The sequence below is a fragment of the Ooceraea biroi genome, chromosome 7 (assembly GCF_003672135.1).
Source record: "Ooceraea biroi isolate clonal line C1 chromosome 7, Obir_v5.4, whole genome shotgun sequence".
NCBI classification, from domain to species: domain Eukaryota; kingdom Metazoa; phylum Arthropoda; class Insecta; order Hymenoptera; family Formicidae; genus Ooceraea; species Ooceraea biroi.
Genome location: NC_039512.1, coordinates 13,901,603 through 13,973,691, shown reverse-complemented (window position 1 = coordinate 13,973,691; position 72,089 = coordinate 13,901,603). Strand labels below are relative to the sequence as shown.

Sequence of the window (72,089 nt, the reverse complement as noted above, 5' to 3'; positions counted from 1 at the left end):
ACATGGTGCGTTTTTTTGTATTAAATCGTATGAGAGCGACCATGTAAGCTAACATGCTAGTTATGAAACCAGAAATATTTTGTACACTGCTTGCTGTCATGCGTGTGAGCATGCTAGTTTTCAAAGATAGAACCAGTGTTATTTTTGTTGTGTAATTTGATCAAATAAATTAAATATCATCAATTAGCAACGACTTTTACTATCATATACATTGCTAATTGATATGATATGATATTTATTTCACCAAATCACAGCAAAACTAGCACTGGTTTTATCTTTGAAAACTAACATGTTAACATGCATATAACAGCATGCAGCGTACAAAAGTTCTAGCTTCATAGCTAGCATGTTAGCTCGCATAATCGCTGGTATGGGATTTAACACAAAAAAACGCACCGTGTGCCATAGGCTTCACATTAATACATTTAAGTTTTTTTACTTCCATAGATGAAGCCTCCTCTCTCTTACTGCAGAGTTGCACTCACTATATTTACACAGTGCTTTGCACTGTTCTGCTAACAGACACAATAATACTGCAACATAAAACAAAAATAATAATTATTATTTTTACATCTTATATAAAATGTTAATAACGAATGATTGGACTGTTACAAATTTTGAGATTAAGTTCAAGATTTAATAAGTATATGAAGCCGTTAATACAGCATAAGCCCATGAAAAATTTGTTTAATAAGATCACAAAAAATGTAAATATATGTATATTTAAATATATCGTAAGTATATATATATTAAAATAATGTTTATAATTATAACATGATTTTTGCAGGTTATGCCACGTAATTTTTAGAGTAATGACAAATCTCGCCCAATGTACAATATTAATATGGATATAATGTACAAATAGATATATACAAAAATACTTTTATAAATATTTATGTGAATAACATTTATTGAATAAGGAGAGATTACCTGAAATTAAAGCGATATTCGCTACTGCGATTGTTTTTTCTTCCATGTGACCATGTGAAGAGAGACCGGAATGGCGGAATCGGAAATCGCCTTTCATATATTATTTGTATTGATATCTGTAATGGCTATTATTGTACCGCGTAATTTGAAAAGTCAAATATTGATCATATAAGAAATTTTAATATCCAAAATTTATCCAATTATTTTATTATTAATTTATACTTACCGCGATACAGTCTGGCTGAATTTGTTTAGACACTCACACACTTATAAGCGCTGTTTTCACTATACAGGGTGGGCCATTTTAATGTCCCACCCCAAATATTGCTTTTCTTACGCCTTTTACAAAAAAATGTTTCCTACAAAAGTTGTTTGACCTCGGGGGGGGGACACAAAACAGTGATATTAATTTGCTCGCAGATGGCGCCACTTTCGAGATTTCTTCATGGCGGCGATTTTTTTAAATGGAAGTCGATTTTTTTCTCGAAATAAAAGTTGTAGCTGACAATGAAAGGAATACAACGGTTTTTTGTTTTTTGAAATTCGACCATTTTTCGCTAAGTTACAGTGTTTCAAAGTTTATAATATAAGTAAAAAGCTTCCACGCCCATAAGTACAGTATGCGTACTTTGTGACTCCAAACCTCCACCTGGTGTGTGTGTGCGCACGCGCGTATGCGTGTGTGTGCACGTGTGTTGTTTCTCTCCATTATCTGAACTAATGCTCTTCTGTTCAAACTTCCGTTTGATGGTTCACCAGCTCGAGAGACGCATTCTCCAGTGCTTAGCATTATCCAGGATAAACGACGTGGACGTGGCGGGGCTTTGGCCTGTATTCTTTCTGAGATTACATTTATCGATAAATGTGCTTTTGGAATACGTCCATATTTATCAACATGTTTAAATCACATTTAGAGAGACACATTTATCGATAAATGTGATTGGGCTCAGAACCAACTTGCTGAAGATCCATCTTTCTTCTCGAGGATTCTTTTCACAGATGAATCGACATTTAATAACAGAGGAGGAGTAAACCGTCACAATTGTCATTATTGATCCGAAAATAATCCTCATTGGCAGAGAAATGAAGAATTTCAGTACCAATGGTTTCTTTGAGACAAAACCAACATCAATTGACAACATGAAAATTCGTATCAGAAACGTATTCTCAGAAATTACTCCTGGTGTATTGCAAAAAGTCCAAGAAAGCTTTCAATTACGTTTAATAAAGTGTGCCGCTGTCAATGGAAACTTGTTTGAGCATTTATGCTAATATTACAAACATCCAGTAACATAGTGAAGGGACTCATTTTAAAAATGCATCCCAATTGTGAGAGGCACGGAGATTCACGTTAAACAAGCACTCCAATTGTGAGAGGCACGGGGACTCACGATAAACAAGCACCCCAAATTGTGAGAGGCACGGGGACTCACGTTAAACAAGCACCCCAATTGTGAGAGGCACGGGGACTCGCTATAAACAAGCACCCCAAATTGTAAGAGGTACGGGAACTCACGTTAAACAAGCACTCCAATTGTGAGAGGCAAGGGAACTCACGTAAATCAAGCATCTCAAAAGACAAAAGCCCCGCCACGTCCACGTCGTTCATCCTGGATAATGCTAAGCACTGGAGAATGCGTCTCTCGAGCTGGTGAACCATCAAACGGAAGTTTGAACAGAAGAGCATTAGTCCAGATAATGGAGAGAAACAACACACGGTCACGCACACGCACACGCACACGCGCGCGCGCACACACACACAGGTGGAGATTTGGAGTCACAAAGTACACACACTGTACTTATGGGCGTGGAAGCTTTTTACTTACATTATAAACTTTGAAACACTGTAACTCAGTGAAAAATGGTCGAATTTCAAAAAGCAAAAAACCGTTGTATTCCTTTCATTGTCAGCTATAACTTTTATTTCGAGAAAAAAATCGACTTTCATTTAAAAAAATCGCCGCCATGAAGAAATCTCGAAAGTGGCGCCATCTGCGAATAAATTGATATCACTGTTTTGTGTCCCCCCCGAAGTCAAACAACTTTTGTAGGAAACATGTTTTTGTAAAAGGCGTAAGAAAAGCAATATTTGGGGTGAGACATTAAAATGGCCCATCCTGTATAGTAAAAATGTTCCAAAATTGTTAATTTAATTACCATTAAACTCAAAAATATCATAAAAATCTTAAAATCATCCTATACATATCCATGTCTTAAGGCGTATCCCACGAAATTCCTAAAGACATCCTGGGTACATTTTTCGATACGAACAGGATGCATTGAGGAATTTCGTGGGACGTACTCAGGATATCCTGGGATACGCCTTGACATGGATATATTTAGGATGATTTTAGGACTTATACTATTTTGAGTCTAGTGGATATTAAATGGAAGATTTTTATACTTTATTGTAGTTCTTAAAACTTTCTGAAATTACTTCCAAGTAATTCATCATAATTAATGAAGTCAAATATACATATAAAATAATTAAATATCCTCGAAATAACCCAGGATATCCTGGACATATTCAGGATGATCCTGAGGACGTCTTGTGCTATCTGGGAATATACCTTCCCTTCTACCAAATCCATTCACCATTTATGTATGTAACTCTTCGTTCTCTATACTAATTTTATCATTATTACTTTAAAAAAATTATTAACTCACATATTTTTAACTCAAATAAACTATTGGGTCATTAAGTATGAAACTTTACAAATGTAAAAGCTCCATCTTTAACATTTGTTATCTCAAATTTGGCGCCAGATGTCAGTATCAGGTTAGGTTAGTGTGATAGATGTATGTTCGCTCTTCAAATGTCATATTTGTTTGTTCAAATATCTTCATTAGTTTTATTGGTGGATTCTTTTTTATAGAACTATGGAAAAGTCCAAAATTCGTGTGATTTATGAATATGAGTTCCGCCGTGGAACCACAGTGTCGGAGACAGCTCGTAATATCAACGCTGTATTTGGTGAAGGTTCAACTACTAAAGCAACGGTGGGCAATTGGTTCAAAAACTTCAGAGATGGAGATTTCAGCCTCGCTAATGAGCCACGTGGAAGACCAAAGACGAAGGTGGATAATGATCACTTGAGAGCCGTAGTAGAGTCCGATCCATCTCAAAGTACACGTGAATTGGCATCGATATTCAATGTTTCCATACCCACCATATTGGTTCATTTAGCTGCAATTGGTAAGATAAAGAAGTTGGACAAATGGGTCCCGCACGAATTGACCGATGCGCAGCAGGCGCAACGTCTAGAGGCTTCCCTTTCTTTGCTTTCCCGTCACAAAAATGGATCTTTTTTTAATCGAATTGTGACCTGCGATGAAAAGTGGATAATCTACGACAATCGTAAACGCTCACATCAGTGGTTGAACGCTGATGAACCACCAAGACATCACGCGAAACCCAACATTACACAGAAGAAGCTTATGGTGACTGTTTGGTGGTCCAGGTCAGGTGTTATCTACTACAACTTTATGAAACCTGGTACATCGATAACGGCTGAAGTATATTGCAAGCAACTGGACGAAATGATGCAACAACTTGCTATTAAACAACCGAAATTGGTCAATCGGTCAATGCCAATCCTGTTGCATGATAATGCTCGACCGTACACTGCACGACTGACCGTGGCAAAGCTACAGGAGTTGGAATTGGAAACTCTCCGTCATCCACCATATTCACCAGATCTATCACCTACCGACTATCACTTCTTCCGGAATTTGGACAACTTCTTGGTGGGAAAATTCTTCAATTCTCAACAGGCAGTCGAAACAACCTTCCGCGACTTCATCGATTCCCGTACTCCTGGCTTCTATAGTAGAGGCATAGACCAACTACCACTAAAATGGCAGAAGTGTGTAGATAACATGGGCGCATACTTCGATTGAAAATAAATCATGTCCATGTGCCAAAAAATGCAAAAGTTTATGTTCTATTTGTAAAGTTTCATACTTAATGACCCAATATAATGAATAAATTTTTACTCTAAACCACTTTCACAAACATTTTTATAAATAAATTATTAAATTGTTACCAAAAATATCAAATTTTATGTATATTCCTTCAGTTCTTCCTTTACTACCTTTATTTATTATATACAGGGTGTCCCATTTAAAACTGCATTAAGATTTCTCGAAAAATATGGTAGATACAGAAAAATGTTTCAGATAAAAGTTGTATGGCTTCGAGGGGGCAAGATGATGATATTATCAATTTAATTGTAGATGGCGCCAAAATTCTGGCGTCCTCAGAGCACCAGTCGACGCATTCCATGACGTACTCTAAATACCTGATTTCTACACGAATTTCGCGTAGAATGCGGCGCATATTTCGCGAACGCGAGCGGTTCGCTAAATATTGCGTACGTACACCGCCCGGCGGGGTGTCTGAAAAGAGGACGGTGATTACAGTGCACAGAAACGGAACAGTAGGAAAAGCACAATATAGAAAAGATATTTGCAACAAGTCGAGCGCTTACCTTCTTCGTCCTCCCGACGCTGCGGCCGTTCACCCTCCATAGCTTCGCGCAACTTGGTATTGAAAAAAATAGGTGAAATTAATCGTCATGCGTACACACATCCATACATACACATTCACAACCATTCACTCACTCGCTCACTCACTCACTCGCACGCACGCACACACACACACACACACCCCTCCCTACTTAGCTTGTTCTTACTTACGTTTACTGCTGCTGCTGTTGCTGTTGCTGCCGCTGCTACTGCAGCTACCGCTGCTACTGCTGGTGCTGATGATGCTGTAACCTGAAACAGAAAAAGTAAAAATGTATATACATGCACGTACGTACATAGGGTATATATTATAACAATTGGCTTGATATATTCGTTCGCTGGATATTTTTATTTTCACAATTTACTGAGAGTTGAAGAGTATGCCTCGAAGATGTCCGTGAATTGACGATGGCAGGAACTGGACGACTTATTAACGCGGAAGGAAAGTAACTACAATTTGGGAGGGATCATGCTACCTACATCGTACTCTGCGAACGGAATTTAAAAAAATACTTAATACTCGTACTTACGTCGCACAGGAAACCTCGAACCTCTCCGTGTACCGCTCGTACGTTGTTCGCCATGTGTAATGGCGCCATTTGTAGTTAGCGCTACATGTGATCGCGCGGTCGATAATCGATTACCAGATGGAGTCGGTATCACGATATCTCATTATATCGCGATTACGTCATTAAAGTTTGGAAATGCAAACGTTGATGCTACCTAACAACATAACTTTGTGTTTAACGGAATACTTATTACAGAATAATATCAAATTATGCGATAATTATCGATAATTAATTCCTTGGATTTCTTGCACCTAAAAGTACAGCAATTACTTTGTAAAATGACGTAAACTCCTATAAGTATTATTACAAATGTGTTGTCTCTCAACTTCTACCTTCAGATATTCAAAACAACACTCTAATATGATTTGCAATGTAACAAAGGACTCAAACATTCAAAATGTGCGCTTAAAATCTTCATGTTTGTGACGGAACAATGGTATCGGACAAGATATCTGTACTTTATTGTCGTAATGCAATCTATAGTTACATGTACATCCTTCAAAGCTGTGGAATTACTAAAAATGCAGGAAAATCACAACAAATGGAAGAAAATGAAACAAAATGCAGGAGAATCCCTAATAATGCAGTAACATCGAAGAAAATGCAATTAATTAAGAGACACATAGTTATATACGTTTATTTCTGCGAGCATACAGTTAAGAAAATAAATAAAACTAACAACAACTTGCAAGAAAATAACAACAACTTGCATAAAAACCGAAAATAAAAAATTGTACACGGCATGTTTGTCGCCATCTCTGTGTAGGCTACCTGGAATACAGACAAAGCAAGTAGATATTAACGTTACATGGAAATAGGTAAAGTGAGCACTTGCAATGGAGGATAAGGGATTGCAAACAACAAAGAAATGCAATAAAACTGAATCAAAGTAATCAGAGAAGTAATTAATGTGACTTACCGTCCACTTGTGCTGGTTACTCCTCAGGCTCCAGGAGGAGGAGGAGCTCGTCGTCCTCGTCTCAGGAACCCCCCCCCCCCAGACTTCCTCTGCCTCCTCTCGTGGAGGCTCTATGGGAGTCTGTGCTGCCGGGTGCTCGGGCTGCGCTGGAGGATGTTCCGGCTCCTCCAGGATGGCGTTCACGTTTTCAACGAACTCCTCCAACACGTTTTCCCTATTAAACGCCTCTCGAAGGAAAAAGCGCTCGTGGACGGTCCTGACGTGGGCGTTCATCATTTCGTTCTGCATTTCGAGAAGTTCGCGCTCCAGGTCCGCAATCCGCCGCCTTATGCGGTCAACGGCGGAATACCGCGCCGGGCCGTAAGATATATCCTCCTCGTCGCTGCTGAGTTCTAAACTCCACATGGAGTCAGTGTCAGAGAGCTCCTCCTCGGACACGGGCTCGTTGTTGCGTTCCGCGTTGGCCTCTCTTTCTTCTCGCGACATGATCTTATTCCTTCGATATCGCCAATTGCACAAGTGAGTACGATAATAAATAACAAGTTTTAACAACAAAAATAGCGACAATAGTTGTGCATAAGAGGAACTTACCCTTTTGAATCACGAGTGCCTGCGACTCAAACGTTACGCGCGGTTTACGGCGTACTCGGTTGAACCATGGAGCAAAGGATAACACGGCACGCACACCTGCCGTAGGTAAATTTTCGAGACCAAAAATACCCCACGCGGCCCTGAGGTAATTGAAGATCCCTAGAATTATCGACCGTTTTGAATCTACCGACACCGAATTTCGGTGGTACCGACGATAACAATAATTTAAAAATATATATTTTACTCGAAAATACGTCTGTGTTACGTGTATTTACATGTCTCTCTAATTTTAAATACGATATCCCAATAACGACACAATACGACGTGCAATGTAAGAATGGTGTCAAATAATGGAAATGTGCACTTGAAATATTAATGTTTCAGACAGAGAAATGCTTCCGGACAAGATATTTCTCATTTATTAACATAATACAGTCGAGAATTACATGCAGATGAGACGAAATGTACTATCGTTGCCTGAAATTAGGTACTTTTAATTGTCACTAGTGCGAGTGCTCCGATAATTTTGTAGAAAGACATGAAACTTTGAAAATCTTATTTCAATCTCTCTGAATTTAAAATATGTATCTGTTACGTGTATTAACATGTTGCCTCTCTAATTTTACATACGAAATCGCAATAACGACACAATGCGACATGCACTGTAAGTGATGTAAAATATTTGAAATATGACGTTAAATCTTTCTGTTTTCGCGCTTATCACAACATACCTCGCAAGCGCTTGCTTTCGGCACGGTGTTTTCGAGTTCAGAGAGTATTTTTCGCGTGTGTGTGAATAGTGTGGCTTTCGCAGACCCGGTTTTTCGGCGATCTCAACTTACAGATTCGGTAAGTATTAGGTTGTTCATTAAGTTCAGCGGTTTTTTTGCCCTAAATTAAAACATAAATCTATTGTACTTACACATTTATTCAATCTAGAATGTATTGTCCATCTTGATCGACCACCTTCTGCCAACGCTCTGGAAGGGACATAATGCCGCGTTGTAGAAGTCGCGCGACTTCTGCGCGAAAAAGTCCTCCAAGTACGTTTGAATATCGTCCACTGAATTAAAGCGCTGCCCGTCGAGATTGTTTTGGAGTGACCGGAACAGATGGTAATCCGACGGCACAAGGTCTGGGGAGTACGGTGGGTGCTGCATGACTTTCCAGCCAAAGCACTTCAACTTCTTCTTGGCCACCAAAGCAGTGTGTGGTTTGGCGTTGTCGTGGTGGAAGACAACGCCCTTCCTGTTCGCCAATTCCGGCCGCTTCTCCGCCACTGCCTGCTTCAATTTTTCTAACTGAACGCAATGCTTCTCGGCGTCGATGGTCTGACCGCGCGGAAGCAGCTCGAAGTACAGCACGCCTCGCCAATCCCACCACACACTCAGCATCACTTTCTTCGGATGCAAATCCGCTTTGGCAACCGATTGTGACGACTCACCCGGACCGCACCATGACCGCTTGCGTCGAATGTTGTTATATACCACCCATTTTTCATCTCCCGTGACCACCCGTTTGAGAAAGGTCTCCAGCGAGTTCCATTTCAGCAGGGATTCACAGATCATGACGCGGTCCAAAATGTTCTTTTCGGTGAGCTCGTGAGGGACCCAAACATCTGCTTTTTTCGACATCCCAAGCCGTTTTAATCGCTGCGCAACCGTTGTATGGGCGATGTCGAAGCGCTCCTCGATCTCTGGCGTCGTCAGGTGTCGGTCTGCTTTGATTGCGGCCACGATTTGGTCGTCGTCAGTGGTGGATGAACGACCGGAACGAGCAGCATCGGAGACGTTCACATCTCCGGAACGAAAGCGCGCAAACCAACGCTGACATGTGTCAGCGTTTATGGCCGAGTCCCCGTACACGCCACATATCTCACGTTGTGCGTCCGTCGCTTTTACTCCTTTGCGGAAGAAAAATAGCAAAATGTGCCGAAATGCACCTTTTGATCCTCCATTTTCAATGAATAGCGCGTACACACAACACGTCAAAACACAACAAAGACTCTGGCGAAATGTCAAGCGTTGTCTAACCTGTCACGGAATATGCGGCAATCCGCGGTTCAGGCGATGCATGCTATCTTTTTCAATGGACAAACGCTATCTATCAAGAAAACCGCAGAACTTAATGACCAACCTAATAATTACGAGAAGTCTGTAATTATACTTGTACGAAATGCAGTCCTTCAATATTACGCTAGAGGTTATTGTTGCATAAATTATTTTAAATTGCAATTGAAGTCGAAAGTAAATATAAGTGCATTTATGATTGAAGTTACATATTATTTTTATACAATGTTGATACACATAATGCATTCTATAATGTATCAAATTTGCAGGCGCTGATTGCGAGCAGAGAAGCGCTCTTTCTGTGTCACTGCCAGATCGACATTTTGCAGATATCTGCGAGGTAAGTACCACCATTTTCTGTCACTTTATTGAACGACGGCTTTTTGCGAAGAGGACGGCCCCAGTACGCTTGACTAGGAAGCTCCGCCCCCCCCCCCCCCAAAAGAGAAACTCGCTCGGGGAACACCGTTCCCCTAACTGCCTCACGCCCGTAACATAGCATGAACGCACGAATGTTCTGAAATGTTGAAAATGTCAATACAAGTAAAATCTACTTGTTTGATAAATATCCTTGTTTGTCCAGTCGAGATTGACGTGTAGATGAGACGAAATGTGCTATCGTTGCCTCTAATTAAGTCCTTTTAATTGTCACTAGTACGAGTGCTCCAATACTTTCATAAACTGTTAAAATCCATGAATCTCGTTGCCATCTCTCTGTGCATCTTATTTATGAATATTGCATGTATTTTCCAGTTCAATATATTCACAGGTAAATAGATATTTTAAATAACGATACAATACCATATGCAATTTAATCGTGATGTATCATTTTGTAAATGTGCACTTTAAATATTCATTTTTCCGCTCGAGCAGTAAATCCGGGTGGGTTTTCTCTCATTTATCAACGCAATCCAGTCAACAATGTCGCGTAGATGAAGTGAAATACGCTAAAATTATCGCTACTTACTCCCTTTAATTTGTCACTACTACGAGTGCTCAAATAATTTCGCTAAATGTTAAAATCTTTGAATCTCGTTCCCATCTCTCTGTGCATCTTATTTATGAATATTAAATGTATTTTTCAGTTCAATATGCGCAATTTTACAAAAAGATATACAGGGTGTCCCATGGGAAGTTGCTGAAAGTAAACGATTGGTTCTCCCCTTCATGACTTCAGAAAGGGTCTTACGGTTAACGGTCGTTCATCTGAGTGTCCGCAGTTTTATTCTGGTTGTGGTAGATGCAAGTCCGTGTGCGTCAAAACGAGTAATCTGACGACGGAAGAAAAGATTTATCTTGTCGAGTGCTTCTTTTCCAGAGGAAAAGTTTATAGCAATGCTTACAGGGGGTTTCGTACTAAATACGGAACACATAAAGTTAAGAGCGAAAACACACTGAAAATATTAGAATTTATTATTTCTTTCAACGTATTCGTTACATCACTCAATTTTTTGGCAATAAATCTGCATTAAAATAATGTTTGGTGTTATTTTTATCAGAATTATCGATAATTTTATGCAGTATGGAACTATCCAAGACCGTAGACATGATCTGCCAGGTCTTTCTGTGTCTGTAACTGCAGAAGAAAACATTGAAGATATTAAGAAGTATTTTGAAGAGAATCCAAATTCTTCCATTCGGAAAGCTGCCCAAGCTCTTGAAATATCCAAAACAACGTTACACAGGATTTTAAAACATTTCCTGAAAATGCATCCCTATAAAATAACATCGCATCAATTGCTAACCAAACGCGCTATGACGAAACGTGTGGAATTCTGCAAGACAATAAATGGAATGTGTTTGCGGAAAAGCGCGATAAGCATGCGAAGGAACTCAGAAGATTCTGGAAAGCTGTGGGCGAGTCGGCGTGCTGTCCGTACCTGCAGAAAGGCGAGGTCGGAGACAAATCATAAGAAACAGCGTAGCCGTCGAGACACTGTAGCTCGTCGATCAGCTGTTGGTTGATCAAGTATCGGAACAAGAACTTGTCTAGGTGCCAGAGACAAGACGAATTGTATAATCGGTCGATAGCTAGTAAATTGGCATTTATATTTTCACATCGGTACGATTTTTTTTTTTTTTTTTTTTTTTTTTTTTTTTTTTTTTTTTTTTTTTTTTCTGCAAAGAATGTTTGAAGATGGAGAACTTGATGCAAAATTGATAATTTACACGGACGAAGCACATTTCTGGCTAAATGTTATGTTAATAAACAAAATTATAGATTTTGAGGGTCGGAAAATCCCAACGTTTCCTGGCTAAACCTTTACATCGACAAAAATAACAGCATGGCTGCGATCTCGGTAAAAGGAATTTATCTGCAATTCTTCGAATCAACAGTCACTGGTGAAAGTTACAAGCAGCTTCTCGAAACACAATTCTTCCCTCACGCAAAAAAAGAGGCCTGGTCAGAGGATTTCATTTCATGCAGGATGGAGCGACACCACATCGAACCCAGGAGGTCTTCGAAACAATCCATAAAGTTTATGGCAATCGAGTCATCGGTCTGGGATACCCCAATTTGCCCAGGGGGGGCTAGAATGGCCACCGTACTCGCCGGATTTAAATCCATGTGACTTCTTTCTTTGGGAATACATTAAGGACCATTGTTATGCCGGAAATCCAGAAACAGTGTCAGATTTAGTAGTAGCTATTAAAAAGGTCGTCAGCAACATTAAAGACGACATGTTAGAAAAAGTTTTCACAAGTTTTCGTAAAAGAATTGATTTTTGTACAAATTCAGATGGTGCACACTTTGAAAATATTTATCATTAGCTTACTTGATTATTAGCATATTTTTCATTAATAACATAAACTGATATACAAACAATTTGCTAAATTTTATTTATACCCATTAAAAACTGCAGACTTTCCTCTTTCCAACGCAATTTTTGTTTTTTCAATAACTGCATACGTTTAAAAATGACAGCTGATTAGTTTCAGCAACTTCCCATGGGACACCCTGTACAAAGGACGTCTTTACGATGTCCTGTTGCTCGAGCACAACACTTGTTTGCTTACAGTTCACCAACGATTGGCGACGATGGAGGACGAGGCACGCCATCGTCAGCTCAGAATCGTCCTCGAAAGATGCGACGAGGAGCGGAACGACGTGGTGCGGGAGCCACCGGCCCCGTCTGTTGCAGACGACGACGTCATGTACGTCGAGTCCGACGAGAGCGACGAGGAGACGGTGAATACCCTGCTGAACCCTCTGCGTCTGAGGGAACGGCATTTACGCGAGGAAGGCAGCTTCGACGTGTCCCAAGACATAGACTCGGTGCTGGCCTGCTGCACCGCCCTCGAGCCGTTCGCGTGCCGCTACATCGCACAGTGGTGCCAAAATGCATATTGCTGGAAAAAATTATGTAACTTTTATATTTAAATAGATAGAGTTATGATTATTTTTTTAATTTAAAGATAATGTTTTACTGTGTTCAACACAGTACAAAGTACTGTGTTAAGGGGTTAATGAATATGACAGATATATTTTTGAAAATATTATATTATAGAATAATATTCGTATTCGCCGCATTCTTTCAAGCTGTTTGAAATTTTCATTATTAAATGAGAAGTTTTCATAAAATATTTTGTAAAATCTTGTATTACGGCAAATTACTTCATGCAGGCTTGTGGAATTGTGAAAATGAGTGTAGAATCTTCGAGTGATAATAGCTTGAATTGAATAGTTTCTATCTAATTAGTCAGATTTTTCAGAGTCATCTTGAAAAAGAGATTTCGCATCTTCACTTAATGGCAGAATAGTTTTTGCTGGTTCTTTTCGCAAACTGAATAAATACGGATCAGATGAGATTAATATTGATGCAGCACATCTCCGTTTGTAGTTAAACGATTAATTTTTCTTGAATGATAAATTCGATATTTTTTATAATCTTTGTTCCGAGCTTCTTGTGCTTCCTCGAATAATAAACTAATAGGAAGCACTGCTGCAGTAATAATTTTTTCGCCATGAAGAAGAACTTTGTGAACAGTTACTGGCATGTAATACCACCCATACAAGTCGATAAACATTTTTGCAGTATCATAAGCATATATACCAAACTTTTTCGGATCAATAGCAGCACCGCATGTAATGACTTCCAATATTACTGAGAAACGCTTAATTAAATCTTCGTTTATTCCTGTGATTTCTGCTGTTTGCTTCGGCTGGGAAAAAAACGGCGTGAAGTGTTGCCATCATTTGTATTTCCACAGCCTTGACGTACCATATCTATTCTAAGACCCGTTCGAGATTTAAATTCTTTTTGAATTTTCTTTTTGTTCTCTTCTTTTTCAAGTTTTGTTTCTTTAGTAACTGACCATTTTTTAAAAGACAGATTATAAGCGACATGAAGAATGTATTCCATGAATTTAATACGCGCATGTAGAGGAGATAATCCGAGTTTTAAAGCATTATCATCAGTAGATATATAGGGCGGGTTCTGACCCATGGAGCAATGAGGGGGGATGAGGGGGAGAGGGCTGAGTCAGCAGGGGGAGGGGGAATGTTCAAGATCACAAGGAGATGAGTCAGCAGGGGTATCATGTTCACATCGGAGGGATGAATCAGCAGGGGGGGGTCGTATATTGTTACATGTGTAAACCTGCACGAACATGTTCAAGGTCACGGGGGGGCTGACTCAGCAGGGGTATCATGTTCAGATCGGAGGGATGAATCAGCAGTGGGGGGGGGGGTCGTATATTGTTACATGTGGTACAGCGCTATTGTTACCTATTGCATCATCAGCACAATTTTATATACGCTTGGACCTGCAAGAACATGTTCAAGGTCAGGTGACGTGTCATTGTTTTTTCTCGGAACGCGTCCCGAAACTGCGCAGTAGCGCAAATGGCGGCTGCGCTATTGTGTTACATAGTGCGACATCAGCACATTACATAGTGCAACAGCAGCACATTACATAGTGCAACATCAGCACTACTTTTATATAGCTTGGACCTGCACGAACACGTTCAAGGTCAGGTGATACCATCGCTAATTTTGCTGACGTGTGCGAAATTACACAGTAGTGATGCATATATAAAACGGGCAGTGTGTCCGATCGAGCAAACGCCCAGGATATTCATGGTGCTACCGGACGATAAAGGCTACGCGGACCTAGGCGCATGAACGCGGGCGATGGAAGATCAGGATTCCTATTGGTATTATGATTTCCACGTTAAGAACAGCTTAATATAGTAGGACATTGCACACTGTGTTATCGGATTACATGCAAGTGCAGCGAATTGTAAGACAAAGTCTACTTGGAGCGTGAGTACGATGGACGAGCGCGAGCTCACCGAGCTCGCCGGGCGCGTCGAGACGCTATGCACGTACTTCGAGTGGGAACTTAAGTGCGACGAGTACCTGCGAACATTGCGGGAAGAGTGTCATTGGGTAGGAAGCGCGCGGTCGGTAACCAGGCGGAGGTTCGCCGCGATCGCGAGGATCGCGCGCCTGGAGGGTGTGAGGAACCGTCTGAAATGGCGATTCGAGTACGTGGGTGCGGGACTCGGCGAGCAGACCGGACTCTCCTGGACGGAGATGGAGACGGCGTTCAGGAACCGCGTGCTCACCGGTGCGGTGATCAACGACAGCCACGTCGAGCCGCGCCGATTTCTCGAGGATGCCAGAGACGTGGTGATCGAGCGCGTACGTGATAGCCTCGCTGTGCTTAACGGTGTGAAGGTGAACACAGCGTTCAACGCCGAGTTTGTAGCGGGCGAAAAACGGCGGTAAAGACGATCACCACGCGAAACCACGGACTATTACCCACCTCCGACCTTCGCGAGTGATACGACAAGCGCGTGATGGAGATCATTCTGGCGTCTTTCGACGAATTCCAAGAGCGGGACAGTGGGTGGGCGTTGTTCAGGATAGTGAACTTAACGGTCAACGTGAACAGGTACAACCCCATGCGTGCGGGGTGTGTCATCGATATACCGCGCGCGATCCAAGTGAAACATGCGGTAGTCAACGTGAGATCAACGGACAACGCGTGCTTCGCGCGGGCGGTGGTCGCTGCTCTTTATCCCTGCGCTAAACATGCGGAAAGGGCGGCGCAATATCCCGATTACGCTGCTGTGCTAGATGTGACTAGTATAGACTTTCCCATGACCCTCGACCAGATCGGCAGGTTCGAGCGCAATAACGGAATATCAATAAACGTATTCGCCGAGGATGACGATAACAGGCGAGGGGCCATCGTTCCGCTGCGGTTAACCGACCACAAGCGGAACATACACGTCAACCTGTTGTACGTGCCCGACAACCACGCGAAGCAGCCGGGACACTTCGCGTGGATCAGGGATCTATCGCGCCTGGTTAGTGTACAAATCAGTAGGAAGAAGCAGCGGAAGTACATCTGCGATCGGTGAGTTGTCATAGAAACAATTCCATACATCATATTACATAAATATCTATAAAATCACGCAGGTGCCTACACTACTTCCCAACCGAGGAGAGGCTGTCCGCTCACACCATCGACTGCGAGACTATCAACGACTGCGCGATAGTCCTGCCCAGCGAGGACGATAAGCTGCTAGCCTTCCAAAACTACAAGAGGAAAGAGCGCGCACCGTTCGTCGTGTACGCGGATCTCGAGTGCACATTGGAGAAGAATGAGCAGAAGAAGGATGCGGCGACGGCTGGCGCATATTAACGGCACAGGGCGTACAGCGTGGGATACTACGAGCGTTGTGCGTACGACAAGTCGTTGTCCGCGTACAGAACGCATCGTGGGGAGGACTGCGTGTCGTGGTTCGTTGGAGAGCTCGGCGAACTGGCGCTGCACGTCAAGACGATCCTCGCGTCCAATGTGCCCATGAGGGACCTCACCCCGGAGCAGTGCGAGGAACTGCGCGATGCAGCGCGGTGCCACGTGTGCAGTAAACCGTTCGCGGCGGGTGACACCCGGGTGCGCGATCACTGCCACCTAACCGGCCGCTACAGAGGCCCGGCGCACTCGACGTGCAACCTAAACTATAAGGACTCGCACGTTATCCCCGTGATATTCCACAATCTCTCCGGCTACGACGCGCACTTCATCATCGAGGACGTGGCGAACACCTTCGAGGGCAGTGTGAAGTTACTGCCGCTGACGAAGGAGCGGTACATCGCGTTCACGAAGAACGTTGCGAACACCGCGGACAGGTACGGAGCCAGAGCGTGCGTGAAACTGCAGTTCATAGACTCGTACAAGTTTCTCAGCACAAGTCTCGACAAACTAACGTCCTATCTCGACCGGAGCCAAATGCGCATTCTACGTGCGGAGTTTCGACATCTCTCCGAGGAGGAGTTCAGCTCCTCACGCGGAAAGGCGTATTTCCATACGAATACGTCGATAGCGTCGAGAGACTGCTCGAGACTCGCTTACCACCGCGCGAGTCCTTCCACAGTTCGCTGACCGGCGATACGGTGTCAGGTGACGATTACGCGCACGCGACAACCGTGTGGAACAGGTTCGTTATCGAGAACCTCGGACAGTACAGCGACCTGTACCTAAAAACGGACGTTCTCCTCCTGGCGGATGTATTTGAAAATTTTCGCGACACGTGCATACGGAGTTACGGCCTGGACCCGGCGCACTACTACACACTACCGGGCTACACGTGGGACGCGATGCTGCTGCACACGGGCATCGAGTTCGAGCTGCTGACGGACGTGGATATGGTGCTGTTCGTGGAGCGCGGCGTGCGCGGTGGGCTGAGTCAATGCTCGCACAGACACGCGCGAGTCAACAACAGGTACGCGCCGTCATACGATCCATCGCTCGACGTGCACGCCATCCCCCCGGACTCGCCTACAGGATACATCCTCGAGGTCGACCTGGAGTATCCGCGACATCTACACGACGCGCACGCGGACCTGCCGTTCTGTCCGACGCGTGAGGCACCGCCCGACAAGCGGCAGGAAAAGCTCCTCGCGACTCTGTGCGATAAGCAGAGGTACGTGATACACTACCGTACGCTGCAGCAATGCACGAGCCACGGGCTTCGCGTCGCGAGGATACACCGTGCGCTGGAGTTCGCACAATCCACGTGGCTGCGCGATTACATCGAGCTGAACACGGCGTTTAGGATGCGCGCGACGAACGATTTCGAGAAGAACCTGTACAAGCTTATGAACAACGCCGTCTTCGGTAAGACGATGGAGAAAGTTCGAAATCGCGTCGACGTGAAACTCGTGACGTGCTGGGAGGGGAGATACGGTGCCGAGGCCCTTATCTCGCGTCCTAACTTCCACAGCCGAGCCGTGTTCGGGGAGAATCTCTTCGCCGTGGAGCTTCGCAGGCTGAAGGCCACGTTCAACCGACCGATATACGTCTCGTCGATATACGGGTCTCCTCAGTACGGATTCGATCTACCGTTACGATCGGTTCGTTGATCGACCCGTTCGTTCGTTCGTCGGTCGGTCGGTCGGTCGGGCGGGCCGTTCGTCCGTTAATCGGTCCGTTCGTCCGTCGAACGGTCAGTTGATCGGTCGGTCGGGCGGGCCGTTCGTCCGTTGATCGGTCCGTTGAACGACCCGTTGATCGGTCCTTTGATCGCCCCGTTCGTCCGTCGAACGCGATCCGTTGATCGGCCCGTTGATCGGTCGGTGCGTTCGTCCGTTCACTTCACTCTCCCGTTACGGGCGGCCTGTCAATGCTCACGTATGTCAGCGCTGATCCGTCGGTTCTCGAGAGTCCGACCAGGTCGCTGCGCAGCCTCGACACCGTTGCCTCGAGATCGTTCGCCCATTCCTCACACGACTGTGCGGTCCTCGTCACCTTATCCAATCGGTTCGTGTTGGATCTAGTGTCCGCGCCTTCGCCACGTTTTCCGTGAGGTACTTTATCCTCCCGTCGTGCGCCTGCAATTGCGTCGTGAGGGAGGTCGTGTCGGACTGGAGCCGCGACAGCGACGAGGTAATTCGCTCCTCCTGAGCGTTGATCCGCAGCCCCGTGTCCTCAACGACCCTGCGCAACTCAGCCACCCCGCCGTTCGTACCGTCGACGTGCGCTCGTAGCGCGTCGACCGCTTCCCGCAGCTCGCAATAGTCCCTCCGCTGGGCCTCGGATAACGACCCGATCCGCTAGTCCATGTGGTATTGGTTTACCGCATCGTACTCCTCCCGCGGTATGGCCACGTGCCGTATTCGTCGCCGTTCGGGACCCAGCAGAGAGCGTTGTCGCGTACGTAACCGCGAACGTCGCATGTCCGAAACCCCGTCTCGTGGTCGCCGCTCCGCGCGAGGGTAGCGCCGAACTTGTTCACGGGCATCGATGCGTCGTGGACGGTGCTTCAGATCGTAATGATACCCGCCTCTTGGAGCTCCTCGATTATAGACAGGAACTCGGCGTCGTGTGAGTTGTTGCCCGCGTCGCGAGACGCTTCGATCAGCCTGAGGCGATCAACCAGCTCGTTCGGATCGTCCCAGTGCACGTAGTCGATCGCGTTGTCGGTTACCCTCATGGTTGGAAGCGACTGCGATGGCGGTGGTGGCTGCGGTTCCACATCGGCTCCGCCGTGACCCGCGGCCGAGTCAATGCACATCAACGGTGCAATAATCTGCTTGTACTTGAAGCCCTTGTTACTCTTTATCGGTCTGTGCGCCTGATACCGCTACCTGTGCGCGTTCGTCGCCGACAGAATCCGGCGGTACATCATCATGTCCTGTACGGTGTACACGCGCTCGTCGGGCATGCGCATGAAGATCAGCTCGTACAGACCGGGCGTACTCTCGTACCGCGTACCGTCTACGAATATGGTGTCGTCCGAGCCGACGTCGAAGCACTTGTCGCCGAGCATCGTGCCGGTCTCACCGATGTACACCCCGTACACGGTGTCGATGGTGCTCGTCTTGCTGGCTGATCCGCGACCACTGTTCGTGAACAGAGCGTCCACGTACTTCCGACCCAACGGCCCCAGCGTGGCGAACAGCGCGTCCCTGCTATCGTCCGTTCGCATGACCTCGGCAACGGATCGCTCCAGCGGGCTCAGCGGCGCCGCCGCGTCGGACTTGAGCGTCGCGCTTATCAACGATGTTGACGTGGCGTTCAGTCTCTGCCGACCTATCTTTAGCCTCTGCAGCGTAACCATCCGCCACTTCTGCGATGTCACTATCGCGGATGACGAGGCGTCAGCGTCCTCGTACTCGCACTTCCTCTTCACGCGATATACGTCGTCGTCGTCAGCGTCGGCGCCGGTGTAGGATCCGTCGTCGTTGTCGCCGACGGTGTGCTCGACCAGTCGTTTCAACGGCTCGACGATGGGCTTGAAGTGGGTCTCCAGGGCCCGCTCGTCGTCCATTCTGTCAGTCCTCAGACTCCGGTGCTTCCTGCGGATGGACTCGCGCGTGCGGGCGATCTTCTCCGCGATCGCCTCGCGCTCCTGCAACGTGCGCGTGGCTGCACCACTCGACATGCCCGCGACGACTGCCCGCTCCCCGGCTCCCCCGCCTACGGCACGGCGAACTCGTTGAATCTGCGCCTGTACCGACCGTTCCGAAGCATGCTGTCCTTGTCTATCACGAGAAATCCGTGCCGTAGGCGCCAACAGTCGCGACACAGCGTGGCGAATTCCTCGAAGGTCATGTCGGTGTTCACGTGATCATTGTACACGTGCCGCAGATTCGTGCCGTCCTGTCGAAAGAGGATTAGCAGATTCGCGTTATCGCGCAGCAGGTGGTTCGGTATCCGAGCGTACGTCTGACACAGATAGAAGCAGTCGACGAGCGAGTGCCGTCCCATCGAGAAGTGCTCCCTCATGGCGTCCTGCCTGTCGCACGCGACGTCGTCGACCACGAATATCGAGTGTGGCGGGGCCTCGTGCAGCGGTACGACGTCACCGCTGTCGTGAAACGCGTGATAACCGATCCCGTCCATCGACCCGAGTAGGCGCTCCAGATAGCGGTACTTCGGCTGTTGCAACGACTTCGAGTACACGTACACGTTCTCGAAGCGCACGCCGTGCGGGCTCTCGAGCAGGCCGATCACTACGTTCGTCTTGCCACATCCCGACGGGCCGCAGACCAGGGCACGTATGGTATTCGGTAGCAGAGACCCGTGCCTGCTCGCTCTCGTCTCTCCACTCCCGATCCTGTCGTCCACGTTCGACACTCGTATCCGCACGGGCTGCCTGACGTAGCGCATATCGCGCGAACTCGCTCGTCGTCGAGGCACCCCCCGCTATTTATACGCGGAACGAACCCACTTGTTCGATCAGTCGCGACCTCGAGGCTGCTGCTGCTGCTGCGCGCGTCTACGGTTACTTTGACGTGCGACGAATGCGTCTAACCGCTCACCGCGCGGGTCTGCTCAATCGCGCCATAGACGCGCTACCGTTCGAGCTGCACATTCCCGGCTACCAGTTCTGCGGGCCCGGTACGAGACTCGCGAAACGACTCGCGCGAGGCGATCGCGGCGTGAACCCGTTGGACACCGCCTGTCGCGAGCACGACATCGCCTACTCGCGGAGCCGGGAGTTGGTCGAACGGCACGCGGCCGACCGGGTGCTCGCGGACAGAGCGCGCGAGCGCATCTCGGCGAGCGACTCGAGCCTGGGTGAGAGGGCCGCCGCGGCGGCCGTATGGGCGGCCATGAAGGCGAAGACGAAACTCGGAATGGGTCTGAGGAGTAAGAGGCAATCGGCGCCTGGTATAAAGAGGACGACGGGCAGGAGGAAGAGGGCAACCACTACGGCCAAGAGACCGGCGAGGACGCTCCCGATACCGAAACACGGCAGCTTCCTGCCGCTCCTGCCGGTCCTGGGCGTGCTCGGGTCGCTGATCGGTGGTGCGGCCGGCGTCGCGAAGGCGGTGAACGACAGCAGGGCTGAGCGTCGTCAGTTGGAGGAGCTGCAACGTCACAATCGTGCGATGGAAGGGCGTGGTCTTTATCTCGCGCCGCACGCGCGTGGTCGCGGTACGTCCTGCCGCCCATGTAGTACGAAGACGAAAAAAAAAACGTCCCCGTCAGCACTAGGATTGCCACCCGGTGCGACGACGGGCGCGCAGCTAGCAGCGGCGGTCGCGCGTCTTCGCGTACCGTTCTTCAGAGGGGTGTTTATGCGCGACGCGTTACCTGCGCGTGCGCGTTGCAACGAGTGCGGCATCGTGAACCTCGACGCCTCCGCGGGTCCGGGGACCCATTGGGTCGCGTACGCTAAGAGGGGCGAGAAGGTCGTCTACTTTGACGGTTTCGGCAACCTGCGCCCACCGCGCGCACTCGAGCGCTATCTGGGTGGCGCCGCGTCGATCGCGTACAATCACCACCGATATCAGACGTACAACGAGCAGATCTGCGGGCAGTTGTGTCTGCGTTTTCTCAGCGACATCGAGTGGTAGGGGGCGGCGATCCATCATGTCGCTGACGCTCACGCTGACCAGTAGAAGCAGCGTTCTCACGGTGTGTTACATCCCGCCCATCGATCTGAGCGACGATTCCTACGAGCTCGGTCTTGCGGATTTCGAGACGTATAACTCGATACCTAACGTCGACGCGACCAACAATCGATTCTACTTCGGCGAGAGGGACGCATTGATAACGATTCCCGAGGGATCCTACGAGCTCCGTGCCAGAAGCCGGTTCTTGAGGAACGCCGTGCTCCGTCGACGTGACACCGTGGGTGACGACGCCGACGCCGACGACAACTCCGTCGGAACATACGACATGTACGACGGTGAGGAGAGCACGGGGGAGGACGCGCTCGCTCTACACGCCAACGTCAACACCATGCGCAGCGAGATGAAGTGCGCCTATAGGGTGAATTTCGCCAAGCCCGGCACCATCAGGCCACTCCTGGGGTTCTCGCCGCGCGTACTACGGCCCAACAGGTGGTACGCGTCCGACGAACCGGTGAACATCATGGGCGTGAACGTTATCCGTGTGGAAGTGCAACGTCACGGCGGGGGCGTACAGCAACAACAGGCCCGTGCACACGATACACGAGTTCGCGCCCAACGTACCACCGGGATATAAACTGTCAGAGAGGCCCGGGCAGATCATTTACCTCCCGGTCATCGCACGGAGCGTCACCGACATCACGGTGCGCGTCGTGGATCAGAACGGTCGGCCGATCGACTTTCGCGGCGAGGAGATAACGGTGCGTCTGCACGTGCAACGACGACGCACTGCGTAGAGCCGTAGGGAATGCTCGTACTGCGGGGTGGTGGAGGACGAGGAAGAAGAGGTACTACTACTCAGACGCGGGAGCGCTCCGAGGAGGAGGGGGAAGTGCGCGGGAGCGGTTACGGTACGACGCTAAACACGGAGAATGCGGTCTTCCTTCGTTCGTTGGGATACACCGTCCTGCGGAACGGCTACGATGGTCGACGTACTCGACATCGGCGATGAGCCGGTCTTCGACGAGCACATCGTCGGGCTCGAGACCCACACGTACAACCCGTACGCCAACACCACGTTCGGGCACAGCGATGAGAAACGGATTCCCATACACCAGCAGGATCTGTACACGTTGCCCTGTGAGAGCTATCTCTACATCGAGGGTACGTTCTCGGTCGATGGGGCAGCAGCAGCTGCGGGGGATGCTCAAGCGGCGCCCGTTGAACCTGGTGAACCCCAGACACACCTGGTGAACAACTGCGCGGCCTTCCTGTTCGACGAGCTTCGTTACGAGCTCAACGGCGTGGAGATAGACAGGAGCCGAAACGTCGGCGTGACGAGCACGCTCAAGAACTACGTTTCCCTGACCCACGCGCGCAGTAATATCCTACTGAGCGCTGGATGGAGTCTGACGGGCACGTTCGGGCCGGGTGATTTCAACCTCTGCGTCCCTCTCGGGATGCTGTTGGGATTCTGCGAGGACTACAAACGCGTGGTGATCAACGCGCAGCACGAGCTCGTTCTGATTCGTGCGCGCAACGACAACAATTGCGTCGTGCTGTCGGGCGACCGACACGGGGCGCGGATAGACCTGCATAAGGTGCAGTGGCGCATGCCGCACGTCTACCTGAACGAGATCAACAAACTACGGTTGCTGCGCACCCTGGAGAGCGGACGATTTCTCAGTATGGTGTTCCACTCGTGGGATCTGTACGAGTTCCCCCTTCTGCAGAGCACGACCGCGCACTCCTGGGCCGTTAAAACGGCCACGCAGCTGGAGAAACCGCGCTACGTCATCTTCGCGCTGCAGACCGGTCGAAGGAACGCCGCGACGAAGGACGCGTCACTGTTCGACGCCTGCGACCTCTCCAACGTGAAGCTGTTTCTCAATTCGACGTTCTATTCCTATGACGACATGCATCTGGACTTTGCGAAGAATCGCTACGCGATACTGTACGACACGTATACCAGATTCCGCAGAGCGTACTACGCGCTCGATCGGGACGACGATGGAGCGGTGCTCACGATGAACAAGTTCCTGCACTGTGGACCGCTCGTGGTGCTGGACTGTTCGAGGCAGAACGAGACCGTGAAGAGCGCCACCGTCGACGTCCGAATAGAGTTTGATTGCAGGCGTAACGTCCCGCCCGAGACCACTGCGTACTATCTGATACTCCACGATCGCGTAGTCGAGTACAACCCGCTGACGAGCCTGGTACGTCGCGTCGTCTGATCGCGCCCATGGCTGCCGAGCCGATATTCGTCGACCTGCAGGGCTTCATCGTCCAGGGCGGCTTCGCGGTGAAGGAGGTTGCAGTACTGCGTACGTGGGACCGAGTGCTGACGCACCATGTCTTCCGCCCACCTGTGGCATGGAGTCGCCTGACGAGGGACGAGAGGTCTCAGGCCGTCTGGTTATCGGGCAACCACCATAGACTCCGCTGGACGGACGGTAACGTGCCCTACGGACACGCCGGCGCTCTTATCCATAGAGCGGTATCCGTCGTGGGAGGAGGAGGAGACGACAGGCTCGTCTACGTAAAGGACGCGGAGAAAAGGCGGTGGCTGGAGGGTATCTTCGGCGATCTCGTGAGCGAACGCCGCATCACCGTCAGGTCCATCGACGACGACTTCGAGGACATCGCGCGTCTGAGCGAGTTGGTGGGCCCCGATCGCGGAACGTACCGCTGCAGCGCGCACAGCGGGGTCTGCGCGTTGGAGAACGTGCTGACGCTGCATGCGTGGTGGGTGGGTGGACCATCGCGGGATTTGAAATAATGAAGTAGTGGTTGTTTCTATACACTATGTGTATATATATATATATATATATATATGTTATTATACACTAATGTTTTACAATAATAAAATATATATGTTTATAGCTTATAACACATTACTACTATATACTTATACCCTATACATTTATATATATACAGTGTGTGTGTGTGTGTGTGTGTGTGCGCGCGCGCGCGCGTGTGTGTACGTTGCTCCTCTTCCTACTCCTCTTGCTGCTCTGCGGGCATTCTCCTACAAAAGCGAGTACACATATGTTAATACCAGTATCGGTGTAGCGTGTGTAGACGCCACAGAAACGTATGAGGTAGCATTACTTACTCACGTGGCGGTGTGGTCGCGCGCATGTACTGTATTCCGACCCCTCTGTTGATGGTCACCTGCATCGCCTCAAATACATACACTCTGTGCTGCAAAACCTCGTCGATATTCTGCAGACACGTTCGTAGGGTGCGCCTGGAAGTTCATGTACACTTAGTTACACCGTTCGCAATATAGGTCGGGTCATTGGTTTTATGTATGTATGTTTGTTTGTACTTACATGATCTGCTCACTTTCTGAAATATAGGCCTCGTCCACCTCTCCGCCGAGACGGTTGAGGCCCGCCTGCGTCTCGCGCGTTCTCGCGGCCAGACAGCTGCGGTGTGCGCCGTCATCGTCGCTGCCGCGTGAATAGCGTCGGTGACATCCACCAGGTTTTCTATTTTTTCAGGGTACAGTTTTCGGGTCGCTGGTTACAATAGAAATGACAGTGTCGCATGATGCGTTGTCTTTATAGAGCGCATGATATGAAGGGTTTGCTCTTTTCGCGCGGTGTCAGCGAGATGAAGCGCGTCTTCACAATCGCGCTATGGATAATCGGGTCACTTTATCTCGCTCCGTATATGCGACAAAGGGAATTGAATCCCGAAGAAGGATTGTGGGAAACTCCCCGTACGATAGACGGGCTGCGGGACGCATGCCATAGTCAGCAGGTACGCTGGCCTGTGGCGAGCTGACATAGCGATGTTTCGACCGTGCTCGCGTTTTACTATCAGGGGTAACTGTGGAAGCGTGGGACGGCTGACTCGTGTGCCGCGATAACATGCGAAAAAGGGAATTGAATCCCGCAGAAGGTTGGTACGGGATACAACTACTGTACAATAGACGGACTGCGAGACGCGTGCCATAGTCAGCGAGTACACTGGTCTGTGGGACGCTGACACAGCGAAGATGCGACCGACTCGCGTTACACTATATGCTGCAATTACATACTAGCCCCATATCGGTCCGCTGGACACGTATGCATGTGCCGTACCGCTCAGGCGTAAATGCGGAAGCTGGACAGCTGACTCGTGTGCAGAGATATTTCGAACGGTCGGAAGATGTCCGACCATTTGAGGAACCGCGTTCGAATAGTTGATCCCTAGCACGACCACGCATTCCCCTCTACGTAGCGTGCTTATACAGGTGAGCAGGCGGGTATATAAACTGCGTCCCGCTGAGGATACGTCAGTCAGGCGTTCATATTCTGAGTGTAGAGAACCTGCCCACTGCGCAATGTACCACGTCTCGTTACCTCTCGACCAGATGGGGACCGCAGCTCCACGACCTGTGGAGGACGGGGGTACACTGAAGAAGCGATGTCGCGAGTAAGTTACGCGCGCGCTGGTCGCTGGGTCACGATTCGGCTTCAACATCATCGTTTTCTCGACTCACAGGTGGAGAGACGTCACCGCGACGCCCAACGTAGACGTGCGACGCATGCGGATACTGAGCCGCCGATATAACCTGACCAGGACCAGCTACAAGTTTCTGAAGATAGGACTAGGCATCCCTCCGACCGCGGATACGGTGGCCGTGCACATCCTGCTGGGGGACACTGCCTGCAAGGAGATACTGCTGACTCCCGAAATGTGGAAGGGACTGGTGGACAGTAGAGCCATAATCTGCGACAACCTCGCGCGGGCTAACGGCAAGCACGGTCTGCCTCCGCCCATGCAGCTGGGTGACCTGACGATGCGCTTCGCTACCATCAACAGCCAGCCAATGATACGTCTGGACGATTGACCCTGTCCGCACCGACGCGTCGGTGCGCTTCCTATACGGATTGCGGCACTGCGTCCAGCGCGTGATCGCCACGATGACTGGCGTCGTCGGACGCGCCGAGGCTAAACTTTGCGCCTTCAGGCACATCGCCGCGAGTGTGGAGGATCCTTCCAGCGTTCTCAGGGCCATAAGCGGCAGCGCGGACTTCGACCAGAACGACCTGCTCGATTGCGAACTACTGGTTATGGTTTTTGGTAATTTTTGAGTTACACGCCGCATACCAATAGTCTCCTTGTATTATATTATGTTATACATTATATGTGTGTGTGTGTGTGTGTGTGTGTGTGTGTGTGTGTGTGTGTTCTGTATGTACACACACATTTTTCACGTTAATTACAGTATTTTTTCCGATCAAATTGCATTTTTTTATCGCGTGGAATCTCCTCACCTCCCCTTATCTGTATAACATCTATGTAGTATTAGTGGCTAGCATTATAGAGAGTAATACGTTAGACGTCGCGTCCATACGACATTGCATAGGACAGGCAACCGTGAACGCGTCCGTGCAAGTCCGCAAAAAAACGATGACGTCACCTGGCCTTGAACATGTTCGTGCAGGTCCAGGCGTATATAATAATAGTGCTGATGATGCAATATGCCCTCCGATGACGGCACGCGTTGTAAGATGGGTGGACCGTCGCGCGCGCGGGATTTGGAATAAAGAAGTAGTGGTTTTTTATAAACACTATACGTGGGGGGACCCAAAAGAAACCGGAATCACTTTCTGGTGGGCGGGCCCGTTGTAGTACGTGCTTCTGCCGCTAGATGCCTCTTGTAGGGACCCTTCTGCATCAGCCCGTCGGCCGATGTCATTAAGTGAAGTCATGGTGCCACATGGTAAATTGCTTTTATTAAACCCCTCTCGCTTGTTCGTCGATTTTGTGATGGCTGAAAAGTTGGAACAACGTGCGGCTGTGAAATTCTGTTTTCTGTTAGGGAAAACGGCAACAGAAACAGTTGTAATGCTTGAAACAGCTTTCAAGGAAGCTGCTATGAGGAAAGCACAAGTTTACGAATGGTTTTCCCGCTTCAAGAATGGTGAATTGTCACTTGCAGACCAACCTCGCTCAGGGCGACCTTCGACCTCCCGAACTGATGAAAACATCGCGAAAATTCGTGAACTGATCTTGCAAGACCGTCGCAGAACAATTGACGAACTTGTTCATTTATCTGGTGTGTCTTGGAGTTCCTGCCAACGGATTTTGAGCGAGGAATTGCAGATGAGAAGAGTTGCAGCAAAATTTGTGCCTCACGTGCTCACGGCTGATCAAAAGCAGTCTCGAGTGGATGCGTGTCGTGAATTGAAAGAACACTTGGAAATCGACCCTGATCTTTTTTCGAAGGTCATTACTGGTGACGAAAGCTGGTGCTACGCCTATGACCCAGAGACGAAGCAGCAGTCAAGTGAATGGAAGAGATCAAAGTCACAACGTCCCAAAAAAGCGCGGCGAGTGAAGTCCAATGTCAAGACGATGCTGATTTCTTTTTTTGATGCAAACTGCATTGTTCACTTCGAATTTGTTCCTAACGGTCAAACTGTTAATCAGGCGTTTTACCTACAAGTTCTGAAACGTTTGCGTAATGCGGTGAGACGAAAACGTCCCGAGTTGTGGCAAAGTGGAGAGTGGTGGCTTCACCACGACAACGCGTCAGCACACAAAGCCTTGAGTGTAAAACAATTTTTAACCAAAAACGGCATGACCCAGCTTATCCACCCGCCATACTCACCCGATCTAGCTCCATGCGACTTCTTTTTATTCCCGCGAATGAAAAAAGTCCTCAAAGGAAAACGTTTTACCGACATGGAAGAGGTGAAGAAAGAAACAACGAAGGCATTAAAAGGCATCACTTTGCAGGAGTTTCAGAACTGCTTCGAAAAGTGGAAAACACGTTTAGACCGGTGCATTGCATCAAATGGACAGTATTTTGAAGGAGATTCAATTCATAACACCTAAAAATAAATACACAATTTTTTATTACAAAATTCCGGTTTCTTTTGGGTCCCCCCACGTATATGTATTTCTATATATGTTATTATACACTAATGATGTACATTAATAACGACGCTCGCGGATACTCCGCCGCAGGTACACCCTGACCAGAACCGGCTACTCGTATCTGGAGGTTGGAATAAGCATCCCTCCGGCCGCGCCTTCAGGCTCATCCATCGTCCTCGCGCGGCGGAGAGCGTTCTTACACCTCGGAGCACTTGCACGTCCGTCGTTCGCACGTCAGGCACTGCCGTTCTACATCGTTAACGTCCTCGTTCATCGCCTTGAACCGCTCTGCATAGAACGGGACGCTATCATACTTCGCCAGTTCATTTTGTAACTTTGTCCATTCCTCCTCCCGCTTCGAACGTTCGTCTCGTATTTTCTTCCTTCTATCGACATTTCACATCTCACTCCTCGATTTCCGTGTATCTGGAAGATATGGGTCGTTAGATATATACCATCCATCACTGCCAGTTCGCACAACCGCCCGAGACCGGTGGGAATCGTGACGCACAGTGCAACGTCGCGGTCTTCGACCTTGTAGGCGATGTCCTCCACGTGATACCGGAAGTCGTTCAAGTTGACGGTTCGCGAGGGATTACGTAACACGTAACTTTCCTCGCACTCTCTCAGCATCCACGTGTACAGTGCCCTTCGCACGGGATACGGCCAGTCCACGACGCTCCTCTTTTGAATCACGACTCCCTGCCTCGTGGAACGTTTGCCGGTTCGACGTACACAGATCTCGCGGTCGTGCAGAAAACGCGCTACCGGGATTCGCTGACCGCTCCCGGGCCCGGTCTCTTCTGGAGTATCGTCCCCGAGAACTTCGACGACGTCCTCCTCGAGAGGGCTCATGCGTTCGTTGAAGACCCAATCTCGCATCTTCGAGCGTCGGAACAGCGGAGATCGACGGTCACGCGTCTACGTCTGCGTACCCTTGTCACAGACCTATCCGTGCAACCCTCGCCCCTCGATCGCTTGACACTTGTGACATTCGATGATCCGCGGCGGCGGTCCGTCTATGTGATCACGCTGCCCGGGCTGGTGTAGTGGGCGTAGCAGTTGCGGTACCGTTGCACCTCGGGATCGCGTCTCAGATGTTCCGGTAACCTGTTCCACAACCCTTCCACGTAGTCGCCGTATCGTTCCAGGAGAATGATCTTCGGAACGTACTACAACTGCTCGTTCGTCAAACGGCAGATCTCTCTGTCTTCCGGCAGCAACAGGAATATCCTCGCGTTTCCTCGATCGGACACACTTGTCGGTTTATATATGCATCACTTACTGCGCAAAAACGATGACGTCACCTGACCTTGAACATGCTCGTGCAGGTCCAGGCTTATATAACAGTAGTGCTGATGTTGCAATAGGTAACAATAGCGCTGTACCACATGTAACATTATACGACCCCCCCCCTGCTGATTCAGCCCTCTGATGTGAACATGATACCCCTGCTGACTCAGCCTGACCTTGAACATGTTCGTGTAGGTCCAAGCGTATATAAAATTGTGCTGATGACGCAATAGGTAACAATAGCGCTGTACCACATGTAACATTATACGACCCCCCCTCCCCCTTGCTGATTCAGCCCTCTGATGTGAACATGATACTCCTGCTGACTCAGCCTGACCTTCAACATGTTCGGTCTATATATGTAACAATATACGACACCCCTCCCCCTGCTTACTCAGCCCCTCCCCCTCACCCTCCTCGTTGCCCCTAGGTTAGAACCGGCTCTCTATATCTACTGTCGTGAAGATGTCGCGGATACTCCAGATCGACCTCGAGGATGTACCCGGTAGGCGAGTCTTGCGGGATCGCGCTCACGTCGAGCGTCGAGACGTCCTCGACCCAGCGAAAACCCGAGCTGGGCAGCGGCTGACACATGGCCCATCCGTACAGGTTATCACGTCGTAGTACATGAGGTACGTCGACAGTTCGGACGGATCGTACGACGGCGCGTACCCGTTGTTGGCTCGCGCGTATCGGTGCGAGCATTGACTCAGACCGCCGCGCACGCCGCGTTCCACGAACAGCACTATATCAACGTCCGTCAGCAGCTCGAACTCGATGCCCGTGTGCAGCAGCATCGCGTCCCACGTGTAGCCCGGTAGTGTGTAGTAGTGCACCGGGTCCAGACCGTAACTCCGTATACACGTGTTGCGGAAATTTTCAAACACATCCGCCAGGAGAAAAACGTCCGTCTTCAGGTACAGGTCGCTATACTGTCCGAGTCTCGATAGAAAACCTCTTCCACACGGTTATCGCGTGCGCGTAATCGTCACCGGATACCGTATCACCCGTCAACGAACTGTGAAACGACTCGCGTGGCGGTAAACGAGTCTCGAGCAGTTTATCGGCGCTATCGACGTACTCGTACGGAAATACGCCTTTCCGCGTCAGGAGCTCGAAATCCTCCTCGGAGAGATGCCAAAACTCCGACCGTAGGATTCTCACGTGGCTCCGGTCGAGATAGGACGCTAGTTTGTCGAGACTGGCGCCGAGAAACTTGTACGAGTCTATGAACCGCAGTTTCACGCACGTTCCGCACCCGTTCCCGTCCTCCGTGTTCGCGACGTTCTTCGTGAACGCGATGTACCGCTCCTTCATCAGCGGCAGTAACTCCACGCTACCCTCGAAGGCGTTCGCCACGTCCTCGATGATGAAGTGCGCGTCGTACCCCGAGAGATTGTGAAATATCACCGGGATAACGTGCGAGTCCTTGCAGTTCAGATTGCACGTCGAGTGCGCCGGGCCCCTGTAGCGACCGGTAAGGTGACAGTGATCGCGCACTCGGGCGTCGGCCGCCGTGAACGGCTTACCGCACACGTGACACGACGCGGCAGCGTCTCGCAGTTCCTCGCGCTGCTCCGGGGTGAAGTCCCTCATGGGCGCGTTGGACGCGAGGATCGTCTTGACGCGCCGCGCCAGTTCGCTGAGCTCGCCGACGAACCACGACACGCAGTCCTCCCCGCGACGCGATCTGTACGCGGACGACTCGTCGTAGGCGCAACTGACGTAGTATCCCACGCTGAACGCCCTGTGCCGTTGATACGCGCCGGTCTTCGCTGTACCCTCCTCATCCTCGTTCTTCTCCAGTGTACACTCGAGGTCGGCGTAGACGACGAACGGTGCGCGCTCCTTCCTCTTGAAGTTCCGGAAGGCCAGCAGCTTATCGTCCTCGCTGGAAAGAATTATCGCGCAGTCGTTGATACGCCCACAGTCGACGGTGTGCGCGGTCAGTCTCTCAGCGGTTGGGAAGTAGTGCAGGCACCTGTGTAACGTTATGATTTATTTCTACATTGTCAGGTGAGAGATAGATACAAAGGATGATAAATCTACCGATCGCAGATGTACTTCTGGTGCTGCTTCCTACTAAGTTGCGCGCTAACCAGACGCGACAGGTTTCTGATCCACGCGAAGTGCCCCGGCTGTTCCGCGCGGACGTCGGGCACGTACAGCAGGTTGACGCGTCTGTCTCGCTCGCGATCGGTTAGCCGCAGCGAAGCGATAGTCCTTCGCTTGTCATCGTCATCCTCGACGAAAACGTTTATCGATATCCCGTTCTCGCGCTTGAACTTGCCGATCTGGTCAAGCGTCATCGAAAAGTCTATACCCCTGACGTCTAACACGGTTCTCTAGTCGGGGTATTGCGTCACCGTATCCACGTGTTTAACGCTTGGATGTAGAGCGGTGACCACCGCCCATGCGAAGCACGCGTTGTCCCTCGCTCACACGTTCACCACCGCGTGTTTCAACCGTATCGCGCGCGGTATATCGACGACGCACCCTGCGCGCATGGGGTTGTACTTGTTCACGTTCACTGTTAGGTTCAGTATTTTGGACAACGCCCACCCGCTGTCCCGCTCTTGAAACTCGTCGAGCGCCGCCAGAGTGGCCTCCATCACGCGCTCGTTGTACCACTCGCGAAGGTCGGACGTGGGCAGTAGCCCGCGGTTCCTCGTGGCGATCGTCTTTACCGCCGTCTTCTCACCCACTACGAACTCCGCGTTGAACGCTGTGTTCACCTTGACGACGTTCAATGTAGCGAGGCTACCGCGCACGCGCTCGATCACCATGTCCCGGGCGTCCTCGAGGAATCGGCGCGGCTCGACGTGACCGTCGTTGATCACCGCATCGGTGAGCACGCGACTCTTGAACGCCGTCTCCACCCCCGTCCAGGAGAGTCTGGTCCGCTCGCCGAGTCCCGCGCCCACGTACGAGAATCGTCGTCTCAGACGGTTCCTCACGCCCTCCAGTCTCGCGATCCTCGCGACCGCGGCGAGCCTCCGCCCGGTCACCGATCGCGAGTTTCCTCCCCCGTCCGCACACTCTTCCCACGATCCTCGCAGGTACTCGTCGCACCTGAGTTCCCAGTCGAGGTACGCGCCGAGCGTCCCGACGCGCCCGGCGAGCTCGGTGAGCCCGCGCTTGTCCATCGTCCCCGCGTTTCTACGCCTCGGAGCACTTGCACACGCGTCGCTCGCACGTCGAGCAATGACGCTCTATGTCCTTAACGTCCTCGTTCATCGCCTTGAACCGCTCGACGTAGAATGGGACGCCCTCATACTTCGACAGTTCATTTGTTAACTTTGCCCGTTCCTCCTCCCGCTTCGACCGTTCGTTATGATATTGTCTTTCATCTATCGACATTTCGTGATTCACTCCTATCTTTCGATTATGTAGGTCGATTATGTAGGTATAGGTCGTTCGGTATATACCGTCCATCACCGCCAGTCCGCACGACCGCCTGAGGCCGGCGGGAATCGTGACGTACAGCGCTACGTCCCTGTCCTCGACCTTATAGGCGATGTCCTCCGTGTAGTATCGCCACTCCCACGATTCTCTTCGCGTCCCTGTTTCCGCGTCCTTGCACTCTCTCAGCATCCGCGTGTACAGTGCCCTTCGCGCGTGATACGGCCAGTTCACGACGCTCCTCTTTTGCATCGCGACTCCCTGCCTCGCGGAACGTTCGCTGGTTCGACCGATCTTGCGGTCGTGCAGAAAACGCGCTACCGGGACTCGTCGAACGCTCCCGGGCCCTGTCTCTTCCGGAGCATCGTCCCCGAGAACGTCGTGCACGTCTTCGAGAACCTCGGCGACGTCCTCCTCGAGAGGACTCATGCGTTCGTTGAAGACCCAATCCCGCATCCTCGCGCGCCTACGTCTGCGTGGCCTTGTCGCGCGATCCTCGCGCCTCGATCGCCCGACACGAGAGACAGTCCCTGATCAGTGGCGCCAGTCCGTCAATGTGCGTATCCTGCCAGGGCTGGTTGTAGTGCGCGACGCACCTGCGGTACCGTCGCACCTCGGGATCGCGCCTCAGGTGTTCCGGTAACCTTTCCCACAACCCTTCCACGTAGTCGCCGTATCGTTCCAGGAGAACGATCTTCGGAACGTACCACAACTGCTCGCTCGTCAGACCGAGGATCCCTCTATCGTCCGACAGCAACAGGAACATCGTCGCGATAACCTCGAAATTTTGAGAATAACCGATGCACTGCGTCTGGTGAAAAGTTTAGGCGTGAGCGCGCCCACTGGATCGGTGCGACGCGAACGATCGTCGCCGATGCTCATTCGGACTTACGAACGGTCGTTGAAGCGCGCGCTTCGGACGATTTAAGCGCACCAAATGGCAAATCGTGCAGGTACTCGATGTACTCGCGCACCCATTCCCGTATCGTTTCCTCGGTCATCAGACCTGTCCTGTACTGCGTGTACAATCGATCCGGAAGGTGACTCGATATATAATTATGAAAGACTTCCGTTGAACAGGTTGGATTCATCGGACCTCGCTCCATCCACAGCGCGCACGTCTCCATCAACGTTACTTTCATGTGCCAACCCTCGCTCACGCGGCGCGCGGGCGCATCATCGTCGCTCTTACGCCTCTTCTGATTCCACAGATACTTCAACAGAAAGGCGATTATCACTCGTAGATTTTGCACCATCGATCGTAATGGATTCCAGACCCGATACACGAAATCGAAGGTGTTATAGAGAATCGTATCGAACTGTCTAAAAACGATATCCAATTCCGCTTCATCCATGAACTGCTCTCCCAAGACCCTTCTTGCCTCCTCCAACTCGTTATCGGCGTTCGATCCGGGCTTCTTCAAACCGGACTTTCCGGGCTCCATGCAACCAAAGGTCGAAACGACCTGTTTATTTTCCCGTGGTGCTTATGCACAGATAACTCGCCGGATCTGGGTTCGTATGGTCAGGCCGCAGGTAGTGAAGAGACGGATGGTTACCAACTTAACGTAACAATTTATTCAATAGTATATGTACAGAGTAGGGCACCGTGTTAACGGGCGGTGCGTGACGCTGTGTTGTAGTTGCGTGAAATATTTGCGCGACGGGCGTGGTACTGAGTTTCGCGGGGCGTGTCGGTTCGAGTCGCGTTGGGATAACACCTGCCCCCCTCTAGTGCTTATGTCCCGCGCCGTACGCTTCCCTAATTAAGTGGGCGGTTGATTCCGCGGAGAATCGCGGCCCGACTTAATGGCGGGTGGATCTACGCACTGACTGGGCCAAGAACACTTGGCGAAGGCGAAGAACACTTCACCCCGCGCTCGGTGCAGCGACGGAAAGACGGATGGTAGTCTGGCCGGAGCTTGTGATCGAGAACTCTCGACGGAGGTGCAGCACGCTTCACCCCCCAGGCACAAATCCGGTGACTCGATGGCTGCTTACGGATACCTCGGACGGGCCGTCGCCAAGAACGCTCGGCGGAAGCCAAGAAAACTTGACCCCACGGGCGGTGCTGGTTCGAGAGAATCGGTAGCAGGGATTGGATCGGTCGTCTCGCCAAGAACTCTTAGTAGAGGCTGAGAACGCTCAACCCTCGTGTTCGGACCAGAGATAGCTTGGAGCCTAGGAGCTGGAATCGGTATCGGATAACGGCGATGATCGGAGCTTCGGAGCGAAAATCTGATCAGAGCGTCGGATCGGAACGGAATGCCTCCCTCCGCGATTCACAGCCCTTTTATACTGCTCGTCTTAGGGGCGAGGGGGCGACGGCGTCGGGGTAACGGTCGGAGTACGGAAAAATATCCCGACGTGACGTCACCTCCTCGGCGCGGAAAACACGCAAATATAATTCGGCGCTTAGCGCCTTATCTTCGCCCGCCGGGTGTTCAGGCGGGCGGCATTGGCGGATGTTCGGCCGGAAATACACGATGCAGGGGGGTGCATCGTTACAAGGTTAATCGCAACGGGTCGTTCAAGGAACACCGACTCCGACGCGTTTGCTCGATCGGACGTGCTCCGCTCGTTATATACGCTTCATTTAGGGAAAACCGTTATCAGCGGATGACCAAAAGTATAACGTCACCGACAAGGACGCCACCCGCTTTCGGCGATAAAGGATCCTAACTGAAAAAACGTCTACCAGGACGCTGCTAGCTTCCGGTGATATCAGGGAAAACCGTTATCAGCGGATAACCAAAAGAATAACGTCGTCGACCAGGACGCCACCACCCACTTCCGTTGGTAAAAAATCTAACGGAAAATCCAGTGGAGCGGGTAAAACGCCACCCGCTTCCGGCGATAACGGGTCCTAACCGAAAATCACGTCCTGTGACCGAAATCATCGTCGCCCAGCACGATAACCGCTTCCGGCGATAATGGGCCCTAACCGAAAATCACGTCCTGTGACCAAAATCATCGTCGCCCAGGACGATAACCGCTTCCGGCGATAACGGACCCTAACCGAAAATCACGTCTGGTAACTGAACGAAACATCGTCGTCCAAGACGACGCCCACTTCCGGCGATAACCGGCCCTAACCGAAAAAAAAGATATCGTCCAAGACGACGCCCACTTCCGGCGATAACAAAAACCAATAGAAAATCAAATGGAGGGGGGAAAAACCAATACAAAATCAGGTGGAGGGGGAACAACCAATACAAAATCAAGGGAAGGGGAAAAACCCCGCCCACATTCCCCCTCCTCTCCCCCACTCCCCCGCCCCTCCCCCGGTCACGTGATTTTTCCACATGGCTGGAAAAGTGGGCCAGAACCGGCCTAGTATACCTACTTGTGTGGTAAGTCCTTTTTTCATAAAATTGGTAATAAATTGTAAAGTACTGTTCTTTGAATCTTGAATAAAAGAATAATATGTAGGATTGTCTAGTGTACTGAATTGTATGATATGAATGAAGGCATCAAAGGCACGAGTATTTTTCATTAAAACTTTAATTTCATTGTACTGTTGTGGATGTTTTTCGTCCAAATTGAAATTCCATGAAAATTGAGAACATTTGATTTTTATTGGATTACTGATTAACCCATTGATTAATAAAAATCCTTTCTTTCGCGATGATTTTCTTTCATTTAGTAATTTAATTTCGGGAAATGGTTGAAAGTAAAATCCTTTTGATTTAATAACTCTCTGAGCTTTCACCCTGTGTTCTTTTCTTTTCACTGGTTTGTCTTGCTTTTTGAGAATTTCTTCTTTGTATTCATCACTTGGATATGATACAGGAGAATGAACGTCATCATCATCGTATTTTTTATTATCAAGTTTTTCTTCCTTTTTCTTTTCAACAATCTCAGCAGTAGTTTTCATTTGATTATTTTCTGGTGCTTTCTCCTTATCAGTTGCTATTAGAACAGCATACGTGTGATCAGTCAGTGGTGTACTTGTGTATCCTGGATGTCTGCAAAATGTAGTATACGATTGTGATTTAGGAGTTCTTGATGTTTCAGAATCCAATTTTTTATATTTCTCTGAATCGCTGACAGGAATATCTTCAAACGGATTCTCTTCACAATTGGTCACTTTATCTTCGATTACGTTGCGGTTTGCAATTTCATTCATTATTAAATTGAAATTTTCATCAACAAATTTATTTTTCTGTGCTTCATAATCAAGAATTTGAGAAAGAAAACTTGATGTATTATGAATTCTTGTTCCATCTGTATGATCTTCAATAATTTCTTCTTGTTGAGGTAAAAAAGGTTTCTGTGCTTCATAATCAGGAATTTCAAGAAGACTTGAAGTGTCATGATTTAGAGAGTGTTTCGTTGTTATCTTGAAATTATCCTTCACTACAGGTTCAGAATTCTCATTATTCATAATGAAAATTTGTTCATTCTTAAGTCCTTTCCATTTTTCATACGCTAGTACGTCTGAATCATCTGTCACGTGGACTCTTTTTGGTAAAGGTTCTGAATTATTCATCTCATCTGTATTATCTTCAAAAGTTTCTTCTTGTTGAGGCGGAGGTGAAAACTGTTTCTGTTGATGATTAAAATGTTTTAATTTTACAGCGAGTGTATTACTACCAGTTTTTAGACTGTCCAGGTGTTCAACTACAAATCGAGGTGCTGAGCATGGTAAATTCGTGAATTCAAAAATTCTTCTTCGCATGTGTGCAAAATAACCCTCTTGATAAGCAGTTGAAGCATGACTTTTGTTACCAGGAATCGCTGCAGCAGTCCATAATGGAAATTCCTTCGCAATTCGCTCTCATTCTTTGATATAATCTGGTAAATAAAAGGCATTCACTGATACCTCTGATCCTTTGGAAGTAGAAGTTTTCGCTAATGTTATTAATTTTTTAATCCACTGATGTGTCAGTGTTCCACTCTCACCTTCTTCAAAGGATTGAATTCTATCTCCTTTTATTTCTCGGTAACATGTTGAAGCTTCGAGATCATCGATAATTACTTTTCGGTCACTGATAGACTGCTCCAGTTCCTTTCGAGCATCTAAAACTGTTGTTTGAACAATAGATGTTGAAACCTCAGTATCTTCATAAGGTTGTAATGCAACGATACAGATAAGAAGAAAAATTCTTTGAAATTCTTGCACACTTTGAGTGTCCACCAACAAAGCAACACAACGAAGGAGGAAATTCCTTATGTACGGGTGATCTTCATCTTTCAGGCATTTCCATTTGGATACGAGAGCCATGAGATGAGCAACGTCGATTCGAATGAGTAGTTTTGCTGGACGATGTTTTTGTTCAGCTTTAGCCCATAAAAAACAAGTATCGATATAGTTTTTTAAACTCATATTGTTGAAAGTTAAACAACAGGACATTGGTATCGCACGTTCGTAATTAGAAAGTGATTCACCTGGAGCTAGAGCACCAAGTCACACCCAGAATTTCAGCCAGTCTTCAATGAATTCTTGGGTTTGAATTTCTGATAGCATTTGATAAACACAAATTGTTATGCCCTCAAAGTTGATAGTTACAGTGTATAAAAATATATGACCGGTTGTTTTCCCTGGACAAATTTCAAATCTTTTGATCACGACCTGTGGCATCGATGGAGATTTGTGATGTTTCTTTCAACACTCGAACGTATTCTTTAAAAACATGTAATTGTTCTTGAGTACAATACCAAACATAAAACCTAATACTTCCTACATTGTGGATATTATTTATGTATCGAGAATCAATGGCTAACTTTTGAAGAGCTTTTATTACATCCAATTTTTCATTAGGCTTTATACCTGCTCTTTCTTTGTACATCTCCATTCTAACTTGCCTGTAAATTTGGTTTTTCTGAACAAAGTATGGAACATCCTGTCCAAACTCGATATTTTCTTTCAATAATTCTTCTCGATAGTTAGCAGTACTCTGCTTTTGTAATTTTAACCCTATTTGTTTCCTTTCAGCACCATTAAGAGGTCGTTTTATTTCTTTGTGGTACTCTCCACGTGTATCACGAGTTTTAATGAGTAGTCTTAATCCTTTGTCATTGGGCTTCTCACGTGCTGTACCAATCATGATATTTTTGCAACTTTGACCATCTTTGCAATAGGCCACAAACTTTAAGAAATAGTCGTTTTTCTCAGGTTTGAAATCAGGACAAACATGAGACCACTTTGCTACAAATGCACAGTTAAAATTATACCTGTTCCAAAACGCTCTTGTTATGACTGCTGCCCATGTTTTCTTTCTCAATCTCCTTTTAAGATTGTCTATGGAATCATCTGGTTTAATTAGTTCCCAATCTGCACTTGAAATTAGCAAATCAAATGTTTCTAGATTTTCTTCATCGGGTTGACTCTTGGAAATATTGTGACGCAGCTATTGCTACGTCACGGCTGTCTCGCACAACATCTAGCGGCGCGACGCCTGCGGCCCCGCGGATCGCCATACGTCAGGCCCCACCAAGCGCCGCGGCCCCGCCAGACACCGCGACCCCCGGACCGCAGGTCCGGGGGTATATAAGCGCGAGTCGCGAGACCACCACCCCCGGATATACAATGGAGTGCCCATAACCGGTGAGTTAATATTAAATAATGTTAAATAGTGACAGGCGAAAAATATTTTTTCTTGTAAGGCACAAAATGAGTCTTGACATGTCGGATCCATCAATGCTTATTACATTTTCGCTGAAGACGATAAGGATGAATAGTAGAACATTGACAATGAAGTTAACAATACGATTTTTCGAATAAGAAAAGCGCGCTATTTTTAAATTAATTTTCTTTGTAATTTTTTATCGTCAACATCCTCAGAATAATTTCAAAGAAATATTTTTAGCAGTTTTTCAGTTTAACCCAAAATCGTTTAATAGAAAAGTAACTTATTTTTCACTGTAGTAATAGAATTGAATCCAGAAACATTTTGCTTATGTATATTTTCACCAATACAGATTAACTTTAATCTTTAACTTACTTTTTATTTTCTAATTTTTAAACTTTGAGGATGTGACGATAAAAAATTACAAAGAAACTACATTTAAAAATAGCGCGTTTTTCTTATTCAAACAATCGTCTTCATCAATCATTAACTTCAATTGTCAATGGTTAGACGTTGAGACAAAGGACGGTTGCACACACAATGAATCGTAATAAAGAAAATATTTCTCGAATCGAGAAGAGCAGAAAATAAAAAATACGCCTCAGGACTGATTTTTCCAAATTTTTGGTAATTTTATCCAACAGGTACCTAGTAGATATTGATTCCCTATCTTTTTCTATCTTTTTTATTATCTAAGAAGACAAACAATCGATTAACCTTCATAGCAGTTAAATAGAAAATGAAAAATGGATCTCAATTTTTTCCACCTCTATTAAATTCGTCCATATTTATACAATTAACTAAAAAAATGAATAGATAATATAAATGTTGTAAGCTTTTGTTTTTTTCTCTCATTTTTAAGGATTTTTAAGGACAGAATAATGGGTCAAAAACCAAATGTGACGCAAGAAGAAATAATTGTGTTAATTGAAAAATATATTGGCCATTTCACAACCAACGATTTTCCACCATTTGGCGACAAATTATGGACACAAATGAGTCAGGATCTTGATGGCAGATGGTTACATTGTACTGTGTATACCCATGTGAGGAGTGACAAACGACGTGATCTTTCACAAGCTCGACAGAATCAACGTATTCTAACGTATTCTCCATTAAAGCCTGTCCTAATTGAAGCTCTCTCAGAATCTGATGAAGGAGACTGTGATACAGATGTGGATGATGATTATATTGTAACGTGCTACGAGTGAGCGGACGGCTCGCGAGTTACCCAGAGTCGGTGAAACCGTGGCGACAGGGAAGGTAGTGAATTGATAGACCTTTTAGGGAAAAGAAATCAATATATTCTGTGGCTAATTAATTATACATGTACACGGAGGCTTATTACTAGGCGGTGGAGTCGCGGTGACTCGGAATACGCGGCGGAGTCACACTGCTAAGCGATGGAGTCGCGGTGACTCGGAATACGCGGCGGAGTCTCACTGCTAAGCGATGGAGTCGCGGTGACTCGGTATACGCGGTTGAGTTGTGGTGACGCGGAATGCACGGAGGTTTGGCGGGGATTCGGTGGAGTGCTGCTCAGAACGCAGGCTTAGGCGGAGTGCGGCTTAGTACGCCGGCTTAGGCGGAGTGCGGCTCAGTACGCCGGTTTAGGCGGAGTGCGGCTCGGTACGCCGGCTTAGGCGGAGTGCGGCTCAGTACGCCGGCTTAGGCGGAGTGCTGCTCATTACGCAGACTTAGCGGTGGAGGTGCGACTCAGTACACCGGCTTAGGCGGAGTGCTGCTCAAGACGCAGGCTTAGGAACTGCTGCTCGGCTCGCAGGCTTAGGATAGCTAGAGCGGGAGAGCTCTAGCCCGGGAATGGTACCGAATCATTATGTTAATTGCCTCATTCTCTTTCTTTCTCTCTTGTGAATGCGTGCATGTGTGTGTATGTGTGTGACATTAGAATTAAGCATAGAATAAGTTTAACTACATTTGTACATGTATGTATTTCAGCGAGTTGTTATGTAATTTAGAGTGTAAAGAAATTATTGTAATCTTTAGATTATTTAAATATTAAGACAATTATTAAATCGGTTTAGCAGCGCCAAGTATTTTGAAAAAACACTTATTTGTATTGAAATATTTATATGTATTAAAATATTTAGTTGTATAAAAATATAATAGATGTAATAAATAGAATAAATGTAATAGATTTTTTGGTTTGCATAAATACTCATTTTTATAATTGGCGAAATTTGTTGATATCATTAGTTTTATAGAGGTCATCTTTGAACGCGTTCTTCGGGCGCGTATGCTTGGCGGTTTTTTGTACCTTTTTTTAAAAAGGTAATTTTATTGTGATATATTAAAACGATAACGTACATTTTCGAGATGAAATGATATTTACAATATTACAACATAATATCGATGTACTGTATTTTACTAAACAATCGGTTCTTTTTCCTTAATTTTTTCTCGTTCATGATTTTGACATGACCTCTGGCCGCGACAAGGTTAGACAAAGGGGGCAACGTCCAGGATTCTGGCCTCTCATCTTTCTGCTACAAATAATGATTGATCGTAATTCTGACATAAGTAAATAAGAAAAAAGTTGATAATAAACATTTGTTGATATACCTTATCCGAAAAATGGTTTCGCCCAATAGTCGGTTTACTTTCGATAGTTAGAGGCATTTGTTTTTGACCATAATTAAGACTAGATACTTGAGAATAAATCTGCATAGGTGATGCCTTCATGATAAACAATTGTAGTTGCACAGAACGTATTTGTATTATATGCCCAAATAATTTCCTGGTGCCTAAAGTCTGATGAATATATGAAGCGTTTAAATTGTATCTTGGTATATGCGTTACAACTGTAAACTTGTGAGAGACGGTGGTACAGTATTACTAGTAGTAGTTGAAATAATTTCATACCTGCGTTGTCCCTGGATAGGAACATTTTGAACGCAATATGCTCGAATGGTCTCCCGTATTTTTTGAGGAAGGTGGAGTTGTTCCTATGCCAAACATCGCTTCAAAACTTATAACTCTATAAATTAAACAAACGATGTCACAGACAAAAATAAAATATAATAGAAGTTTTCTTTCATTGCACTGAATTTGATGATTTATTCGAATGCATGTATTATTTTTTTTACGACTGCAAAACAAGTAATAAAAAACTAATATTTTTGTTAAAGATATACCTCATGTCTTTATATATTTATAAGTCCTCTGAAATGAAACTGAAAATGACGCAACATTTCTTCTTCTTTTTATTTAATGTGGCCCAGTGGGTAAATTTAACCCATACGCCATTACCACAGTCTAGTATTGCTGCACTAATTCGAAAACCTTCTCACTCCACCGGATGAGACGTATTTTTCTAAAAATTCACAACAATTTACGTCGATCTGACGATCACACGCACTCGTACAACGGCCATGCGACTTTTTACAATAAATTCTGACGCAACATTTCCTATAGCTTAAGCTTAAACCATTCATTATCATAGAAGGGAAACTACCGATGAAATTTCGCCTTGAACTGCTTTTGACAGGAGTAACTACATTTTATTATTAATTATCTACTGTTTTCCAAATAACAGAAATACTTTTCCACATTTCTCCAAATAATTTCCAAATGATTACAACTATTTATTTAAAAAAAAACAATTGTCTGCCAACTATACGCCAGAAATGATTTTTGTTAATTATTAATTATCTATTCTTTTCCAAATTATAGAAATGCTTTTCCAAATTTCTCCAAATGATTTCCAAATGATTACAACTATTTATTTGAAAAAAAGAAACAATTGTCTGCCAACTATATGGTGGTCTACCCACTGCCGTATGCGCTAGCGCGGGCCCCTTCTACCGACTGTAACCACTGGGCCAGACTTGACACGCTGCCACACGCGCATACAATGAAGAACTGTGTACGTGTGCCACTCGGCGCTCGGCACAGCCAATGCCCGAGCACCGAGTGCACACGTACACGATTCTTCGATTGTGTGCGCGTGTGGCAGCGTGTCAAGTCTGGCACCACTGCTGTAGCCGGCTCTGGCCTACGAGACGCCACGCCCATTTTCCGGCGTGGAGAGGGCGGGATCTGACCGTACCAGACGAAAAGCGTGGTCGTTCTCTCCGTGAACTCAGTATAGGAGGGTCAAAAAAATCGATTTTTGGATTTTTACATATTCATAATATTTAATATTTCGAGAATGTCTTGTGCAAATTTCAGGTCAAAATTCCAAAAAATGAAGAAGTTATTACCTTGACAATACATTGTTGGCGCGCCGCTGAGATGTTGTGGTTGGACCACGGCTCGTCCCTTCGGTTTCGTGTCTAGGTTTTTTGTGTTCTTCGGTATAACGGTATTGTATTGTCCCGCTGTAGCCTGTTTAGGCAACAGCAATGAAAGTTTTATAAATATAATTTGGAAAATAGCCTCAAAAACAATGCACAGTGGTGCTATTATAGTAGAAATTGCTGTATACATAGCTGCTTGCATATTCAACAATGGTATGACTTCAATATTACAAATAATGAGCATTATGGGCATTTCTCTCGGACCGAACGCACACCAATATGCTGCGCGCGAAGATGATCGCCGCATAGCGCAAGCCGAGGTACGCGCGCAGGGACAGACGAAAGAAGCGCGAATACGTCGCCGACAACAAAATTTAGACGATATTGGCATCGCATCTACTGCAGAGGACTTATATTATGGGCCTGGAATTGACGACTCTGTGCAAGTTAACAAAATTTCATGTTTTATTTGTAATGTATCACGAGTGAGCGGACAGTTCGCGAGTGTCCAAGGGTCGGCGAACTGTGGCGACAGGGAGGTAGTTGATTGATAAGTCCGGAGGTGTGGATATAACAGAATACTATCCTTTATTGCATACACTTACTTACGTCTACGCGGTCTTAACGCTACGGGGTCGGATGTTATCGTGGAGTCGCGGAATGCGGAGGTGCGGAATCGGCGGGTAATTCGGATACAACGCGGAGTCGCGGAATGCGGAGGTGCGGAATCGGCGTACAATGCGGAGTCGCGGCTAGGCGGTCGGGTTACTGCTCAACATGCAGGCTTAGCTTAGCGGGGGGGGGGGGCTGCTCAACCTGCAGACTTAGGCGAAGGCGCTGCTCAACATGCAGGCTCGGACGGAGTGCTGCTCAACACGCAGGCTTAGGAATGCTGCTCAGCGTGCAAACTTAGGCGGAGTGGCTGCTCAACGTGCAGGCTTAGGCAGGCCAGAATTGGAGAGCTGTGGCCGAGGAATGGTGCCGGTGATTTCGCGGCTCGCGCTTATATACCCCCGGACCCGTGGTCCGGGGGTCGCGGTGCTCGGTGGGGCCTTGTGTATGGCGGTTCGCGGGCCCGCAGGCGTTGCGAGCGTTAGCTGCCGTCTACGACGGCCGTGGCGTAGCGATAGCTGCGTCACATCTTAACAAAAACATATGTTGAATATTCAAACGCGTTTTTCTCGAAACGACATTTTTCAAACTGGTACCAGAAATATCTCGAAAACCACTAAACCGATTCGTTTGAAATTTATAGGGGTTATTCTACACATAATTATCTATCGCGTATCGTAGGGGGTTTTTTTAGGACTCATAGTTTTTTTAGGAGAGTGAGAAAACGAACGGATTTTGTCTTAAGAATCGCTATGTTAAATTTAAACACCCGCCACTTTGTCAAAAATCGATATTTTTGAAATCGGCTACGATACGCCAAAACTATTGTTATATATTTTAATATTCTATGTCATTTTTTTGTTTCGGTTGATTTTTGACGAAGGTACATCTGGTACCGTTTTGGATGATTTTTTCCGGACTGCCTCTTCACAACGCCATATCTCCGACATTTTGCAATATTTTTTAATAAAAAAATCATGAAGCTTCTTTAAAGTGTATATTTTTAACTAAAAAAAACCCACAATTCAATAACTCCAACAGTTTCCCAGAAAAAATTCCAGAAAATTACCGTATTTTCGGCCTCCTAGGTATATATGCCCCCTTAACGTATTACTTGATGATGTAGCAGCGGCAAGTTCTTTAGCATTACTATTTTTTATTTATATATATACGACATTTTTTTAATAAGTTAATTTTTACTTGGTTAATTTTATGTATATATACATTTGTTTAATAGATTAATTTTTATTTGGTTGGTTGCGACTGACGCGTGTACTTGGCGCCTTTTTCCCCTTTTTTCAAAAAAGGTAATTTTTGGAGATATCATTAATTTTTTTATTATAATCGAATGTCAACACCCAGTATATTGTAATTAATTATCGGAATACAAAAAGTTTAATTTATCATGTCAAATTTTTCTGGAATCACAAATACAAGTTTTTCGGGTCAATTAAAATCGGACACCCTATATGTTATAATCAAAAGTCGACACTCAGTATATTATAAAATCATAAATACAAATTCTTCGGTTGGTCAATAAAAATCGGACACCCTATATATTACAACCAAAAGTCGACACCCAGTATATTATAAAATCGCAAATACAATTTTTTCGCTTGGTCATTAAAAATTGGACACCCTATATATTATAATCAAAAGTCTACACCCAGTATTAATATAATTATTCATCGGAAAAAATAAAGTATAATCTATCGTATTACATTTTTCTAGAATAACAAATACAAGTTTTTCGGGTTGGTCAATTGAAATCGGACACCCTATATATTATAATCAAAAATCGACACCCAGTATATTATAATTAATCATCAGAAAATATAAAGTTTAATCTCTCGTGTCAAATTTTTCTAGAATCTCACAATTACAAGTTTTTTGGGTTAGTCAATTAAAATCGGACACCCTTTATATTATAATCGAAAGTCGACACCCAGTATATTATAATTAATCATCGGAATAAGTAAAGTTTAATTTGTCATGTCAAATTTTTTTAGAATCACAAATACTAGAATGCGCACTGCCGTGCCGATGTGGCGTCTCGTGACGTCACGCGCACGCGCCTCGTACGCACTCGCGCCAACTTCAAACAACGAAGCTTCACATCATTCAACGAAATGACATTTATTGACTTTTATAAGTCGCTCAGTTTTTTTATTGATTTAACACATTTGTGAATTGTTTCAAAAGAAGTTTTATTTTACGAGTTTCATATTTTTACAAGATCTTCGCCTTTTGTAATCCAACCGCCATACCGTTAACACGCGTTCTTGTATGCATTGAATTTAAAACTGTGAATGTACATTTTGTGGTTTAAATATATCCTTTTATGGATTAAGCTCGGATTTATTATTCTATCGTATCGGTGTATCATTCGTATATGGTTCGTTCGTATCGACGCGCCATACCGACACTGCCTTAAACGCCGTCTAGTGGTGAAAAGGTGAACTGTACATTTTCTGTGACACGACGATAAGAGAGTTTCTTAATAAAATATTTCACGATGTGGACTTTGCATCGTAATATCTCCCTTCACCGGGCATGTAGGAGAAAAATAAAAACACTTTCATTATATAATTCGAGTACGCAGAATCGATTGAGCCTATTCTTAACTCGATCGATCCACGCGTTATTAAGATCCGCAAATCTCGGCTAGTCTCAACTAGTCGGCTCGCGTAAAGATACACAGTCCGTCTCTCGCTGCCATTGCGCTGCGCGTGAACTTGGCGCGAGACACTACCGTATCTCTTGATCTCAAAATTTTACGTAATTTGTAAAGGTTGTAAGTTTGCAAAGTGGTAAAGGACTTCCTTATATAATACATTTTAATCAGTTCTACCTACATGCTAAAGTTTTGTATTAATTGTCTTATATAATATATGAAGGCTTATATAAAATATCATAATGTATAATATTATACATATACAGGATGTCCCATAAAAACCGGATCAACGCTTAAGGGAAATGTATATTATACATTATAATATTTTACATAAGCCTTCATATATTATATAAGACAATTAATACAAAACTTTAGCATGTAGGTAGAACTGATTAAAATGTATTATATAAGGAAGTCCTTTACCACTTTGCAAACTTACAACCTTTGCAAATTACGCTAAGGGAAATCTTAGATTCCTAAGATTATTTTAAGAAGAAAATCCTAATACTAAAATGTCGAGGCTATAATAGTTTTTGAATTATAAGCATTTATAGTTAGCGAATGAGACCGCCTAAAGTTGGCGCGCTCAGGCGTGGCACAGCGCTAAGTGCTAAAGGCGAAAACTGACTCTCGCCCCTCTTGTTAATATCGATACAAAGATTACTTATGCGGAGATAAGATTGTTTTTATTAATATTTCTACAAATGCACATTATGCAACATTTATGTAACATTTTCTTTTTTTTAATATTGAAAGGGGCATTTTTTATTTTTATGTGATACATAAAGCGCAAGCTGTCAGATAACATTTCTTTCAGAAATCTGTTATCAATTTCAGTGTACTTGAATGAGTTTACTTCGCGTTGTGCCACGCCTGAGCGCGCCAACTTTAGGCGGTCTCATTCGCTAACTATAAATGCTTATAATTCTAAACAACTATTATAGCTTCGACATTTTAGTATTAAAATTTTCGTCTTAAAATCATCTCAAGAATTTATCTTTAAATGTTGATCTGGTCTTTACAGGACACTCTGTATATATATGTATATTTAATTTTTTATGAACACATCTTGAATAAGCACCAAAATATAAAATTCATATTCTAATATTTCATGATATACAAGATGCATGTATTTTACATTTCACACCGTACAAACTCGAAAACATGGCATTTTGGTTAAAACCTGTTTCAAATAAGTTGTAGCGTTTTATGAAGGCTATTAGATGAATCACCTAGATTTTCGATAACGTGCCCACTTTAGGCCCAATATGATCCAAATCACTTTTCTTAAATAGAAATCCCTAGTTTTTGTTATGGCATCGTGTTCTACAAGGAGAAACAAGAAAGTTTTGTCTCACTTTTCACGAAATCCCTTCCAATAGATCCAAAATAAAATACATGCGCAAAGTTCTTATTTTGAGAAACATTACGACATGCCGATTTTTTGTCATGATCGAAGAAATAATAGGATTGCTAATAAATTTGTATTTTAAAGTTCGGACTGACGATTTAGTAGTCTGAGTAAATTTTGGGACCGAGGCCTGTGGGATGTATAAGGCCCCAATCGATTTTTTCACATTATAATTTTTAAAGAAAGTCACCTTCTACTGACCAACGTGGCAAATTTATTCTTAACGATCACAACGTTTCGACCATGAATTAGGTCCTCCTCAGGTGAATGTGATACAAAAACTAGTCCCTTTCTAAAATTACGTTAAATGATATATATACAAGGGTAAGTTAAACATAAGATCTGAAGTACTTACTTCCAAAAAAGAACCGTAGCAATTGCATGAAACAAGAATTATAGAGCGTAACCGTGTCAACGCCTATAATTTTACTTTATAATTTTTTTATAATTTATAATTTTTACTTTTCATTCTAGGTTTGCTTTAAACTCCACCTTTAGCTCTCTGACGTAGTATCTAATTTTCACGTAATATCTAATTAATCTAACTTTTGGTCCATTTTGGGTCCAGAAAGGCCTGGTCGATTGTATTGAATTAGAACCTTTCTTATGTATAATATATAAATGTTCAGAAATCAAGAAAACAGTGTTAGACATATTATCTGGATCTACCTCTAAAACTAAAAGCACACACAAAGTTTACTTATTTCAATTGTTTGCATCAGGATCCCGAACCTCCAGCTTCCTGGAATGGTATTCGCAACGCATCCGAAAACGGCAACATGTGTTTACAACTAGATGTATCAACTGAAACGGTGATCGGTGACGAAGACTGCCTTTATCTTAACGTTTATGTACGACGTACTATCTATGGGACAACGCGGATTCCAGTTATGGTATGGATTCATGGTGGAGGATATCTATTTGGGTCAGGCTCTGATATTATTCGACGACCTGATTATGTTTTGGCATAAGGAGGGATTGTAGTGTCCATAAACTACAAACTCGGCTTTTGGTAAGATTTATCACAACAAAATTACCTTTTTAAAAAAAGGTACAAAAAAAGCGCCAAGTATACGCGCCTGAAGTTCTTTCAAAAAAGGACTCTACAAAACTAATGATATGAACAAATTGCACCAACTACAATGGGTATTTATGCAAACTAGAAAATCTATTACTTTATTATTACTCTTTGGCCAATATTCATTGTTGATTCTGATTTAAGACCATCTTAAGTACAATTATAAGATATTTGAAACCAATCACACAGTCGTATTAGCATCTTAAGACATTACTTCAGATCGTTTGGAAATAAGAATGGACTATGAATACTAGCCTTTGATATTAAAAAATAAAGGACATAATAATATTAAGCAGATATTTTTATACGAATAAATATTTTAATACATATAAATATATTTATTAATACAAATAAGTGTTCTTTACAAAATACTTGGCGCTGCTAAACCGAATCAAAAATTGTTCATATCATTAGTTTTGTAGAGTCCTTTTTTGAAAGAACTTCAGGCGCGTATACTTGGCGCTTTTTTTGTACCTTTTTTTAAAAAGGTAATTTTGTTGTGATCTAAAGTAACACCGTCTGGACTATATCCTAGCCAAGGATTTATTTTTGGTACAACTAGGCCTATTTTTTCAACTTTAACGCTAGTGTAATCTTCATAGACAATTCTTGCTACTAGTTCGTATTTAATGCCGTGCTTTACAGCCGCTGTTTTTTAAAACGCCTTTGGATAAAAATATTGCTGCGATTTTTGCTGCCAATTTGGTATCTTATTGTTTGTATACGTGTATAAGGCATAGCATCTTGAATCTGTCACTCGAAACTGTCTTTCCTTTGTACCTTTTTTAAAAAGGTAATTTTGTTGTGATTTCACACATTTTGTAGTGTAAAGTATGTTATTCTTTTTTATAATATATGAGGAGATAAAAGCCATAGTCCTGTCAGTCAAAGTTTTTAAAAGTATTAACTTACATGTTTCCTATTCTAAAAGAGGCGTGTTAACTGCGTGAAGTTCTTTTGTATCTTATAGTTGAGGCCTCCTTTCCGCGATGCTGATTGGTTCTTTCGCTTGGCTCGAACTTCATGTGACTTGAACTTCGTGTTGCGAATGTCAGAATGTCATAGTGGCTGTAAGTGCGGTTATATTGACAATTTTATTTATTATTTCTTAGGAACGTGAAAACGGCAGCTGTCAATTCTGTCAAATTTGTATATTGATGAAACACGATGAAATAAATATAACACCTTTAACGCCTTTTTTAGAATAGGTTGTGTGGTATTTATTATATAATAAATAATAGATGAATATTATTATACGAAAACATTATTAATATTGAAAAATAAAATAGCGCGCGCATAGCACTCGCTCTCTCGCCCTCTCGCTCTCTCATTCACTCGCTCTCTTGTCCTCCCGCTCTCTCACACTCTCACTCTCTATCGTCATCGACGTGGTGCAACGTCGTCTTCGTCTTCGTCTTCGTCTTCGTCTTCGTCGTCGTGGTGTTGCAGTTTCAGTCAAGTGTTTCAGAACATTTTCTATCCCTTTTCTTTGAAGCATCTGAAGCATCAACTGGACCGCAGCCGCGTCGTACATACATCCGTACATGCTATTTCGCATATCTGGCGCATGTGAGAAAACCGATATTAGCTGCTGCTATCTCGTTGAAAAGAACGAACTGTACAAACGACGATGATGACGATAATAATAACGATGAAGACGTTTCTTAAGTGAAATTTGCTAATTTCAGGCTTTGCATCACCATATCTCCGCTCGTAGGGCACGTAGAAGAAAATAAAAACACTTTTATTACATAATTCGACCCCAAGCTATCCATTGAGCCTATTCTGAACTTGATCCGTTCAGCGGTTATCGAGATCTAATAATCTGAGTGTCTGCGAAAGCGTCGCTTCGCGTAACAGTATACGGTCGGTCTCGCTGCGCATATACTTGGCGCGAGACACTACCGTGTCTCTTGATTCCTATAAGAATGTGCTGATGGTTTTCTCTTTAAAATTTCCTGAATAATGTTTAGTGTCTGTTTGTGAAAGTAGCAGCATAAAGATATGTATCTAATACCAGTTACCTCGTATGTAAACCTTAAATTTTTTTGAATTGGTTTTAAAGGTTTCCTAAAATTCGGCCATGAAACAGAAAGTGGAAACCAAGGCCTGAAAGATCAGATTACTGCACTGAAATGGGTGAGAGAAAAGATTCAAGTATGTGGGAGATCCATTAAACATCACTATGTTTGGTAACAGTTCTGGTGCTCCGAGCGTGCACTTCTTAATGTTATCACCGCTAAAGGTATCCTAAACATGCTCTAATACAAAACACAATGGTAGCATTACATAAAAAAAGTATTGGATATGAAAATAAATCTTGATATCATTATATTTATCGTTATATTTATACATGGTATTTATTTTTACAGGTCTCTTTCACAAAGCTATTCTTCAAAGCAGTGTAAGTACGGGCAGTTGGGCGATAAAAGAACCTTAGGAAGAAATGCCCTTGCTTAAACTTGCCTCAGTACTTGGCAATAATTCAAAGGACCCCGAAGAAGTCATAGAGTTTCTTTGAACGATACCCGCTGACGAAATCGTCAAAGCGCAACGTCAATTTTTCACTTCAAAGGCAATTTGCTTTTTACTAGGGCTGGGAAAGTTACTTTTTAAAAGTAACTAGTTACCGTTACTCGTTACTAACCATTACGCACACACCACATAAGAAGGATTTGGAGTATAAAGAATAATGAACGCAGCAGTTGGAATTATAAAAGAACTAAACGAACTGTAGGGTTTTCTAATTCCTTAGGCCTTGCTGAATCGACGATATTGCAAATTCCAAATTGAATATCTCGATACTTAACTATCCTAGCACAAAATTTCAAAAACGATTTTAAAGCTTTGAAACCCTACTTTTCGCAATTTAAATCGAAATTGTGCACGACGAGTTTTTTAAAATGGCGGAAAGGGAGAGCATGCGAAATTGATAAATGAAGATTCGAGTTTGCGATGGCACATGGTGTAAAGTAGGTATTGCAGCCCAATGGGACTAAATGCATATAAAAGTATAGAGTTTTATCTTTAAAACGCTTTTTTACAAAGCTCGATGCGATCATTTTTTGTTGAGATCTCCAAATTTACTTAACAGAGTGTTTTCTTTTTTAAAGTTGCACAACTCAGCGAAAAATGATCGCATCGAGCTCGGTAAAAAGCATTTTAAAGATAACACTCTATATTTTCATTTGCATTTGGTCCCATTAGGCTGCGATATCTAATTCACGCCATGCACCGTCACAAACTCGGACTTTCGGTTATCACTTTTGCATCCTCTCATTTTGTCATCCGCCATTTTGAATCAAATGGCCGACCATAATTGCCATTCAAATATTCTTAAAGTGGATACTTGAAGCTTCATTTTGCATTTTTGAACATATTTTTATCTTCATTATTTACCAAGTTATGATCATTTGAAGGTTGGTAAATTTTTCCCTAAATTTTAGTGTACCGCTTTTTTGGGAGTGAGTGTATTATAAAATCTACATCAGTTTCTTCTATTTCATTTGTAGATAACAAATTAGACAAAGTATGAAATTCTGTGCTAAGAAATTCATCATCATCAGCCTTATCCCTTTCAAAAATCCTGAAAAATTGATAAATTTAATTTATAAATTAAAAAATAAGCGCATTTTAATATAAAAAATATAGTAATGTAATAGAAAGAACTTGAAGTAGTATATAAAAAAGTAATATATATAAAAGATTTTAAGTAGTATGTAAAAGTAATGAAACATTAACTTACCGAAATGCTTTAATAAAATTAGATCCATTATCCGTGGTTGTACAACATACTTTATTTTGTATGTGGTAATCCAGATACACAGAATTTATTGCTTTAGCCAAAGCGTCATATGTGTCTTCCTTTCATTCTCTGACATGCCAATACAGCTGATTCTCTCTTTAAGATTTTATTATTTATCCAATGAATAGTTATTCCTAAATAACTTCTACAAAGCATATTCTCAGGTTTATTTGATAATGATAATTAAATGATAATAAAATTTTAACACACAATAGGACATGTTAATTAAAAACATACTGAACAAAACTTTGTATCATTAACCTTTTCATTTTACTCCACAAATCTGCGGTGGTTGAAACGATTTCTATTTCAGACAATTTCTTTTCCAGAGTGAGTTTCATATTAAAATAGGCTTGGTCGAGTTTTTGTTTTAATGTCTTTTTGCACATTACTTTAATAGACGACGGTATTCCCATTTTAACCAAGTTTATAAATTCTGGGCTGTCTACTATCGAAAGAGGTTGAATATTTGCAATGATAAATCGTAATATAGCTGTATCTAACATTGTTTAAGTCACTCTACAACTGCCAAAACCTTCCTTTTCTATATGTTGTGTCTTCGTAATAAAATTATCAAGAACAATTTCACTTTTCCGTTTACCAAGTTTAAGTTTTGCTTTGTCTATATCCTTCATAGAGTTTGGATGTTTCAACTGAAAATTAAATATAATTAAATATTAATATCAGTATTAAATATATTAATACACATATATTACTATCGATATATTCAATAATTAAACATGAAATAATAATAGAAAAATTTAAATCTAAAAATATGAAACATTTTCAATAAATACAGAAATAATAAATTTTATGATGGACAAAGAAGAGAGAATAATGAAATAGTATAAATTTTTCAAAACATTTAAAAATTTTTAAATTTTTGAAAAGCATGAAATATGTAACCTTTAAATACATTAAGAAGAATCGTTGAGAATATATAAAAATAAGAAAATATATTTCAATAATAAAAAGCAAACAATTACTATAAAATAAAAGAATTTAACACTGAAAGTATTATAGCAAAATTAGTATTGATGTTAGTCTATGTCAAGACTAGATTTTAGATAGACAAAAGCACAGATATAATTATAAAAGAGGCCACATGATTAAATTCCCATTTTTTATTCATGCACATCATGTCATGCTTCTTTATACCTACTTTTTCACGTTGCATGTTTGAACGAAGGTTGTAGAACTGTGCAAATGTCTTGAAAGACTAAAACAATTTAATTTTAAAAGAAGTTCATTGATCTTACACTTCTAATAATGTATTATCTAGTTACCATTAGTTATATAGTTTTAATTATTGGGTTGGCAAATAAGTTGGTTCGGTTTTTTAAGGTGGAATAAAATACAATTTTTTTTATACACAAAATAAATTTTAATCAATTATATATTGACCATTGTTATTGATGACTTCTTGCCATCTTTCCACCAACTTCATTATGCCGCGTTCGTAAAACATCTGAGGCTTATCGGCGAAAAACCAATCCAGGTGTCTTTTGACGTTCTCTTCATCCTTGAAGAATTTTCCGTTCAAAGAGTTCTGCAACGACCGGAATAAATGATAATCGGAAGGGGCCAGGTCCGGTGAATACGCAGGATGAGGCAAAACATCCCAGCCAAGACTGAGTAATTTGTTCCGAGTTGTCAATGATGTGTGAGGTCTGGCGTTATCGTGGTGGAAGACAACACCTTTTCGATTATCAATTCTGGACGTTTTTTGCGGAGTGCTTGGTCCAATTTTGTTAACTGCGAGCAGTATGTGGTTGAATCAATCGTTTTGCTTGACGGTAACAGCTCGTAGTAAATGACACCTTTGAAATCCCACCATACGGAGAGCATGATCTTCTTCGGATGCAATCCTGCCTTCCAGGTTGTTTGTGGTGGCTCGCTGCTGTGTCCCCATGATCTTTTCCGCGTTACATTCTCATAGACGACCCATTTTTCATCTCCTGTCACTAACCGCTTCAAAAATGGATCGTTTTCTTGACGTTTCCGCAGCAAATCGCAGATGGATATGCGAGTGGCCAAGTTGGCCTCGGTTAATTCATGCGGCACCCACACATTGAGCCGAGAAACGTATCCCAGTTGGCGCAAATTGTTTTCTACGCTTGTATGAGACATATTAAGTACTGTAGCAATCTCTCGCACCGATTGGGATGGATTTTTATCGATGATAGCTTTGACATTACTTGAATCAATCTTGATCGGGCGACCGGAGCGAGGCGCATCATTGACGTCAAAATCTCCAGAACGGAATTTGGCGAACCACTTTTGACATACGCGTTCTGTTAAGGCATCATCTCCATAAACACGGCATATCTTTTTATGAGCCTTTGCAGCTCGTTTGCTCTTCTTGAAATAATAGAGCAAAATATGACGATAATGCACGTTATTTCCTTCCATTTTTACAGCTACGCAGCACACACAATATTGATGTTAGTCAAACCTAAATTTACAGAAAGGTTATGTGAAACATGTACTTTCAAATGCACTCTGAAGTTGCGCGATAGTGTCGAGAAAAACAAGAGTGAATTGGAAAGAAGTTGCACCGAAGCAAAAACCGAACGAACTTATTTGCCAACCTAATAATATTTAGTTTCAAACACTATATATTTAACTTTTTGCGGTCATATATGTTCTTTAAAAATAAATATCTTATTAATCAGAATTATCTTAAAGCGAATAAAGCTACACAACAAAGTAATCGAAACATGAAAATATGGCTATAAAAGAATTAAAATGTTTAGATACCATGAAATTATCATCTTACCCTAGTAGCAGGGTGACGTCAAAGAATGCATTAATATCTTAATGACGTCAATAATATATTATTAAGACGTCTTTGAAGACGTCATCCTGCTACTTAGGATATTATCTCTTCATTTAATAAGTACATGAGTAATACATAATCTGATTTATAAGTTGAATGGTCTTTTGTTAGGCGTAACTTAAATCATGACCACAAAGAGGGTTAACCTAAAAAAATCATTTACATTTCTTTCATATTTTATAATTCTTTTACTAAATAATACTTACAGTCACGTGTTTCTTTAAATTGGACACTGAGCTTCTATCTGCATGTATAATTTTGTGACCCACACACAATTTGCAAGAAAATGCTAAATTTCTTTCAGTGCTGGTTTTCGGTTGAAACTCAAAAACGGTCGAATATGCCGGCCAAGGCATTTCACTTTTAATAATCGCGTCATTGGAAGATTGAGACGTACTTGCCTCCATATTCAATGTTTTTGATGAATTTTCATTCATCACTATTTTCACTTTGCATAAATTACAACAATAGTATGGCGCAATTACAACAAAACGCACAATACGACAAACGAATACACGACAAAAGTGAGACTGAAATTGACTCAGACTGGCTAGTGCAATGAACTGTTTCGTACGTGTTACGTTTAACGCTCGACTCTCTGATCGTTCTCGCCAGTTCTCGCGTGCGTGACTGCGTGTTTCTACCGGAATGTCCACGCGACTCACGCGTTTCTCCCGCGACCAATCGCGGATCAACGTACAACGTCAACATGCGCAATCGCCGAAATTCGCACCATTTGGCATAACGACGTTCAGAACTAGATCCTTTTATTAGGAGTGTGATTTAGTTTTGAGGGTTTTGCAATAGATGGCTGTAATGTCAGTTTGTTCCAATAGCTGTTTCCGATAACTGTTGTTTCTTACAGTGTTGACATTATCCATGATATTTAGTAGCATTATAGCAATAGATGCAATAACAGTCGTGTTTATATCATCGTAAAAATGCAACTTCCGAAAGAGCATTTTCGACATGCGTTGCTTTTGTTTTTTAATCAAAAGAAAACTGCGGCTGAGGGTTATAGAATTCTTGTGGAAACTTATGGTGATTCTGCCCCATCAATTAAGACGTGTGAATACTGGTTTAGACGCTTTAAAAGTGGTGATACTGATGTGAAGGACAAAGAACGCTCGGGACAACCAAGAAAGCTTGAAAATGCAGATTTGCAAGCATTATTGGACGAAAATCCAACACAATCCACTTCAGAACTTGCCAGAGCATTAAATGTTGATCGTACAACAGTTATCAAACATTTACATGAAATGGGAAAAATTCAGAAAGAAGGGAAATGGGTTCGACATCAATTATCGGAAAGTGCCATTGCGAACCGGTTGAACATTTGCATTTCGTTGATCGCCAGGCAAAAAAAGAAGAGCCTTTTGTCTCGGATTGTTACTGGGGATGAAAAGTGGATCTATTTTGATAATCCCAAGCGCAGAAAATCATGGGTGGATCCAGGCCAACCATCAACATCCACTCCGAGACGCAATATTCACGGTTCAAAAGTAATGCTCTGTATTTGGTGGGATGAAGAAGGTATAGTGTACTATGAGCTGTTAAATCCGCATGAGACTGTCACGGCTGATCGTTATCGACACCAATTGTACAAGTTGAAGCAAGCGTTGGACCAAAACCGACCACCAATTGCGAGTAAACGACGGAAAGTGATTCTTCTTCATGACAACGCTCGACCTCACGTTGCGTTATCAGTGAAACAAACACTATTAGAGCTTGAATGGGAAGTCTTACCGCACCCCGCGTATTCTCCGGACATTGCTCCATGCGATTATTATTTGTTCCGGTCGATGCAACACGCTTTAGAGGATACACACTTTCATAATTTCGAAGAAGTGCGAAAATTCGTCGCCGAATGGATCAACTCAAAAGAAGAGTCATTTTATCGTCGTGGAATCCATCTCTTGCCAGAAAGATGGGAAAAAGTTATAGAAAACGAAGGAAAATATTTTGATTAAGGTATTCATTCATTATCATATTTAAATACATGCGTTTTTGAGCAAAAAAAACCCTCAAAACTAAATCACACCCCTAATATTTCTTACTGACTTACTACATGGGGTGATGGGAGGCCTAGAGACCTAAATAATCAGAGAAGTGCAATCGATATCTCACTTGCTGATTGGCTGACCAATCAAGTTTAATGAAGTTTAGTGAAATTTTCTAATTGATCAAATTTCAATCCAACCTCGATCTCAACCTGTTAAGTAACGATTAAAGTAACTATTCGATTCGTTACCGTTACCCAAAATATGTAACTGCGTTACCGTTACAGTTACTATCAGAAAAAAATAACGTCGTTACCAAATCGTTACTGAAAAAAAGTAACTTTTAACGGTAACGCGTTACTTCTCAGCCCTGCTTTTTACATATATTTTTATGTGATATTGATTTGATATAGATAATTGCCAAATCTTTATAATATTCAACAAAGATTTATACTTATCTGAAATTATAAAATTTTGCTTGCTGGATGCCGTTGAGTGCTGACGTGCTTTCCACTCGAGATTGTTCTTGCCACGATATTTTATCGATTATCGAATGTTGTATCTGTTGAATACTTAAATTCAAATTATGTCTAACGCTTTTCGCGGCTTTTGTGTACGTGCGTGATTGGTAGCGATGTAGCGGAGAGCCTATATATGTTGACTCGCGTTTTGTTTGTCGGCCTTCATCGACGAATTGTCGTCGTTCGGTGTTCTCGAAGCAAGAAAGGTCGAAGCGTGTTGTCAGAGAACTGTTATCCGAGTTTCATACAAATCTATATCTTAGTTTTCTTTGTTCCAAATATATACTTTGAATCGAACGGTGCCGATCTCATTTATTTCTACTGCGCAAAGTAACCTGCATCCAACAGTATCGATTTGTTTGATAGTCGTTTCTAGTCAAAAATGACTTGTTAAATTGACATGTACACTTGAAAAGGATCAGAAGTTTGGTCGAAACATCGTGTGATACATGGTAATAAACTTGCCAGTTCGGTGGAAAGGAAAAAAAGGAATACTTTCATTGATTCATCCTGGCGATACTAATTTATTAATTTGAGAAATTATAAAAATTATAAGTTGGAAAAGTATTAAATATTAATGAGGGAATATGTTATTTATATAGGACATGTACACCTTTAATGTACAAATTGCTCCTGTGATTGACAATAATGTAAAAAGACCTTTGTTTCCACATCCTATTCATCAATTGCTCAATGATGATAATGATATACCAATCATACTTGGTTATACAATACTTCTCATGAATATACATTATATCTTGATGGTATTAAAATTGATCATAAATTAGATTTATGTCTTTAAAAATAATAAAAAAGAAATTAGATTTATGTCTTTTAAACATTATGACTGTTGTTACCGAGAGTCAGAATTCGCGAACATAAAGGAGTCGTCTCACGCTGTGAGGATTGTAACGGTTATCTAGGATTACTGATCAGATACACATCTGGTTCTGCTGAAGGACAATGACTGACTATATTTGAAAGCTTGTACATACATCCGCATGAGAGTGATATACTTATACACATTTACGTATTGGAGAGAGATGATATGATATTCGCGTTGTGTCGATATCGTATTGGAGCAATATACTTCCGAATTCGCCTGCTGACAAACGCGTGATAATTCAATCCTCAACACTCCCGCCAATTGAGCGCTTTCGTCCATTCTTGACTAACCCTAACTCATTGCATAATCCACTAAACTTGCCTATATGCAACGCTTTAGTTAATATATCAGCTTGCTGTGATTCAGTTGGTATATACTGCACAGTGATCTCACCTTCTTCCACCTTTTCGCGTATAAAATGAAACCTTATATCTATTGGGTTGGCCAAAAAGTAATTGCGTTTTTTTTAATATAAATAAAAGGCGAATTTTTCATGGGAAACAAAAACTTTATTAAACAATATATTGTCCATTTTGTTTGATTATCTTTTGCCATTTTTCAGGCAACTTCATGATTCCGCGCTCAAAAAAGTTCTTATCTTTTTCAGCAAAAAACAATTCCAACAACGATTTGATATCCTCATCAGCAGTAAAGGTTTTACTATTCAAGGCGTTTTGCAAAGAATGAAACAAATGGTAATCTGATGGTACCAGGTCTGGCGAATATGGTGGATGTGGTAACACATCCCATCCAAGCTGCAACAATTTTTGACGAGTGACCAAACTTGTATGTGGTCTAGCGTTATCATGGTGAAACATAACACCTTTGCGATTCACCAATTCTGGACGTTTCTGTTTAATGGCATCATTTAATTTATCCAGTTGACGACAGTATACGTCTGAATTAATGGTTTGATTCCTTGCAAGCAGCTCGAAATACACAATACCTTTAAAGTCCCACCAGACTGACAGCATAATCTTTCTTTGGTGAATATCTGCTTTTGAAGTGCTTTGAGTAGGTTCATCACGCTTGCTCCACGATCTTTTTCGTTTGACGTTGTTGTAGACGATCCATTTTTCGTCGCCTGTTATCATACGTTTCAAAAATGGATCATTTTTCTCACGTTTCAAAAGAGAATCGCAGATGTCAATACGCTTAGTGAGATGAATTTCTTTGAGCTCATGTGGTACCCAAATATCGAGCTTACTAATGTATCCAAGTCGTTTTAAATGGTTTTCAACACTCGATTTCGATATGTTAAGATTCTCAGCAATCTCTCGTGTCGTTAAACGCCGATTGGAATCGATCAGTGCCTTTATTTTGTCATCATCAATTTCGATTGGCCTTCCTGAGCGTGGTGCATCTTTCACATTACAATCTCCAGATCGAAATTTAGTAAACCAATTTTGACATTGCCGCAGTTTTAAAGCATCTTCGCCATATACATCACATAACTTTTTATGAGCTTGCACAGCGTTTTTCCCTTTTCGGAAGTAATAAAACAAAATATGACGAAAATGTACTTTTTGATTTTCCATTTTGAAATCGACGGCAAACAAACAATTGTTAACGAAATCGTGTACTTTCTTTTTCTAAAACAAGCTTGAACTGTGAGTTGTTAACCTACATCAGTGGTCGGAATTACTTCCACTTTCGAGGCGATTTTCAAAAGCAACGCCTACTTTTATCCCCTTGCCTCTCTGCACCACCGGCGAATCCTCCAAGTGACAGTCGTGGGGCTTGGGCGCAGGAGTGTCACATCAGTCATATGTTGGTTGGTGCTTGCGCTGGGCGCGCTTCGTAATTACTAATCTATTCTTATCGAAATATGCTTTATATTTTTATTTTTATATATACTATCAATATATTTATATTATACAACGCGACAATAGCTTTCCACGTCACCCTACCCACATAAAACGAAAACCTCCATTGGACGTCCGATGGACGTCTGTCATGGAGGTTCAGACCATCCAGTGGACGTCCTTTAGACATCCAATGGACAGCCACTAGAAATCCATAGTTCCGCTTTGCGCACGTCCAATGGACCTCCATTAGACATCTTCACAGACGTCCATGGGACGTCGATTGGACGTTTTGTGGATCATTAATAGAGGGTTCACGGAGTCTCAGTAGACGACTAACCGATGTTCCGTGGATCATTAATGGAAGCTTCATGGAGCCTCGAAGGACGACCCAGGCAACACACATTGGTTTCAAAGCCGTTATAAACGTTTTAACGTAACGTTTCATAACCATTTTATTGAAACGTTTATTTAGGAGAAAAATGTCCAACGAAAAAACGTTAAGAGAAACGTTTCTTTTTCGGGAAAAAACGTTTCAGAAACCATCAGAAAAATATTTATCAATTCTATGTATTAGTGCCTCAAAGATAGACAGAGTTAAGTCACATTTTTGTAAAAAACTAGATTTTTATATTTTATGAATTACTCTCTAAATTTCGTGTAGTGAAATCTCACTCTTTTGGAATGAGATATCACTTCAAGCAATAATGATTTCAAAAGAAAAGAAGAAGAAAAGAGTACTGGATCGGTTTTCCGGATGGTTATTTATAAGGTGATAACGCAAATGTTTTTTGCGAGAACGTCACGCCTGGCCTGGCCATCCATCGGTCGCTTGGTGAATCAGAGGCGGGAATCTCACACACACACTTATGTTGATTTTTGTCTCTTGTTCCATAATCGAGTACATTGAAACGTATGATGTAAAAATAATTAATACTCGCAAATTAAGTAGAAATTACTATTTTTTTCTATATTAATTATATAATTTTGAATCAATTTAATAAAACACATTTTTCGTTTCTGTGGAAATGTGAAAATACGTTTTTAAAATTTAGGTCTAAAAACGGTTTCTATTTAAACCGTTTCTTAAATGGTACTTTATGTTTCTTAGATATTAGATACGTCTAAGAAACATATATTAGACTAACATGTGCTGCCTGGGGACTAACCGACGTTCCGTGGATCATTGATGGACGGTTCATGGAGCATCGATGGACGTCTATTAGACGTTCCGTGGATCATTAATGGAAGCTTCATGGAGCCTCGATAGACGACTAACCGACGATCCGTGGATCATTTATGGACGGTTCATGGAGCATCGGTGGACGTCTATTAGACGTTCCGTGGATCATTAATGGAAGCTTCATGGAACCTCGATGCCACGAAACGTCGATTAGTCGTCCATCGAGGCTCTACGAACCTTCCATTAATGGTCCATGGGACGTACATTAATCGTCCACCGAGGTTCCGTGAATCTTCTATTAATGATCCACGGTACGTCTAATAGACGTCTTTAAAGACGTCTAAAGGCAGGAGCACAGACTTTTGCATAGCGCATAAAAAGATGCATAAGAAATTTGATTGGTCTATAATAAGCATGTGCATAAGAAAATGGACCAATCAAATTCCTTATGCATCTGTTTATGCGCTTATGCGAAAGTTTGTGCTCCTGCCTTAATGCAGATCCACTGGACGTGCAAGGCGGAACTATGGATTTCTAGTAGCCGTCTAATGGATGTCTAGTGGATCTCTACTGGATGTTCCGAATCTCCATGACATACGTCTAATGGGCGTCCATTACAGATTTTCGGTGGATGTAAATTTATGTAAGAATAACTTCAATTATATATATATATTATTAATAATTAAAAATAAATTCTATAATATTGTGAATTTCTAAATGTTAAACAAAATTAGCTGAAAAATTGTAATTAATAATGAAACTTAAATATTAGTTTATTGGAAATACTTTGTATGTTTAATAAATCTATTATACATCCATAATGGATGTCTAATGGACATCTGCAATGGATTTGTAGAGGACATCTATTATGGAGATAGGATGGACCTCTAATGGACGTCTATCTGACTTCCACTATGGAGATATATATCCCATGGAGCTATGGAGGTATCATGGATCTCTAATAGACGTCCATCTGACGTCTATCGTGGAGATAGATGTCCCATGGAGCTATGGAGGTTTCATGGACATCCACTGGATGCTAATTTCTATGTGGGTAGGTACTATTGCTGACACGTTTTTTTGAAAATGGTATCCCCAATAGGCCTATTCCACTGAAGAAGAACGACTTTCGACTTTATTTTTGTAATTGGAAATACATACTATTAAAAAATTATGGATCAGATCTTCTGAATCGTTTATGTGAGTCTACAAGTGTCGGTATGTCGACATTGATGTTTGAGATGTTTGTTTGCATCAATGAAGATAAAGACTTGTCGTTTAAAATGCAGAACGTTTATCCGTTTTTATATATTTCATTTTAGAAAAGGAACATTCACATAAATAAGTAGAACCAAACATCGAGAAAATACGAAGACTGAAATTTATTAAATTGGGATAAGACGATTTCTCTAAAATTTTAAAGAATTTTATTCTTTTCTCTGTTCACGATTTAAGAGAAATATCTGTTTGCAGTTTGCAAAGTTCCTCCTGGAATTGTAGATTCTTCAAGTTTAACGGTGAGAGAATTCTCGAAAAAGATTAAGACGGCTCTGAGTGTTGCTATGTCACAGAAACAAAAGAATTACAATGGATTTGTTTATGCTGTTTCTATACGATTCCCGAGACTGCATTTAGTGCTCGGGTCTTTGGAGACATATTTCTTTAATAAAGTGACATATTTTCGATTAAAGAAGCTATTCTTTATCGTACGGCAGCTATTCTGAAGGATGGCTAGTGGACAGAGATACGTGCAACATTATCAGAAAGTATGGGAGGATAAGTTTTTTGCTTTAATTTCGAACAAAACGGTTTGCCTTCTGTGTGGCTTTGAACCATCAAGAATAGAGAAATTCATAATAGAACGACACTATAAAAAGAAACATTTTAATAACTGTTCGACATATACAGGGTGTCCGATAAGTAACTTCTATCCCGAAAGAGGGTGGTAGATTGGGTCCAACTGAAAAGAAAAGTCGTATATCATTTTCTAAAATTCGCAATAATAACCGAGTTATTAACCGATTAATATTAACATATAAGAGCGCAAGAAGCGAGAGGCCGGACTCAGTAGGTATTTACTTCTTAGATCTTCTAGCGACGACGGACGCGTCATTTCATTTTAGAAAAGGAACATTCACATAAATAAATAGAACCAAACATTGAGAAAATACGAAGACTGAAATTTATTAATTTGAGTACCACCCTCTTTCGGGATAGAAGTTACTTATCGGACACCCTGTATAGGCGAAGAAAGATATAACTTAATCGAAGGGTTGAAATTAGTTTACCAACAACGTTATGATAATGACCCAATTTTAAATGTAAATATTGTCGATGATGGCACAGTTTCTAAAAATGCTCTTACTGCATCATACCAAATTTCAAATATTATCGCGAAACGTTCCAAAGCATTCACTGATGGTGAATTTGTGAAAGATTGCCTTGTCGAAACAGTTAAAGCGTTCGGAGGTTCATTAACTCTCAAAGATGTTGCCAGCATTCCACTTAGCGACAAAACGGTGACATCGAGAATATCTGGTATTGCTAACTATATTAAGAACGAATTAGAATCTCTACTGGCAACTTGTTCATATTTCTCATTATGTCTTGATGAAAGCACCGATAATCGACACATAAGCCAATTAAGTATTTTTGTCCGAATTGTCCATGATGATTTCTCATGTACAGAGGAATTGTTAGATTTTATTCCGATGCATAATACCACGACAGGTGCCGATATTTTTAAAACCGTAGAAGAAACTCTTAAAAAATATAATACCGATTTCTCCAAATGTTCGGCTATAGTAACTGACGGTGCAAAAGCAATGACAGACACAAAAACTGGATTGTCCGGTCAATTAAAGCAGCGGAATATCGAAATTCCTTTTATTCATTGCATTATTCATCAAGAGGCGTTATGTGGAAAAGTTATTAAACTAAGCGATGCAATACAAGTAGTTACAAAAATTATGAATTGTATTAAGGGTGGTAACAAATTTCTTCTTCATCGAAAATTTCAACAGTTTCTCAGAGAACATAACGCAGCTTATACTGATGTGCCCTTACATTGCGCAGTTCGTTGGCTTAGTGCAGGAAAATGTCTGGAAAAATTTTTTGCAATAAGAAAAGAAATTTTCCTTTTCTTACAAGAACCATCAGTTCCAAAACATGATGAATTTAATTAAAGATTTCTTAGAAAATTTTGAGTCGCTTTCCGAGATAGCTTTGATCACAGACATAACAAATCATCTTAATACATTAAATTTGAAACTGAAAAAAGCCAAGCAAAGTATTTCCGAATTGATGAGTCATATTGATTATTTCCATAGAAAGTTAATATTAATGAAAAATCATATGGAACAAAATATTTTACATTTTTTCCCGTCTTGTCAGATTCTCAGTGAAGAACATGACACAAACATGGATTTCAAAAAACACATGCATATTGTCGAATCAATAATAAATCAATTCGAAACGCGTTTTAGTAACATATCGACACTTAGAACCGACTTAATCCTTTTCGAGAATCCTCTCACCGTTAAAATTGAAGAATCTACAATTCCAGGAGGAACTTTGCAAACTGCAAACAGATATTTCTCTTAAATCGCGAACAGAGAAAGGAATAGAATTCTTTAAAATTTTAGAGAAATCATCTTATCCCAATTTAATAAATTTCAGTCTTCGTATTTTCTCGATGTTTGGTTCTACTTATTTATGTGAATGTTCCTTTTCTAAAATGAAATATATAAAAACGGATAAACGTTCTGCATTTTAAACGACAAGTCTTTATCTTCATTGATGCAAACAAACATCTCAAACATCAATGTCGACATACCGACACTTGTAGACTCACATAAACGATTCAGAAGATCTGATCCATAATTTTTTAATAGTATGTATTTCCAATTACAAAAATAAAGTTAAATGTCGTTCTTCTTCAGTGGAATAGGCCTATTGGGGATACCACTTAAAAAAACGCGTCGGCAATAGTACCTCATGGGTGACGTGGAAAGCTATTGTCGCGTTGTATAATATAAATATATTGATGGCATATATAAAAATAAAAACATAAAACATATTTTGATAAGAATAGATTAGTAATTAGGAAGCGCGCCTAGCACAAGTACAAGCCAACATATGACTAATGTGACACTCCTGCGCCCGAGCGCCGTGACCGTCACTTGGAGGATTCGCCGGTGGTGCAGAGAGGCAAGGGGATAAAAGTAGGCGTTGCTTTTGAAAATTGCCTCGAAAGTGGAAGTAATTCCGACCACTGACCTACATAATGAATTTTCGGTTTAGAATGAAGTTAGTTACATTTCAAGACATGTATGTCCATCTATTGGAAAAAACCGCAATTACTTTTTGGCCAACCCAATATATGTTTGGTTCTCTTGTGATACACAGGATTCTTTACTAACTTAATTGCACTTTGATTATCAATCCATATAACAGTTGCTTTATCCTGTGCATGACCGAGACCACTTAATAATTTCCGAAGCCACACTGCTTCTTTCGCTGCAGCCGCTGCTGCTACATACTCAGCTTCGGTAGTGCTGAGCGTGACAAGCTTTTGTCTTTGAGACGACCACAATACTAATCTGTTCGCAAATTTAAACGTGTACCCTGTGGTTGATCTCCGCGTATCTACATCGCTCGCAAAATCGGAATCAGAAAAACCAACAAGTTCAGGTTTGCTCCCGCCGCAACCTAACTGTATCCCGACGTTCGTTGTACCGATGAGATATCTAAAGATTCTTTTTACCGCTTGCCAGTGATTCTCATTGTATTTACTTGTATATCTACTTACTAAATTTACCGCATAAGCAAGATCTGGTCGCGTAACAATTGTCAAAAACATTAGCGAACCTACTGCCTCAGAATACGGTACTTTTGTAGTGTTTTCTTCGTCTTGTTCGCTTGACGTTAAAATTACGTAAGGATCTGCTGGTGTGCTTACTGGTTTTGCTTCACTCATGCGAAATTTTTCTATCAAACAAGCAGTATAAGTAGTCTGATGAAGAAATATTGATTTTCTTTCGCGATTTCTTTTTATTTCTACACCAACAAATACCCGTGCATCACTCATTGTGATTTCAAAAGTATTTCGTAAAGAATTTATAATCACTTCAAGACCTCGGTGCGTTTTTGTTGCAATTATCCCGTCATCCACAAATAATGCTAAATAAACAATTTCTTCATCAACATGACCTCGAAATATACATTTATCAGCTTCGGACTCGCAAAAATTAAACTTATTTATAAAAACTTACGAAATTTCTCTTTCCAGCACCGAGGTGCCTGCTTTAAGCCATATAGTGACTTCTCAAGTTTACATACTACGTTTGATCCTTTTCCTTCGATTATTAGTCCTTCCGGGATTTCCATGTAGATCTCTTCTTTTAACTCTCCGTGAAGGAATGCCGTTTTCACATCGAACTGTATTAGCTCCAAATCTTCTACTGCGACCACGGCTAAGAAGACTTAAGGAGTCATAGCGTGCGACTGGCGAGTAGGCCTCTGTGTAATCGAGTCCGGGTTTCTGTAAGAATCCTCGAGCACAGAGTCGAGCTTTATATTGACTCGCTTTGCCTGATGAATCTGGTAACACCTTGAAGATCCATTTCGAGTCTATGGTTTTCTGATCAGGTTTTCTCGGAACAATTCTCCACGTCCTATTTTGTCTATGAGCCTCGAGCTCTACTTCGATTGCTTTAATCCATTGTTCTGCTTGTAAACCGTTTACTGCTTCCTGGAATGTGACAGGAGGATTATACACAGCTATAGATGCTTCATACCTAGCTGGCAATCGAATTGTTCTTCGATCTCGAAGTGATCGGAGTTTTCCAGCAGGTTGCGTATGGTCATCTCCTTCATCATCAACTAGCACAGCTGGTGCTTCCGGTTCCTCCGCTCGTTGTTCTTCAGCAGCCTCATCAGCAGCGTTTTCAACTTCCTCGTCGTCTCCTTCATTGCCTGAGAGAGGGATGTCATCACACGTCTTGTTATTCTTCGCTGTCGAGTCCTCCCGTGGTTGCTCTTGGAATATAACATTACGTGACACCGTGACTTGCCTCGTCCTCGGATTGTGCACGCGGTAGTTCGTGGAGTCACCTTGATATCCAACCAATATCATCTTTGTAGCCTTAGGGTCGAACTTCTTCCTGAACTGCTTATTGATATGCACGTACGTTGTGGAACCAAAAACTCTGAAATGAGACAGGTTTGGCAACTTACCCGTCCAAATCTCGTACGGAGTCTTCCCGTTCCTTGTGCTCATTATTGTCCGATTCAACAGATATACCGCTGTGTTGACTGCTTCGGCCCACAGAGTGAGAGGTAAATTCTTCGGGTGAATCATTGTGCGAGCGTTTTCAACAATGGTTCAGTTGTCGCGCTCCGTCTTCCCGTTTTGTTCAGAGGTGTACGGTGCAGAGACCTCCAGAATGATTCCACGGTTTTCGAGGTATCTCTTCATCTCTTGATTGACGTATTCCCGTCCGTTATCTAACCGCAGCACTCTCATTAGTCTACCGAATTTATTAGCGACCAGCTTTTCGTATTCTCTAAACCGAGCGATAACTTCGGACTTGTGTTTAATGAAGTAGACATGTCGAAAATCTGACCCACCATCCTTGAACGTTACAAAGTATCTCGAACCACCTGGCGATTCGACTGACATCGGGCCGCACACGTCAGTATGTGTAACTTCTCCGGGTTGAATATTCCTTTTAGTTTCGTTCTTCTTAAACGCAAGACGATGAGATTTTCCAAAAGGACACGACTCACAGAAGAGATTATCGACATCAGTAGGTTTAACATCTCTGATCAAGCCTTTCTTCACCATTTCTCGTAGCACTCGGTGATTTGCATGTCCCATGCGCTCGTGCCATGTTTGTAGGTTTGCCTCAGACACATTTGCTTCTTCACCGACTAGAGCAGGCTTAGTTTTGAAAAACATTCGATAAATTCCGTTTCCGTGTTTTACTGTGTTTATTCCTGTCGCAACAACTTCACCGTCGCGTTCGAAGATCACACTTTTTCCTTTGAATGCTACTTCAAGGCCTCTTGATGTGCAGACTCCCACTGAGAATAGGTTCTTTCGTAGCTTTGGTACGTATAATACATTCTCGATCCTCGCTTCACGCCATCTTCCGTTCACTAGCTTGTTTATCATTACCGTGCCCTCACCAACGACTTTGCACATTTCATTGTCGCCGAGTGATATCGATTCACCGATACTAGATCGAAATTCACTTAGCCAGTCTCGATTATAAGTAATGTGACGTGATGCTCCACTGTCGGTAATCCATATTTCTCCTATATCTGCTTCCAGAAGCCACTTGGAGTCCTTATTTGGCGTTTCCTTGCCTTGTTGATCATTATCCGAACCAGACATTGCGATAAACGCACACTCACTTGTGTTTACTTCATTTTTTCGGTCCTTCTTCTTCCGACACTCGTGGGCATAATGTCCTTTCTTCTTACAATAGAAACACTCAACTTTGTCTCTGTTGCCATCTTTATTTTCTCTCGCGACCGTTTGTTTCGATTTTCGACCGTTGCTCACCGCGGCTAACGCACTCGTGGCATCATTGTCTTCTTTCAGCCGGTTTTCCTCCTTAATCAGCCGCTCCAACAGATTCGCTATCGTTTGACTGTCCTCTGAGACGCTGTCCCACGCCGTTTAGAGAGCGTTGTATCGCGACGGTAGGCTCCCGAGAATTTTCGCTATTACAGCTACTTTAGAAATATTCTCTCCTACGTCCTTCAGCTGTGTAGCTAGATTCTGAATACGCGCTACATGCTGGACTACCGATTCACTCGGATTCATGCGATACTCGTGGAATCGCTGTAGGAGTATTAATTTATTTGACGCTGATTTTTGCTCGTGGATGCTCGTTAATTTGTCCCACATATCTTTGGCCGTTGTACACGTGAGCAAGTATTCGAGTTGGGTGTTCTCCATCGCTGACGAGACAAAAAACATCGCCTTCGCTTTATCTGTCCCCACCTTTTTGCTTCAGCCGATGCTGCATCCGCAGGCATTACTCTTGTCCCGAGCACTACATCTTGAAGACCGTATGCGACAAAAATCGCATTGATCTGGAACTTCCAGGCTAAAAAATTCGATCCATCGAACTTGGAAATGTTTCTCGTAGATAGTTCGTCCGACATTTTCGTTAACACACTTTACCGAGTCGCGCACCGCACTAATGTCCACGTGGCTCCGACTTTGAATTCTCCGTCTAGCTACCGTTACCGCACGCGCTCTTCACACTCTTTTTAGTCTTCCCTACGCAGGATAGGTGCCTGGGCCCATAACCTGTTGTTACCGAGAGTCAAAATTCGCGAACATAAAGGAGTCGTCTCACGCTGTAAGGATTGTAACGGTTATCTAGTATTACTGATCAGATACACGTCTGGTTCTGCTGAAGGACAATGACTGACTATATTTGAAAGCTTGTACATGCATCCGTATGAGAGCGATATACTTATACACATTTAGGTATCGGAGAGAGATGATATGATATTCGCGTTGTGTCGATATCGTATTGGAGCGATATATCCAGAATTCGCCTGCTGACAAACGCGCGATAATTCAATCCTTAACAATGACATTAACATATTTTCATTCCTGTATATATTTATTTTGCCTATTTCATTCATATACCATTCTTATGTTAATAGCTTCTGAAGATATTTTGAAAATGATCTACGAAGATTTATCGTATTCCATGAGAAAGATAGACGGCCAAAACCTTTTGAAGGAGGGTGACCTCTATAATATATGTCAATATCATGTTCTTGCTTTGCATGGACAGCTGAAAATTCATTCACAATCATTAAACTTCTTTTGTTAATAACTTTTTATTAAACAATGAGCGACGACTAAAACCTTTTGAAGGTCACTCAGAAGGGTGACCTTGACAATATATGTCAAAG

At 43.5% G+C, this 72,089-nt stretch overlaps 2 protein-coding genes across 2 annotated transcripts; one reads left to right on the top strand and one right to left on the bottom strand.

Moving 5' to 3' along the window:
- Positions 1-30,080: 30,080 nt before the first annotated feature.
- On the bottom strand, positions 30,081-32,405 carry LOC113562274. The gene is made up of 4 exons (XM_026971125.1): positions 32,161-32,405; positions 31,096-32,077; positions 30,687-31,028; positions 30,081-30,272 (listed from the first exon to the last, which is right to left on the bottom strand). The coding sequence occupies exons 1-4, from the start codon at positions 32,403-32,405 to the stop codon at positions 30,081-30,083; spliced, it is 1,761 nt and encodes a 586-aa protein (XP_026826926.1).
- A 12,073-nt stretch (positions 32,406-44,478) lies between these two features.
- Positions 44,479-52,830, top strand: LOC109611033 (carboxylesterase 4A-like). The gene is given in 5 exon segments (XM_026971122.1): positions 44,479-44,775; positions 49,749-49,991; positions 51,793-51,826; positions 52,170-52,257; positions 52,259-52,830. Coding segments are annotated over 5 exon segments (762 nt in total). The 3' UTR covers positions 52,359-52,830.
- Positions 52,831-72,089: the final 19,259 nt, after the last annotated feature.

What these genes read in the sequence shown, in the direction of transcription:
- LOC113562274 (XM_026971125.1), bottom strand. Translation starts at nt 32,405, where the DNA reads ATGACGCTTGACCAGATCGGCAAGTTCAAGCGCGAGAACGGGATATCG. An exon ending in AGTAGGAAGCAGCACCAGAA is followed by an intron (nt 32,078 to 32,160) that starts GTACATCTGCGA and finishes AACGTTACACAG; the next exon opens with GTGCCTGCACTACTTCCCAA. An exon ending in GTTCGTTGACGGGTGATACG is followed by an intron (nt 31,029 to 31,095) that starts GTATCCGGTGAC and finishes AGACTCGGACAG; the next exon opens with TATAGCGACCTGTACCTGAA.